This window comes from Amblyomma mixtum, chromosome 6 (genome assembly GCF_055824585.1).
Source record: "Amblyomma mixtum isolate Tamu chromosome 6, ASM5582458v1, whole genome shotgun sequence".
Taxonomy (NCBI): Eukaryota; Metazoa; Arthropoda; class Arachnida; order Ixodida; family Ixodidae; genus Amblyomma; species Amblyomma mixtum.
Genome location: NC_143017.1, coordinates 12,172,844 through 12,226,673, shown reverse-complemented (window position 1 = coordinate 12,226,673; position 53,830 = coordinate 12,172,844). Strand labels below are relative to the sequence as shown.

Genomic DNA, 53,830 nt, shown 5'->3' with positions numbered 1-53,830 from the left:
CTTTCCTCGTCCTTATAAGGGTAACGGAGTGGATTCCGAGAGTGGATTCCGTAATGGCCGCTCGCTACACAGGGAGCGGCCATCGAGTCAAGAGCATCATCAGCATGACATAGACGCCGGCCGAATGCGAGACAAGCGGAGTAACGAGATTGTCGCGCCGGTAGAGGGCCTGCACATGCGCGCGGCGATTTTGAACTTTCGTCTGGTTGGGCTAGGCGGCGCTGACAAGCAGTTCTTCACTGTGTGGCGCGCTCCGTTTACTTCTGTCCGCGCCTGTACCTAAATTTGATCGTGGCCGACGTGCAACAAAATCGATGTCCTGTCATAATTGACTGTGGACAACACGACGGTCACCTCAGAAATTGGCCCGCGCCATTTCTGAAATTTAGTCCGGGCCATCCTCCAGTGCTTTCGCCTGAAGTTGTTTTCACGAAGTCAGTTGCCGGCCACGTTTGAAATGTCTTCTTGACACATTGACAAGGCCATTACATGTGTGTTATGAAGAACGCTTTTTCGAACTAATAAGCAAAGAAGGGCGTCGAAAATTTATGCGGTGCGTCTGGGCAGTGAAGTGTGGTGGTATAACTACTTTCCTCCACTTCGCGATGAAATGTTTACTTTTTTCTTGCAGCAACTACGTGAGTTGATTTCAAGAATATTTATTGCGTACGAATGGGTCTTTTTCCATCAATATGGCTGAAGTTCTTTGAGCGTGAATATGTGCTCTGTGCGTGAACGTAGTTCGTAAGACATTCCAGAAATATTTGTGAGCTAAGTGGTTTTAAATGCACCTATACAGGTTTCGATATCTTTTCCTGTCGTGGAACACGATGCGTGTCCAAAAGGTGCACTCTAGCCTTGGTCGAAAAGCCGGTAGTGTAGGAGACGCGCTCGCGGCGGATGTAGTGTTCTACATAACATGCCTCGCTGCTAGTTTGCCGGTAGCCTTCAAGACGCCAAACATCCGCGATCTGCGAGCGCCGCCGGGCTCAAGCACTGCTGCTGATAAATGTCCGACGTTTAGCGGTGTTGATGATGTCTGGATCTGCTCCCAGCAAACGGGGCAAGCAGTTAGCGAAACTCTACGATAGATTTGACGTGCCGAGCTCAAATTTGTACAGGCTTTAAATGCCCATTCTACGGCCGCAGCTGTCGATCCATGGAGTGCCACAATCAGGGTGTGGAACCGGCATTTTTTCGGCTACGGTTCGGGTTCGGGTTCACGCCTTTCGGCTTCAGTTCCGGGTTCGGATCCAGAGGGCCATTCCGTTCCGGTTCGAACCGATTCGGACCGTCTCGAACTGGTTCAAACGGGTTCAGAACAAAAAAAAAATTAGAACACAGATGGGTTTCAGTCAACCTTGCTATGAGTTTTCATTTTCTGGCACATCTCTATACAAAATAAAAAATGCGCAGATTTGTTCACAAGACATAAAACTGGGACATAAAGCGCAGTAGACAGGACAAAGGAAGACTGGAGGCGACACAGACGCTGACTAACAACTGGTTATTACATCCTCGGAATAGTATATTGTCACGTTGTAGTGACGGCAGTCCAGTGGTCAGGAAGACACCAGCCAGTCTTGGAAACGAAGCTCTTTATTTGGGCTGACTTGCGCCCGCAAAATAACTGAATCACTCGGCGGCGGCGTAAGCAACAAACGTGCTCGTCGGTCGTCGAACTACGAATGCCCGCTGCTAGTGGCATCGTTCAATTTAAAGCCGGCTAGGAAACTTCGAGATAACAGGTCGAGATCATCTAGAGTAATCTAGAAACACGTAGGCGAGGGTGTTCATGGCTGCGAACAATCGAGATTAGTCCGGTCGCGTCTCGCGTCAGGAACAAAAATGATAACAGCCCTTTCCTGCAGCCTTGAGCGTGAACGAACAAACACTACAATGATATGTGGCATTACCCCCCTTCCAAAGAAGCATCGTCTCGATGCTTTAAAATGAAAATAAACACGGAAAATGAAACTTTGAGTCCTTTAGCGTTCATAATATGGCTTCAGGCGTACGACATGTACGACTGCCGGGCGTGGGCGGCGTCGCTGAGATGCTGTCGTGGCGTCGGCCATGACTTCATAGTCGAGGTCACCGATCCGACGGAGAACCCTGTACGGGCCAAAGTAGCGTCGCAGCAACTTTTCGCTCAATCCACGGCGGCGAACTGGCGTCCATATCCAAACCCGATCACCTGGCTTGTAATGCGTGTCTCGTCGGCGCAGATTGTAGCGTCGGGCGTCGGTGTGCTGCTGGTCTTGAATGCGAAGCCGCGCAAGTCTTCGGGCTTCCTCGGCGCGATGAAGGTAGGCGGCGACGTCGAGGTTGTCTTCGTCGGAAACGTGCGGGAGCATTGCGTCCAGTGTTGTCGTGGGCTTCTTGTCGTATACCAGCTAGAATGGGGTAAACCTGGTTGTCTCCTGGACGGCAGTATTATAAGCGAAGATCACGTAGGGCAGAATGGAGTCCCACGTCTTGTGTTCGGCGTCGATGTACATGGAGAGCATGTCTGCGATGGTCTTGTTCAGACGCTCTGTGAGTCCGTTGGTTTGTGGATGATAGGCAGTGGTCCTCCGATGGCTTGTCTGGCTGTAGTTTAAAATGGCTTGCGTCAGCTCCGCTGTAAACGCCGTTCCTCTGTCTGTGATGAGCACTTCCGGGGCGCCGTGTCGCAGGAGAATTTGTTCGACAAAAAATTTTGCGACTAATGTGGCGGTACCACTAGGCTATGCATTTGCTTCGGCGTAGCGGGTCATGTAGTCGGTGGCCACGGTGATCCACTTGTTTCCTGATGAAGAGGTCGGAAAGTGGCCGAGGAGGTCCATCCCTATTTGCTGAAAGGGCTTAATTGGCGGTGGTATGGGGTTCAGGAGTCCGGCTGGTCTAGTCGGAGGCGTTTTGCGTCGCTGACACTCACGGCACGTTTTCACGTAATGGGAAACATTGGTAGCTAGCCGTGGCTAATAGTACTTGTCCTGGATGCGGTGCAACGTGCGAGCAATCCCGAGATGTCCTGCAGTCGGCTCATCATGACATGCCTGCATAATTTCTTGCCTGAGATTTTTGGGCACGACAAGAAGATGCACTGTCCTATTAGGCGCGAAGTTCTTCTTCAGGAGGACATTATTGTGAAGGACGAAGGACGACAGTTGCCGCTTGAACCCTCGGGGAGGCGATGCGGTCTTGCCTTTCAGATAATCAACTAGGCTTTGCAAGTCAGGATCCGAGTGCTCCTGCTGCGCGAAACTGGTGGCGCTCACCGGTCCTAAGAAAGCGTCGTCATCTTCCTCTTCCGGTGCTACGTCTACGGGGGCTCGCGATAGGCAGTCTGTATCGGAATGCTTGCGGCCAGTTTTGTAGACTACAGTTATGTCGAATTCTTGAAGACGCAGGCTCCAACGAGCAAGGCGGCGGGGGGATCTTTAAAATTGGCCAGCCAGCACAGAGCATGGTGATCACTCACAACCTTGAATGGTCGTCCGTATAGGTAGGGGCGAAATTTGGACGTGGCCCAAATAATGGCGAGGCATTCTTTCTCTGTCGTCGAATAGTTGGCTTCGGCTCTCGACAGTGAACGGCTAGCGTACGCGATAACTTTCTCCTGTCTGCCATTTTTCTGAACGAGGACCGCTCCTAAGCCCACCCCGCTTGCATCGGTATGAACTTCGGTTTCGGCGTTTTCATCAAAGTGCCCGAGCACAGGAGGGGACTGTAAGCGGCACTTCAGCTCGTTGAAAGCTTCCTCTTGTGGCCTTTTCCATTTAAAAGGCACGTCAGCCTTGGTAAGTTGAGTCAAAGGTTCAGCGATGCGCGAAAAGTTCTTGACGAATCGTCGGTAATAAGCGCACAATCCAAGAAATCTGCGTATAGCCTTCTTGTCATTAGGCTGTTGAAACTCTGCGATCGCAGCCGTCTTCTGGGGGTCTGGGCGAACTCCATCCTTGCTTACGACGTGACCAAGGAACAGCAGCTCCTCGAAGGCGAAGTGGCATTTCTCTGGTTTCAGTGTCAGGCCTGAAAACTTGATCGTTTCCAGCACTATCCGAAGCCTTCTGAGGTGGTCTTGAAAGCTTGAGGAGAAGACAACAACGTCATCTAAGTAGACTAGGCAAATCTGCCACTTCAAGCCTGCGAGCACCGTATCCATTACTCGCTGGAACGTCGCTGGGGCAGAGCAGAGGCCGAATGGCATCACCTTGAACTCGAAGAGTCCGTCTGGCGTGATGAACGCAGTCTTCTCGCGATCTCTTTCGTCGACTTCAATTTGCCAGTAGCCGCTCTTCAGGTCCATCGATGAGAAGTACTTAGCGTTGCACAGCCGGTCCAGTGTATCGTCGATGCGGGGGAGGGGGTAGACATCCTTCTTCGTAATGTTGTTCAGGCAGCGGTAATCGACACAAAAGCGAAGGTTGCCGTCTTTCTTTTTCACTAGGACGACCGGTGCTGCCCAGGGGCTCCTCGATGGCTGTATGACGTCGTCACGAAGCATTTCCTCAACTTGCTTGCGGATAGCTTGGCGTTCTAGCGGCGATACGCGGTAGGGGCTCTGTCGCAGTGGTCGCGCGTGTTCGTCTGTGACAATGCGGTGCTTGGCAAGCCGGGTTCGTCGCACATTCGATGCTGATGAGAAGCAATCGGTGTACCTTTGAAGAAGACTGCGTATTTGGTCTTGTCTGCTCCGGGGTAATGCCGGGTTGATGTCGAACGTGGGTTGATGGCCTTGGTCAGATGGTTCTGCGGGTTGGTCGGGTAGGGCAAATACGTCTCTGATGTCTGCCTGCTCGTCGAGGAAAGCGATCGTCGTACCTTTGTTTAGATGCCGGTATTCTTCCGTTAAGTTGGTTAGCAACACCTGGGCTTGGCCATTTCGGATTTCGGCGACTCCCCTCGCGACGCCCAATCCTCGATCCAGGAGTAACTGTGTGTTCCCCTCGATAACGCCTTCGGCATTTTCGATGTCTCCAGTACCTATGCCGACGAGAACACTTGGTCGGGGCGGCACGCTCAATGCTTCATCGAGGACGTTTAAGGCAACGTGATGAGTCGCGCCCGTCGCAACAGGTATGGCTTTTTCCGTAGAAAGCTTGATCGACTTAGATCGAACGTCGATGATCGCCCGATGTTCGTTCAGGAAGTCCATTCCCAAAATCACGTCTCTCGAGCATTGCTGTAGGATCAGGAAGGTTGTCGCATAGGTTCTCCCATTTACAGCAACTCTCGCGGTGCAGCGTCCTGACGGCGTAATCAGGTTGCCACCTGCGGTGCGGATCAGCGGGCCATCCCAGGTTGTTGTTACCTTTCTGAGTCGGACAGCGAGTGGGCCACTCATGACAGAGTAGTCAGCTCCCGTGTCCACCAAGGCAGTAACCGCGTGACCGTCGACCGTAACTTCAAGGTCACTTGTTCGCGTTCTCGTATTGTACGTTGTCTTCGGTGTTCGATCTCGGCTTCGTCGAGTAGTGAGGCTGCGGTGGGCGTACTGCGACGTTACTTCACTGGGCAGCGGTAAAAGCTTCAAGTCTGGCCGAGTCGTCGTCGTCGGTGTCGTCGTCGTCGGTGTCGTCGTCGTCGGTGTCGTCGTCCTCGGTGTCGTCGTCCTCGGTGTCGTCGTCGTCGGTGTTGTCGTCGTAGTTGAGGCATGGTCTTGAGTACTCGTCGATGGAGGATCTTTGTCATTGCGCTTAGAAGCAACCTCAGCTCCAGAGGCTGCTTTATTTAGTTTAACCTTCGGGGGCTGGGGGAGCGTCCACGCACGGCGTAACCTCGGCTAGGGGATACAAAGCGCGGGGACGATGGCGACGGGGAACGTGATAGGCGGCTCGGCGATGAGTATTCTTCCCGACGTAAAAACTCTTCGATTTCGGCTGGTCGCTGGCCGGGTCGGAGTCGTGGAGCGTCGTAAGAGAACCCTCGGATGCCCAGTCTTCTGTATGGGCAGTGCCGGAGGACGTGACCGGCTTCGCCACAGTGGAAACATAGTGGGCGGCGCTGGTCGGGAGTTCTCCACTCGTCGCATTTCCTCGGCTGCGCGCGTCGCTCATAGGACGGGCGGGTTGGGGCGAGTGGGCGACGGTCCAACGCAGGTGGCTGAAGGCGATAGGGGCTTGGGTCCCGTCGTCGAGGTGCAGGACGGCGCACAGCTGCGGCGTAAGTCATGGCTGGGGGCTGCAGAGGCTGCGTGGGTGTCGGCGTCACACCCAAGGCCTGTTGAACCTCGTCCCGGATTACGTCAGTAAGTGATGTAACCTGCGGCTGCGTTCCATTTGGCAGCAATCGTCGGAGCTCTTCTCGTACAACTTGGCGCATAACCTCCCGCAGGTTATCGTTGTTAGCGGCGTCCAGGCAGTTTGCTGAAAAAACGCGCTGCTGGCGCTCATATTGGCGGGCTCGGGCGTCAAGAGTTTTTTTCCATCGTGGAGGCCTCTTCTATGAATTCCGCCACGGTTTTCGGTGGGTTCCGTACGAGCCCGGGAAAGAGTTGTTCTTTAACTCCTCGCATAAGCAGCTTGACCTTTTCTTCTTCCTTCTTGAATTGTTACTTGAGTATTCTTCCTTCATGTTCGAGTCGGCACGCCGGAAGAGACGCTTCATCTCCTCAGTGTACACTGCAACGGTCTCGTTTGGGTGTTGTATGCGAGACTGTAGCAGCTGCTGGGCTCTCTCCTTTCTCACGACGTTTGTGAAAGTCTTGAAAAGCTGCTCTTTGAAGGTTTCCCAATTCGCGAGGCTGGCTTCCTCATTCTCAAACCAGACTCTTGCTGGTCTCTCCAGGGCAAAGAAGACGTACCTAAGTTTCGTGGCATCGTCCCAGTTGTTGAAGATAGCCACACGGTCGAACTGCTCCAGCCATTCTTCGGGGTCGGCGCCAGGCGAAGCGTCGAAGGTTGGTGACACCCGGGGCTGGTGAAGAATGATTGGAGTCGTCGTCTGGGGCAAGCTCATGGTAGAAGCTGCGGCTGGCTTCCGCTTCCGGGTAGGGTCCGGCAGATTCCCGAACTCTGGTGCGTCCCCTTGAAGGCGTCGGCTAGCGCGGTGGACTGGACTCAGGTCCTGCGGTTGATGACTCAGAGGGCTGGCGTCACGGCTTGTAGGGGGTGTCCGGAACATGGGAGGCTACCCAGCACCTCCACCAGATGTCACGTTGTAGTGACGGCAGTCCGGTGGTCAGGAAGACACCAGCCAGTCTTGGAAACGAAGCTCTTTATTTGGGCTGACTTGCGCCCGCAAAATAACTGAATCACTCGGCGGCGGCGTAAGCAACAAACGTGCTCGTTGGTCGTCGAACTACAAAATGCCCGCTGCTCGTGGCATTGTTCAATTTAAAGCCGGCTAGGAAACTTCGAGATAACAGGTCGAGATCATCTAGAGCAATCTAGAAACACGTAGGCGAAGCTGTTCATGGCTGTGAACAATCGAGATTAGTCCGGTCGCTTCTCGCGTCAGGAACAAAAAAGATAACAGCCCTTTCCTGCAGCCTTGATCGTGAACGAACAAACACTACAATGATACGTGGCAATATGAAGGCGCAGGACACACAGTGAACAATCCAAAAAACAGAAGAACAAAGATTAAATCTAAAAAACCATACTCCCATGCACATCATAGTCCAGTCATGACATCTTTTTCAGCAAAACTCGGACTTCATCCAATTGTCAAGAGAGCCTGACTCCTTACCTACGAAATTGATGGAGGGTGAAGCAACACAGTCATCTGCTTCCTTCCTGACCATAACGCCCTCCACTATCTCCCTATAAATTCGATCAGGGTGATTAAACAGGAGACTTGTCTTTCTAAGTGGGAAGGAATGAGCATTTGTACGAACATCACACGTAGGTGAGGTGTCATACAACTTGACTTTGCATTGCATTGAGCACAACGATTCCTTCCCCCAGTAGATAAGACAAGTGTCTTGTTTAATATCCCTGTTTGCATTTGTAGGGAGCTGGTGGAGGCCTATGCGATCAGGAAGGAAGCTGATGAGTGTGTTTCTTCACCATTTATCAATTTGGTAGATAGGAAGTTACGCTTTCTTGGCAATTGGGTGAGGTCCAGGAGATTGGGGAGTGCCGTCTCCTATGGAATGTAGTCTTGGAATTTCGTTGCAAAAAATGTCATGTCTCGAATATGATGTTCATGCGCAGTAAGCTTTAATCTTTGTCCTCCTATTTTTTTTATTTTTTTTTTTGGGGGGGGGGGGGTTGTTTCCTGTGTCTTGCGCCTTTATATACTTTTCCTAGAATAAAATAACCGGTTGTTAGCGCTCGTGTGGTCTCCCGTCTTCCTTTTGTCGTGGTTACTGCGTTACTTAAGCAAGAAAAAATTGTTTAATGCGATATGTTCTCACTTTATTCACTTTATTTATTGTCCACAGCAAAAAGACGAATTCACGACAAGAGCCGTAAATGAAATCAACTCGAAATTAATGAAAATTGGCTATGTATACGCTATAATCCACATTATGAGGTGTAGGTGAAAAGCCGGGGGATTTTGCATCTACAAGACCCTCCTGCTTGAGCAGTTTGGGAGACACCGTCGCGCGAGTAATAGGTCTCCGTTGAAGCTTGAGTCAGTTGGGGCTTTCTCGTACGCAGTGTACTTACGGGGCCCGAGAGCTGCCGCCGCACGCGCCCTCTACGTTTCCGCGCACATCTGAGAAGCGAAACTTTCATGTATCGCCACCTACATACAGACACATTCCATCGCCCCGAAACCGACTTGCCAGTCCCTCCCTGTTATACTACATTGTAATAAAATGTGCGAGAATCCCTCCACCTCCCATCCGACGCCCAACGAGAACCTCTTGGGAGCACTTGCTCTCCGTAACATCCTGAACTTATCAAACGTATTTTATTTAAATCACCAATTTGACATTGCCTTTGTGGCCCACGTTATATATCCCGAGCCCCTATAGCTCATCATCATCATCATCATCAGCCTGACTACACCCACTGCAGGGCAAAGGCCTCTCCCATGGCTCTCCAATTAACCCTGTCCTTTGTCAGTTGCCGCCACTGTATCCCTGCAAACTTCTTAATCTCATCCGCCCACCTAACTTTCTGCTGTCCCCTGCTACGTTTGCTTTCTCTTCGAATCCACTCCGTTACCCTTAAGGACCAGCGGTTATCTTGCCTTCGCATTACATGCCCTGCCCAAGCCCATTTATTCCTCTTGATTTCAACTAAGATGTCATTAACCCGCGTTTGTTCCCTCACACACTCCGCCCTCTTCCGATCTCTTAACGTTACACCTATCATTTTCCTTTCCATAGCTAATCATGGCTTCTCACTATAGTACAGTAAGAAGTTACGACATTGGCTTATTATGATGACGTCAACCTCTTTTGTTCTGATAAAAAGAGTATGATAAAAAAACACACCCTTGGATGGGTTCAGAACGCTGCGTTTTTGCACGGACACTATTTGGTAACATATTGTTAGCGCTTGTGTGCATCCTTGCTTGTCCTTGTCCTGTTCCTGCGCTATTTTTGTTGACATATTCGTTGCGATGTTGAGCTGCAACATTCTTGCAAATGGAGCATTGTGCGAGGAAGCAGAGACACTTGAAGTACATGGAGTTTTTGTGACTTTTCCTGGGGAGCTACCAAAGGCAAACGTTGCGTCAACAGAATTTTTTGCGCCCTAGAAGGAGTGATAAAGAGTGGTTAATCTGGCGTGCACCATTTGTCCACCAACTTGTTTCAGGCATTTATTTTCGAAACTACCAACAACCCCTTTTCTGGCAGCTGTGCTTAATAGGAGACTATGTTCTCGCCTGTCTTTTCTGGACATGCTCGCAGGAAAACTTTGTATTGATTCATTTGGTTTTCTCACTCTTCGCTTTTACTTATCTGCTGTACGGCGTCTCCAGAAGGCAGACGACAAATGTTGCGATCGGTCATTACTTCATCTACCCATATATCTGCAGTCTTACCTAGACTTTCTTGATAGTAGTGTATTAAAGCGAAGTCAGCGGATGTACAGTGGAGCCCGCTTTAATGACCGCAGATATAACGAACGCTCGCTTATTACGAGCGGGTGCGATGCTACCGTGAAAATATGCATGAGGGCAACGGAAATTCGCCGTAGTTACAGCGAACAACTCTGGCCACACCACTCGGTTATAGAGAACGAGGTGGCGCGGTCAAATACCCAGAGGTTGTAGAGGTCGTTCTTCCGCTAAGCACGCAGATGAAATAGCGCTTCTCAACCTTCTCGACACAGCCCCGGAAAGTGGACGCCAACCCAGGAATGGAATTAAGAGGCGGCACTGCCGTGCGCAGCGCTAAACCGGAAAATCCGGCATCCGGTAACACTCTAAACGGTAAAGTAAACACAGTAACGATATGCTATAACTCTCTATTGAAATAGTAAGTAACCGCCGGACAAACCAGGCCAAATACGTGTCGATGGCCTACCGGGGAAATCATTGCCTACGCGTTCGCCGGCTCGGCAAAGCATCCCGAATGGAAGAAGCGCGGTGCGCGTGAGAAAGGGGCATCGTCGAAAGCGAAGCTACTGACTATGGTCGCGGATCAACTAACAGCAGCGATTTGAGAATTCTGAAATCCTTGCTGGCCATGCCGGTCACGTGGTATGCATAGCATGCCCAGTCGTCTCCATCTCTTGCGCCGCTACCATGTGCAGGCATTGTCATACAGCTGACAGTGCGACGGATGCATTCTGCGCCGCAAGCGCTGCGCTACTTCGTCGCTGAATCAGCCCAGGAACGACAGAAGAAGCTCGAAAACACGCGTGACCAGACGCATGTAGATTTCAGGCAACGTTTCACTGGCCCATAGCTGGCCAAATGTTTCCTCGGATAACTACGCTCCTGCGGACCACAAAATCGCAGAAGCGCCTGCTTTGACGGATACGTTGAACACCAAGTGGGAGCTATCCCTAGTGCCAGGAATCTCATTTACGTGGCCGACTTTCCACCAGTTGCCGTGTACACTTCAACCGCGATTAGTTATGCCCCGTCCCTAAATTTGATAGTTGGCAGCAAGCCCTGTCGAAAAAACAACAGAAAAATACAACAAGAAACAAACCTGTCGTATAATGGGACCTTGTCGTCTTGTAATGCTCTGTAGTTTGTAGTATCTTGTCGTCTGTAGTCTTGTCGTCTGCAGTCTTGTGTCGTTTGTTGTAGTAATGTGTCGTTTGTAGTAATGTGTCGTTTGTAGCAATGTGTCGTTTGTAGTATTGTGTCGTTTGTAGCAGTATGTAGCCCACAAAATCCTGTTACACACTCGCTAACGCTCTTACTCGTCTGTCACTTTGTGTCCAGTGCTGTTATGCCATGCATATTTATACGGTAGCATTTAGCTTGTCCCAGAAAAAATTTTCGGTTTCTGTCACAAAATTCCTCGACTGGTCGAAAGAGGTAACATGACACTGTGACATCGTCACAACCTGGCCACCATGGGTTGTGAGCTACCTGCCCCCCATGCTACTTAGCAATGAAACTGATTCAAATAAATGCAATGCAATTCCCACTTTAATCCATCACGGGGTTACACATGAACATTAGAGGAGCTCGGCAAGAGCAACCTGGGTCCTGCTAGCTGCACTGGGGGCCGAGCTACCTACCTAGGCACTGGTGTATCGCTCAACCACTGCATCACTGTGCCAGCAGTGGTATGAGAACCTCCAGGGATCTATGAATGCGACTGGGAGGGTTGTGATGTCATCAACACCTTGTGACCACCAGTTGACTAATCAGAGAACACTGCCAAGATTTGAAGATCTGAGGACCACTGAAACCTTCAAACTCCAAAATTTAGGAAGTAGGCACAGCCCAGAAAATGAATTATGGTGGATAAGCCGATCGGATTAGTACAATCACATATAATCCAGATATTCGTACATTCTAGATTGGTTGGTTTATTGGTTTATGGGGTTTTAACGTCCCAAAGCGACTAAGGCTATGAGAGACGCCGTAGTGGAGGGCTCCGAAAATTTCGACCACCTGGGGTTCTTTAACGTGCACTGACATCGCACAGCACACGGGCCTCTAAAATTTCTCCTCCAAAGAAATTCAACCACCGGGGCCGGGATCGAACCCGCGTCTTTCGGGTCAGCAGCCGAGTACCATAACCACTGAGCCACCGCGGCGGGCTGTACATTCTAGAAAGTGACAACTCATGTATACTATATAAGGGCAATGGAACTGATTCCAATCAGGTGCTTAGCCCCCAGAAATATCGCAAAAATATAATGTGGACGCCGTTGCAGGCAACCTAAACGCTACCGCATTTTCTTTGATAACAATGTGATTAGAAAACCCCCTAGATTTATGTGGAACCTTCCAGCTTGTGCATTATGCTGTAGCAGGCATATGGTTTAGTGAAAAGCATGCGAAAGGCAGTCTCAAGATTTCCTTAGAGCGAAAAGCACGACACGCATAGAAGGAGCTACTTAGCATTTGATGATCAGAGGTATGCCGCGAAGCGGCTGCGGGCACGAAATGCGCGCTAAAAGAGTGGTGGGGCGCTAGCGCGGCACGGCGACAGAGCGGGATAGTAGGGGCAGCGAGACACGGGCCGGAGTGTGGCGGTGGCGGCAGTGCCGGAGGAGTCCGGGGAAGCCCCGCCGTGAACACGACAACGCAGACTACCACCCTTAGATAGCGAAGCACGTGTCCAACCTGCCCCGTGTTTGCCGACAACTGCGGCCAACCCCAGAGTACACCCACCGCCACGAGGACACCCACAGAATCGCCAAAACGCGCAGCGCCCGCAGACGAAGAGAGTCAAAAAGGAAGGAGGTGGCTCGTTCAAAATTTTGGAGAGGCCGGAGAGATGAGCGGGCTATAAGAGCGCGCTGCGTAGTTAGCGAGCACTGAGGCAGGCAAATGGGGTAGTCATGGGGGTAGAGACCTCGCATGTGGTTTACCGCGTGTGCGGTTAGCGGGCAATGGAATTGAGCGCAGTGGAGTTAGGCTGCCAAGAAGGCGAGCCAAAGGAAAAGAGCGCACGGGAGCGATAGACGCCCTGAGCGAGAAGAGCGCGGGCGGCGGCGCGGTCCGGCGCAAGGACCGGGAGGCGCAGGGGCAGCGCGGCGACGACGGAGCAAGCGGTGGCGGCAGAAGAGGAAGAGTCCGGGGCGGCCACCCCGACGGACACGACAGCGCAGACTACCGCTCTCAGATAGCGATGTACGAGCCCGACCCGCCCCGTGTGGGCCTACGACTGCGGCCAACTCCGCGACATGCGCGCAGCCCAAGAGCAACGCGGAGGGTGCGCCGGAACGGGCGCTGCGAGCGCGAGAGAAGCCAGGAAGGCATGAGGTATAGAAGCGGACCGGGGTGGGCGCTGAGAGAAAGCGGAAGAAGGCAGCGTGAAGAGAGGCCGTTGGGCGAAAGAGTATAGCAGGCACACAAAGTGCGTGCGGGAGAGTTCACCGTTCGTCCAGAGTCCAGGGCGCGCCTTCCGAGCAGCAGACACACGCGAACACACACAGGTAATCCGTTCGAGGGCGGTGAGAAAGTCTGCTAGGAAGACCACTGCTGAGCAGGGGGAGAGAGTTGTTGCTGCTGAAAGACCACCGATAAGGAGGCGCAGCCATGGTATCCAAGGAAGACTTGAGTAATACTGGGTGGCGGGCCGCTGTTGGGCGCGCGTCGTAGAAATAGGGCCTCCATCGTCGCCATCAGCGCATACAAAGGGCCTGTTCAGAGACGCCGGCCGCCGACGTGTGCACCTGTCGGCGGCACGAACGAGACTCAGCCTGCACAGAGCATAAGATTTGATAAGTAAATACAGTTTCTGAGTACACATAAGAAACTGTATTTACTTCCATGTGGTTTTCGTTTTATCTGTCAATTCACTATACACAACGCGGTTACAACGCGGTTTGACTTCACTTGCGCCAGTATAGTATATATCTAGTAGCAATAGTTGTTATGTGTACTTAGCCTGCACAGAGCATAAGATTTGATAAGTAAATGCAGTTTCTGAGTACACATAACTATTGCTACTAGATATATACTATACTGGTGCAAGTGAAGTCAAACCGCGTTGTAACCACGTTGTGTATAGTGAATTGAGAGATAAAACAAAAACCACAGCAGAGCATGCACGCTATCAAAACAGCCCAAATCGCCAGCCTATATGTCAAAGATACAAGTAAAATGCTGGCCCGCCTGTTTCTCAAGCAAGAAATACAGGTTTACCGCACATTGCCAACCCTTAGACGTTTCATGCCTCAACCAAAAGACCGTGCACCGAGCAATCATCTGTCATCGTCTACAAAAAAAACCCTGTGCTGACTCTCCTACCAGCTACATAAGCATAGAAACAATTTTCGCAACTAAGACTGATAGCGAATGCAATCGTAGAGCATTCTGAGGAGCTGAACCACTGCATTACCTTTGAGCATGTCAGGGTTAACACCAAACCCAACTTATTCAGGGACAGCTTATGCTGGCACATATAAAACGCCTTCTGAAATGTGAATTAATCAGTAGTATATGTACCTGACCTGAGCGACATTGCAAAGCCCACAAAAAAAGGGGGTATGCGGTGCACAGGCCTTCAAAAAGATGGCTAAAACCAAATAATATTGGGTTGTATAGTAAAAGCGTTGGCAAAAGTACTGGCAGTATGTTCAGCTCCAATATTAAGTGGGTAATGAAAAGGTGTTGGGTGAGGTATGCATTGACGTAGATGTTTGGAGAACCCCACAGAGCACTCCAAGGACATAGTAAAGGTCAGAAACAGCCAAAACCAGAAAACACGAGAGGAAACCAACCTGGACAGAGGACCTGTTGTTCCTGAAGAGGACAACAGGGGCTCTGGAGCCCGGGGAATTCTGCAGAAGCTAGTTGGAAAACCCCTGGTATGAATCTTACTTCATTAGCGCCGCAGATCAGCACACTTTTGTGCCAAGTATCTCACAAGCTGCTTGTGGCGTTTCCCAACTTCCTCGTCTGGGCACCCTTTTTCCTTGAGGAAGTGAGCAAAGGCAGCTAAACAAAAAAAAAATGCAAGTAAATGACAAACCTCAATGCTGAAGACACATTCCAGCCTATGGGCATAGTATTTATGGCAGCATTTAGCCTACTTGTTATTTAGACAGTAGTGGCTGCACCACGAGTGGAAATAAACATACATTTATATTCCATACTTAGAATGACCAGGAATGTACGTGAAACAAAAGTTCAAACCAGAGTACCTGCAATAAATTTGTTACACCTGATAGGCTAGGAAATTGAGCTTCAATATAATAATGTACACCAGCCAACAAATTAAAAGCGAGCAGGATATCATAGAAATATTAGCTAAAAGAAAAAAAAAATAGACGAGGTGAAATAATTTCACACAGCATTCATTATACCAAAGAAGTGACAATAAAGTGCACTAGTATCCCAGCGGTATGAACTGAAATGTGATCATTTCCCTGCTCCAGTCTCAGCACTCCTGTTTTGGGTTGTTTGACACTGACTGCTTTTATGCTACATGTTTTATGCCTAAAATGTTCATCATGTTACAGCGTTTTAACAAAAACAAAGAAGCATAAAAGACTGCTGCATCTACTCACACGACATTCCCATCAGCTTCATGGGCGAAAGAGGCGGGAACACTGTCGTCTTGCCCTGGGAAATGTCTCTATTGCTCTGCCTTCCAAAAACGCTGCGTTTTGCAAGCACCTCTGCGCCCCACAAGGCAACAGCAAGGCGCTTGCAAAATGCAGCGTCTGTGGTCTGCATCATGAGTGCTGCCCACACTTCTGTATTCACGTGTATGCCGTTCCCAAGCTGCACCTGCATATTGTTTCAAATGACACCAAAAACGAAAAGGACAAAATAAACATTTGCTTAAACACTAACGGCACTTAGTTGGTCGAAGTAATTTTATAGAAGCCACAAGTACTGCTGCATACCATACAATATTCAAAATTAGAGGCTTAAAATTACTTGCACAGTTTCATTTAGAATACCCATCAACAATACACATCCCATCCACCTTGCTAATGCGCTTGAGGGAGTTGAAACAAGGCCAGAGGATTGAAATGCTTGAGTTACTCGCACGTTACCAATTTTTAAAAATCATAACCGGATATACCCCACCTCAATCTGCCATCTCACTAAGAATTTACCATAAATACTATTCGACATTTTGTTAGGAAGCATACCTTTTTGGAGGGACCCTGGTCTTACATTTTTTTATTTACTGCAGGATTATGATGAAAATTTCCTTGTTTGTGTAGTTTTTGTGCTCATTTCAAATATGTTTATATTTTCCCTAAACAATTAATTTTTTTAGGATACTGGGGATTTCACGTTCTTTGTTTGGAGGTGATTTTTCTGTCATACTACAAGTGTTATACTGAAGATTAATTACAATATCCTAGAACAGAGAGTCCAATCAGCAAAAATGAATGTTCTAGACTAATTTTAACTAAAGTTAGAGCAGTTCATACTATGGAGAAAAAATTTCAGCCACTCGGACACACCAGAAAAAAAATTTGTCAACAGTATGAATTGCTGCAACTTTAGTTAAAATTAGTCAAGAACATTCATTTTTGCTGATTGCATAGTTTGTTCTATAATATTGTAATATATAAATTGTCAGTATAGCACTTGTAGTTTGAGAGAAAAGTCACCTCCAAGCAAAGAACATGAAATACCGAATATCTTAAAAAAATGATGGTTTATGGAAAATATATGCATATTTGAAATCACCACAAAAAACTACACAAACAAGGCAGTTTTCACCATAATCCTGCAGAAAATAAAAAAAAAATTGTTTAAGACCAGGGTCCTCCCCTTAAGCATTAGCTGCACGCTCATCATGCTCCACTATAAAAACAATTCTAACTTGCATGCCCCCCTTCAATACCACATCTTCAAACGTAATTCTTTCTGAAGTGTTTGCTAGCCACGTTGCCCAATTACTGCCTCCTACCTGTTATACTCAATACACGTCAGGGGTTGGCTTACATTTGGAATCAGCTTATACATAAGAGTACGTGGCAAACAAAATTGCACAATAACCTGACTATCTTCACCAGGGGTCCCAAAGCTGCTTTCCAGTACAGGTACTCCAAGAGCTGAGGAAAAGAATGTTAAATTCCTGCTTTACACAAGGTATTTTACGGCAACCAAACATAAGGAAACAGTGCAAGCCCCATACACAACTGTCAACAGTCCTCTCATGACCGCTCCTCCATATTATGCTTACTCGTGTTGATTTTATGATGCCAGAAACTTACAGCTCTGAGTGCCAATCTTGAAGGGTTTAAAACAAGATTTGTGTTTCCTAAGCAACATCCTTTGTTTCTTAATACGTAACGACTTGGTACCCTTCCACGGGATATCATGGCTAAGACTGCTATTCAGTGCCACTATACTATCCATCTTCCTTTGTGAAAGCAGTGCATTACCTCTCAAATGTGCTCCTCTGTCCTGCCTTTCCAAATCTGTGTAAGAGCTCACCATTATATTGTCACTACACCACACCTTGCCTCGCAGCTCAAAATTCTACAGCACACTGTTGGAATAAGTGCACTATATAAAGTCTCATCCTAGATCTTGTAATGAAATTCTCATTTTTGCATCTCAATGAAAGGATTTAACAACTCTTTGAATATTCCTGCCTGCAAATCTAACTAATAGTTTTCTCCTGCTACTCCTAGTAAGCACTTGCCACAGCTTCCTCCCACCTGCCTCGCAGCACACTATAATTCATATTTATTATATTATTAATTGCTCATTTAGCATTGTTCCAGACCTTCCTGACCACATTGCCATCATTATTAGTTGTCACTACCGAGGTTTTGAACACTTAAGTAGTCAAAAACACTTAAAAGAACCAGTTGTATGCAATACCCATTTACTTAAAATTTACCTAAAAACAATCTACCGCAGCAATTTCTGTTCAAAATCATAGCTGTGGCACTGAGAGCAACCAAAACAACTCTTTTGAAATAGAAATGAGCAGAATGTAGTTGTTTAAATGAATATTTCTCAAACCGATGCACCTAGTGGCAGCCTGGGAAAACTCTCACAATACAGGATGTGACCTCAGATTTACCCGCTGCAGGCTTTCACCTGCACTACAGACAGTACGAGCTGCGCCATCTCACGCCCACCAGAGGAACCAGCAGGTGGGGCTGCCTGAAGTGCCAACTGCCAACCCAGCTTCCCTACAGGAGTGCTGAGGGTAGGTGTGACGTCATGTCCGCCAGATCGCAAGCCGGTGCTCGAGTGTGGCCTGATCACTCAAAAAATTGGCAATGGTTTAGCTCCGGCTAAACCTAGTTATGTTGCGAACGCAACAGCTGCATGGGCTACGCTTACGATTGTTGGATATTGTGATTAGATATTGTTAGCTTGGTGTTTTAATTTCTCCGCTCTTCTGCGCCGCTGAGCAGCGGCCAGGCTCTCCTTCTCCATAGTCGGTCAGTTCTGTTTGTGCGCTCCTAGCTACTATATATCGACCACACACACACACCTTTCTCCGCACAACCAACGGAGAGAGTGATGCGCAGCCGCCGCCGGCTGTGGTTATGACTTCATTTCTCCGGCACCAGCGGAGCGCAGCCGCAACAGCAGCTCTGACACACCAGCTGCTGCCTCTGATGTCACACGGGCTCCTCGCGCATGCGCAGCTTGGCTCACGCTGTGCGACGCAAAATGACTTGACTAGCATAGTGTTGCTTCCGCACAAAAACACCCAAAATGAGCCATCCACTCAAAAATAACTGGAATGTTGACAGCATACTTGGGTAATCATACCTAATAAAAATTTAGCACTTTCTCAATATTTCCAATTTTCATTCAGTATCCCTTTAGAGGTGAGGTGTACTCAGAAGATTCTGAGCTCATCCTTTCACCTTGCGAAGTCGATCTACATACTCCGAGCATTGTTAGACAGTTCAAATTATTGCCCTGTGCGGCTGATTTCCCTATTATAAAAAATCCAGCACTTAAAATTTACATCAGTGCCAATGAAGGTTGCAGGCCTACAAGGACAATTAGTGTAAGCTGTGTGCAAGATGGGCAAAGGCATCTCAAATGGAAGTAGACAGTGCGGTGCCCGGGGACAGAGGCAGCGTTAACAGAAAGACTACTGCCGCCAAATGCTACGTGCAGGATTCAGCTACTGAACAGGGACATAGTTCAGGCACTCAAGGTGTACGTACTTTTAGACACACGAGCAGCAGGCTTTTTTTGTGTCCTTCTTTCTACACGTTGGGCTGGAAAAAAAAAGTATTTCCATGAGAACTTTAGAAGCAGCAATAGCAGCTAGCAGAATAGTCTAGCTGATCGGCTAGCTGACCAGAACTTCTAAAAAAAATACCAAAGGGCCCTCAGGAGTGCTCACATGCAGTGAAAGTGAAAGCAGTGTGTTATCATGAGCATTCGACTCCAACACACTCAGAAATGAAAAAGAGATGCGTTTCCCAACAACGCTGATTAGACAAACTGCATTTGGCCACCGCTCCCTGCTGTGATAATCGGGGTGCGGGCCTTGTCAGGAGGTATGCACTGACTACCTCCTTTAGCCTCACCTCGAGGGCTTATTGTATCTAATAAGGCCAAAAAAACTGCTACTACTACTACTACTACTACTACTACTACTACTACTACTACTAGTACTACTACTACTAAACCCACCAATGTCCGAGTGATTTTCTGTGCAATCTGTGAGTACATGTACTAACACAAGCCGCAGGATTTTCTTGTGACTTTAAAATGTGCTCATAATTATCAAACCCCGGTAAAATGTGCCAAAAATTGGGATAATACATTGCCTTGCAATGCATTTGTGGCTGTACACAATTCAGCTTCTGGGAATTTAGCCTCTGTGGATCCTTTGTCCACAATCAGTGTAAACAACATGCATGCACACACACACGTGTTGGCAAAAACAATGGTCAAACGGACTTACCTTCTGCAGTAGTGCCCGCAGCAATCACTGGGTTGACCGGCAGGTTTGAGACCACTGGTATGCTACAGCCTGTCACGGGTGTGGCTGTGGCCACTGAGTGAAAAGAAATAAGTGAGCAGCACTCACAGTAGCGAAAAGGCAAGGAAAGATTACTACTAATTTAAAAGTTGTCTAAACACAAACGCCCATTTTTCCATATTTGCAAATGAACCCCCCCCCCCCCCCTACACTGCTGACTACCATATTTACACAATTGTAGGTCGACCTAGTATTTGAAAATACAAAGTGCAAGGGGGAAGGGGGTCAACTTACAATCAGAACCAAAGCATGGCACAATAAATAAAGGCGACAAACGAGAAACCAGGGATGGTACAGAATGCTTGCATTTTCGCTACGCTGCTCCAGCCATTAAATTTGAGACAAGGTGCATCAGCAAGGAATCCTGCAAGAAAAAACAGTACACGTGCAAAGTTTACAATGCTATTTGGCGCAGCTGAGTTACTGCGCTGTGCCACTGAGGGCTCAGAAACATGCCGTCGCACTCCTCTTGGTGCTGGCCTTGAGCAATTTCATGGTGTGGCCATTTGCGAAGTGCAGGATTTTGCTGGACAGTGTTAGAACATGCTGTGGGACCTCAGCTATCCTAACAACGCCATACAGGGGTGCCTGCGACGCCACATTCCTACTTGGTGCCCAGAAACCGAAACCGAAAATGGTTAATGTTTAAATGTGATAAATTATTTACTGTGAATAGTATATGAATCTTTGAGCACGTATGGTGCTTCCTAGAGCAATATGAATCGTTTGAAACAAAGAACACGCAAGCCAAAAATTTGCTGTGTCCACCCCTTTAACGAGAAATTACAGTATGTCATATCTGATGCCAACCATGCAGCTTATAAATTTTTACCAAGGTTTCTAGGCTTGTAGTGCTGTAAAAGCATCATGCAGTGCACATATTAAACACAAGGGCTAGACACAAGTGCGGCAGCACATGGCAGTCAAGTAGGCTCACCGTGTGCAGGTGCATCCAGAGCCATGACTTCGCTGGTCCCTAGGCTTGTTTCCACTGGCAGATGGCAGCTTGTCACAGAAGTGGCAGTGTCCACTGATGGAGCAGAAGCATATTTGCAGGCGGTGAGACCAGCTCTTGCAAGGGTCTGTGGCCACTAAAGCCGCACATGACTTTGCAAGGAATGTGCGATGACCTTCTTTTAATATATGTTCTTTGACAGGTCATGGTTATACTGTCAGACGTTGCGAAAAATCACAGGTCTTCAGAAGTCAGAATGATCTCTTTCTCCGCAACTACATGGCTGCAGAGCCACTGCTTCAGCATGCACGAAGGGGAAGCCTCCAGAGCTCGAGCAGAACACAAGTGGCTAACAAGCAGGCTAAGCAGACATAACCTTCGTGTGAACAGCAATAAATTTGGCCACCAGCACCACAGGCTCAATGAAAGATCATTTAAAGTGACCCTAAAAGAAAATACTAAGTTCGGCTAAACTGATAAATAACTGTCTTGCATATATCTGTTCTTGTGCACATAAATCGTGCCTAGAGTACATAACCTGAGTACATATATTGTTACAGGTTCTATTTACAAATACTATTTACAAGGCAGGTCGAGAAGAGCCTGGTGCGCCGGCGGCAGGATACTGAACTTTCTCTTCTTCTTCCAGCCGCCGCACGTCTTCTTTGTTCCTCAGAGCCCATGCGCAGCACGTGACATTTCCCCGTTCGCAGACGAAGCCCTCTGGGCCAGTCAATCAATCGGGGTCCCGAGAGTGGAATGGCTTCAGCTGTGCGACATACACGACCTGGGTTGTCCTTGAGCGGCGTCCTTGCGTTGATTGGAGAGAGATGACATAGTTGAGGTCATTGAGGCGAGCAACAACGATGAACGGGCCTGTGCAGTGGGATAGCAGCTTTACTGATAAACCACGCTTGCGTAGGGGCGTCCACAACCATACAACGTCACCGGGCAGGTAGGAGACATCCTTGCGCTGGCGGTCATAACGCTGCTTAGAGCGATGCTGTCATGCCAAGGTGCGTATCCGGGCAATCCGACGGGCTTCTTCAGCGCGACATAGAGTGTTGGCAATAGAAAGCTCGGTGTCGAGAGAGAAAGGTAAGATGCTGTCGAGGGAGCTTCGAGGCGGACGGGCATAAAGAAGGAAGAATGGGTTGTAACCAGTTATTTCATGCCTCGACGTGTTATAGGCGTATGTAATGAAGGGAAGCACGTCGTCCCAGTTTTTATGGCGGGAATCGACATACATGGCCAGCATGGTCGTGAGTGTCCGACTGGTACGTTCAACCAGTCCATTAGTCTGGGGGTGGTACGGCGTCGAGTGGCGAAAATGGCATGAACTAAGACGCAGAAGCTCTTCCACAACGTCTGCCGTAAACTGGCGACCGCGGTCACTGATAACAACTCGAGGAGGTCCATGCCGGAGGATGACAGCACGAAGAAGGAAGAGCGAGACCTCAGCAGCGGTGGCGCAAGGTAGGGCGGCGGTCTCACAGTAACGGGTGAGGTGATCAACGCACACTATAATCCAGCGGTTACCGTTGGACGAGCGGGGAAACGGGCCGAGCAGATCGAGTCCAACTTGTTCATATGGCGTGCTTGGAGGTGGCACAGGATGCAGGCGTCCAGGCGAAGAAGTCGTGGGAAGCTTTAACCGCTGACACTGCACGCAGGTGGCCACGTAGCGCTGAACCATGTGACGCATTTTTGGCCAGTAAAAACGTTCTTTGATGCGGTTAAGGGTCCTGGCAAACCTCAAGTGCCCAGCCGTGACGTCATCGTGCATTGCCTGCAGAACAGAGGAGTACAGAGTAGCCGGAACGGCGAGGAGAAAGCGCGCACCTCCAGGCGAGTAATTCGTTCTATAGAGTAAACCGTCGCGAATGCAGAGAGGGCTTGCGGATGTCGGGTCACGGGCTTCGGCAAAAAGCGGCGCCAAGTGCTGATCCTTGCGTTGTTCCGTCTGGAAAGTGCCAAGATCTGGAAACTCTTGGGAAACGGCAGCGAGATAGTCCTCGAAGTTTTCATCATCGGAAGTAGTAACCGTGAGCGGCAGCCGCGAGAGGCAGTCTGCGTCGGCGTGTTGGCGGCCACTTTCGTAAGACATTTTGAAGTTAAGCTCTTGGAGGCGTAACGCCCAGCGGGCCAACCGACCTCAGGGGTCGCGTAGATTGACCAGCCAGCACAGAGAGTGATGGTCTGTGACGACTGTAAAAGCACGTCCATAAAGGTACGCGAAACCGTTGTACGCCAAAAACAACGGCGAGACATTCTTGCTCTGTTACTACAGTGTAATTGCGTTCTGACTTGCTGAGGGTGCGACTTGCATAAACGACAACGTGTTGATTGCCCTCATGGCGTTGGATAAGCACAGCACCCACGCCGATGCCGCTGGCGTCAGTGTGGAGTTCAGTCGGCGCAGTCGGGCAGAAATGACGCAATATTGGCCGAGAGGTGAGGAGAAACTTGAGCTGCCGAAACGCGGAGTCGCATTCGGGAGTCCAGTGGAAAGGGGTGTCTTTCTGCAGGAGACTTGTAAGCGGGTAGGCTAAATCAGAAAACTTGGGAACGAAACGCCGAAAATATGAGCAAAGTCCTAGGAAACTCCTGAGCTCTTTCACTGATTTGGGTTCTTTGACACTGCTTACAGCTTCAACCTTCTGCGGGTCGGGTCTGACGCCATCATTGTCAACGAGATGACCAAGCACAGTAATTTGGCGTTCACCGAAGCGACACTTCTTCGAGTTCAGCACGAGGCCTGCTCTCTCTATGCAGTCTAGGAGGACAATGGCTAAGCGGCTGTTATGTTCGGCGAAGGTCCTACCAAAAATAACAACATCGTCCAGATAACACCTGCAAACTTGCCACTTCAGGCCACGTAAAAGCGTATCCATAAATCGTTCAAAAGTGGCAGAAGCATTGCAAAGGCCGAAAGGCATAACATTAAATTCATACAACCCGTCAGGTGTCACGAATGCTATCTTCTCTTTGTCTTGCGGGTGCATCGGGATCTGCCAGTACCCGGACCGTAGATCCACTGAGGAAAAGTAGGAGGCTGAATGGAGGCAGTCAATGGCATCATCAACGCGTGGGAGCGGATAAACATCCTTCTTTGTGACAGTGTTAAGCCGGCGGTAGTCGACACAAAATCGCCAAGTGCCATCTTTCTTTTTGACAAGGATCACTGGAGCAGCCCACGGGCTTGAAGATTCCTGAATGATGCCGCGGTGCAACGTGTCACGGACTTGTTCATCGATTATCTGACGTTCGGAAGGCGAGACGCGGTATGGCTGCTGTCGAATCGGCTGTGCAGATCCAGTATTGATCATGTGATGGGTGCGGGAAGCTGGAATCGGCGGTGGTTGGTCGCGACCAAAGTCAAACACGTCCGCATGCTTCATAAGAACGGCCACTAGTACCTGGCGGTCGCTAGTGGGTAGGGATTTGTTGACCATGGCTAGGAATTGAGAGTCGCTCAGATCGCGGCGTCTAGTTGGACGAGACACGTTGTCAGTGATCGCGGCAACTGGTACAGGAAAACGTTCATCAAAGCCAGCAAGTTTTAAACCACATGGCAATACTGCAGGTTCGTTGGAATGATTGACAGTCCAAAGAGTGGCATGGCCCTTGTCACATGGACGACGCTGCGGGGTACTAGCAGACTTTTCTTTGCACAGTTAAGGGAACAAGGTTCCACCACAGCATCGAAGACATCAGAAATCGTGCTCGAGGACGCAACGGGAACGAATATGGCAGACATTGCTGGAACGACGGTATCTTCAGAGACAGAAAACACTTCGGCAACCACTGGCGAGTCTTCTGTGAGAGCTGACCGAAGGCCAGGACTTAACGATATGCCACCACTGCGGAAGTCGAGAGTAGCGCCGCACTGGTGCAAAAAGTCAATACCGAGGATGATGTCATGCGTAGAACGAGGGAGCACTGTGAATTCAGTTCGGAACATGTGGCCAGCGATCACTACATTCACAAAACAAATACCAATCGGAAACAATGATTCTCCCCCTACACCCCGGAATATAACAGCACGATTCAAACCGAACATTATTTTACAACCCAGACGGTTCTTGAAAGTTGAACTTATCACTGACACCGTGGCACCAGTGTCCACTAAGGCCATGACGCAAATACCGTCCACTAAAACTTCAAGGCGTTTCCTTAACATAACAATGGGCAGAGGAATTGGCACTATCAATGATCCGGCGACCGCACCTCCATTGGCCGCACACGCTAGTTTCCCGGGGACGGTGGGGAACGACGTTTGGGAGAAGGCGAGCGGCGAGAGCGGTGCGGAGGTGGAGTCAGACTTCGGTCAGAGGCAGGGGAGCCGTTCCGTGGTGGCGCGAGATATGTGACCGATCATACCACAACGGTAACAAAGTGGTGGGTCGGGGGGGCACTCGGGATAACACTCCTCGTAGCCAGTGTCGAAACGACCATCGTACTCCGGCTGCCGCAGGTGGCGTTGCGGACGAGCTGGCGCCCTGGGGCCGGGGCGGGTGATCCGGGGAGCGCCGTTCGGACGTGCGTCGGCTGCCTTGGGCATTTGCACGGGCAGCGGTGGCAATCCGGCGATTCTTCGGCTGCAGCGGTTGCCAGAGGGGTCCGTGGTGATCGACCCCGCACCTCCACCACATTGTTACAGGTTCTATTTACAAATACTATTTACAGGGCAGGTCGAGAAGAGCCTGGTGCGCCGGCGGCAGGATACTGAACTTTCTCTTCTTCTTCCAGCCGCCGCACGTCTTCTTTGTTCCTCAGAGCCCATGCGCAGCACGTGACAATATGGTCGTGTACTCAGGTTCCTGCTCGATATAGCAGGTGAAGCCACGTCAAAGGAGGTTTTCTTGCCATGCTGCAGCCATGTACTTTCTCTACCTTCTGCAGATCATGTGCTGTTTCAGCAATGGATGGCATCTTGTCATCATGATACTAATTTCTGTGTAAGGCTGTTGTCATCTGCAGTACTTTTTGAAACCACACACACAACAAATTTTGCTTGTCTCTCATGTTGCATACTCGTTTGTTAGGAAATGCACTATGAATTTATGTGAACCACTCACACGCATGTATGCACCTGAAGGAATACACACTCTGACCTAGCAGGCAATGCTCCCCACCGATACACATTTTCACCAAGATTTCCTCAAGGTACGGTAATTCGACTCTGCTGCAAGGCATGCACCCTTCGTGCATCATATTAGGAACAAGGGACTCACAGACTTTAGAGACATTGTAAATGAGTCGCCTGTGTGATCAAGGCAGATGCGGTTACAAACAAGCTAAGTAGCAGGGCGCCAACTCCTAACTTTGTCTGCAATGCCATTAAGCTTTTTCTCCATTCACTGAATGTAAACATGCGAACGGGCCAGCAAAAGAGGGCAGATTCAGGCTGCGCCAAACTCAAAACCCAACTGGCTGTCAGCTGAAGGCCGTTGTCATACACAGCAACACCAATGGCACGAGCTCTCAGAAGCATCTCGCATTCAGTAAGACTCAAAACGGTGAAGCCTAAACCAATTTCTTTGGTCATACTTGCACCATGCATTTGAGCGAGGAATCCTTCGCTGAAAGCACCTCAGTTGGTGATGGAGTTGCAGAGCATTTGCTTACAAAGCGCATTCTTTTCATTTTTTCCTACCTCTGCAATGGTACTTCTGGCCTTCAGAAGCGGCATCTCCAACTAGCCGAAGAGTTCTGATGAATTCCTGTACTCAAGACAACGTGACAAGTATGTTTCCGGTTGACAAGCTACATCATTTAAAGGGTCACTCAATGTGGAAATATTTCATTAACAATTCTCTCCGCAAAGCAGCAACGTTGACATGCAAGAAAAGCATTGGTAATATTCCCAAGATGGTACAGGCTAGCCTAACTTGGTATCATTCGTCGGAGTCCCATCAAACATAAATACCAACGGGCAGCTTTAGACTTGTGAATCGGCTTCTACTGCCGCTTAGTCGTATAAAGGATCATTCTCTCCACATGCCACACACAACTGTGACAACGCATGGCAGTTGAGCAGGCTCACCGTGCAGAGGCTCACTGTTCGCAGGCGTGGCCAAGGACACTGCTTGCTTGGACACCAGACTTATTTCACCAGGCAGGTGGAAGCTTGCAATGGCTGGGCTGGTGTCCACTGATCGACATGAAGCAGCAACGTTGACATGCAAGAAAAGCATTGGTAATATTCCCAAGATGATACAGGCTAGCCTAACTTGGTATTCTTCGTCGGAGTCCCATCAAACTTAAATACCAACGGGCAGCTTTAAACTTGCGAATCGGCTTCTACTGCCGCTTAGTCGTATAAAGGATCATTCTCTCCACATGCCACACACAATTGTGACAACGCATGGCAGTTGAGCAGGCTGACCGTGCAGAGGCTCACTGTTCGCAGGCGTGCCCAAGGACACTGCTTGCTTGGACACCAGGCTTATTTCACCAGGCAGGTGGAAGCTTGCAATGGCTGGGCTGGTGTCCACTGATCGACATGAAACATTTTTACGGAGGGGTGAGAGTAGCTCTTGCAGGAGCCTGGAGCCATTAAAAATGCTCACAACTTTGCGAGGCATGTGCTACGAGATAATTTTAATATTTGCTCTTTTACAAACCATGATTATAGTGCCAAATTTTACCAATCTCACTCAGACCTCAAGATGTGAAAATGACCTCATTTTTTCTGCAAGTCTAAAGCCCATAAAACCAAAATAAGCATAAATACACAATAGTAAGCTTTTTGTTACACCTGAAAAATTTGTGAATGAACGGCCTCAACAGCCAAAAGAGCAATTGGATTTAAGCTACGCCCAAACTGGTGTTTGTACCTCATATCTAGTTCTAACTCACAGTTGCAATACATGGAACACGAAGAAACGAAAATGACACAAAATAGACAGGACGGAGTGCACAGGACGATTACACTCACTCATATGCATATTTCGTTGTTCGTGCCATTTATGTTTAATGTCTCATAAACATCAATTTGAATTGGATATAAAGGCCTCTGACGCACAAATGCATCCCTGCAGAATAGTGAAAGTTAACATTTTTGTGATAACTTGCACTGCTAGTCTTGATATTTTCACACAACGTAAAGTGCAGCTTTGCACCACAATGACAAGTGTTGACAGGAAGCCAAATATTTTGAGGAAATATAGCTTTGCACACACTGCACTCCATTTCATACACAGCTGTCAATGCAGCCATGGCTGCGGTGCCTGTTTGCGCTCCTTGTCCACATTGTAACGTAGTACGCTAAAAAAACAGTAATCAATTGAAAATTGAACGATTTTTCAGCATTGTAGTAGACCGACATTAGTTTTCTTTTACAAAAAGATTGCTTTTTCCTTCATGTTCTCTACAACAAGCGCCTTATTTTCCTGGTTTTCTTCGGCTCCTCCTGTATTAGGTTTTCGCAGCTAGGCCAGACGGTCAGTTGTTTGCTTTGGTTTTTGAGTCTGGAATTGGTGGCGCTAACTCTTACTCACTTGTTTTCTTTGCCCACAGTCACTCCAAAAACATTTTCTGCCCACCTCTTTTCCAAGCTGAAGTCTCCAAACATTTAGAAAATGTGCGAGCTGGTAACTGTCAACGTGCACGCTAGCAGAGGGGAGCGCTTCCCTGAGAAGACTGTGTGTGAAGTTCTCACAATTTTGGGGTGAAATGACTGAGCGCTCGTACAATTCCGAGGTTCAAAAAAGGTCTCTCTGGCGGAATAAAATATCACTTCCCGAATCAGACTCCCCTGACTTCAAAGCCAATCAGCTCATACACACCCCAATCAATGCCGCGTAGTTGCCAGCCATGGCTCCTCCAAATAATCAACACCACACTGAAATCAATCACCCTAGAATTAAGGACCCACCATGTGCAGCATGCAAAAAAGTTACTGCCCAAGAACCGCACTTCTCAGTCACTTCTGTTGTCAACACACTTAGAAACAAGTAAACAGCACTGTGTTTTTCAATGCAGTCATTCCAGCTTGATGAAAAACAGGCAGTTATGTATTGCTTGCAGTTAGACTTCCCATCTAGTGATTCTTTACACAAAAAAGAAAAAATAAAAAAACTGCCAGGCTGAGTGAAACCTCAGACTCTCATAAAATGAACAAACAGGCCCGCGCTTCGTACCATTGAGCCACGGTGCAAGGTGGAGTGATACATTGCCTTTCTTTCTTTGCAGCAGACTACTTCCACACCTTTGGAAGCTTTGACTGCTATATATGAAGTGGAGTATGGGCTCCTAGCATCTAAGAAACATTACAAAAGAATTCCACATCATGCAGCAGCGGTGAAAACAAAATAAGCAATCCTATCACACTGACCTTTTCTAACACAGAACAATGACAAGAACAATGCACGTTCTGTTCAGTAAGCCAAGTTTCAATATGCTAAGTTTACGTTTAAGACTTGTTTCATTGCGTGTTTAAGCAGACGGATGAATAAGCAGCCTGTATAAATTACTGAAAAGCAGTCAGTCGTCTTACAGAGTAATGAGTCAGTTCCCATGGGATCTTGAATTTCAACACCAGCCGCCTCTACAGTGGCAGGCACCATTTCTGCAAACAGAACAACAGATTTATTGCATACAATCAAGTAGCAAAAGGTGCCAATGAAGTTGCTTAGGCAATTAGTAAAGTGGTTCCAGCTTTTGTTCTTACTGTCACATCATTTGGGCAGCATGCGCATTTTGATTGTGCTGTGTCATCTTAAAATTACACACTGGTTTACAAGTAGTAAAACATAACAAAACAAAGAATGCCCTTGAAAGACAAGCTACTCAGCTAATTTATTTAGAAAGCACAACCACTAAGATGACTATGCAAACAAATGGCAAATGATAGTCCAGAATAAAAAAATGGTTAAGCATACCAGCTCTGAATATTTTCATCAGCATTGCTTCCTGCAGCTGCCGGTTCAGTTTTATAACTGAGTCCGTTTCCACCTTCTGCCGCCGAAGTTTGTCCTCAAGGGACTTGACCTTGCTCTCCAAAAGCCGAACCTTTTCTTCTAGGTCCTCGACTTGGGGAGAGACTTTAGGGAAGAGGAGCTCTTCCTCGACCGCTCGATGAGCAAAGCCTGCAGCTTGCTTGTCTGCCTTTGCCTAAACCACAACCAGGCACACATTTTTCACTACACATAGAAACAGGACATCACACTGTCCAGTGCATATTACAATACCCAGAAGCATCATCTTAAATCTCCCAAAGGAAGCCAAGTAAGTGCCTTTAGAGATGAGCATTAAACATCCGTTTCATCTATATATCTCGAACAGGTTAACACAGAAAAAACTGCAAAGTTTTGGGAAGCGCTAGGAAACGCCACAACAAGATGACACAAACAAAATAAAGCGCATGATGCGTGTCGTGTTGTTCTGGTGGTTGCTAGCGCTTCCCAAAACTTCGCATTGATGCACCCACTAGCCCCTAAAGTAGCTCTTTTGATATGATAAAAAGCAAAGCTCAGCAGAGGCCCTCTCTGTCCTAGCTATATGCCAAAAAAATGGAGGAAGTCGTATGCTTTCGCAAGCACTACTGGGAGCCTTTGGCCGACGGCACAGCCACTAGTAACGCTTGCTGCAGCAGCGTCATCTGCTGCACTGTCTGCTGTGCATGCGCAAGCATGCTGAGATGGTGGCCAAAGTAAAGGGGGAGAGAGCCTTCACATCCGGATTCAAAAACGTAACGTAACCGCCCCTCCCAGGTTCTTTCCTTCCTCCACAGGTTAACACGAATGTTTTGCCACACTGTGTCCCAGCCGCTGCGGCCGAATTTCGATAGAGGCGAAATTCTAGAGGCCCATGTACTGTGTGATGTTAGTGGACGGTAAAGAACCCCAGGTGGTTGAAGTTTTCGGAGCCCTTCACTACGGCGTCCTTCATAGCCTCAGTCGCTTTGGGACGTTAAACACTAATAAATTAAACCAAACCAAAGTTTTTACGTCTTGAAGCCTGGAAAAGCAGTAATTTTTCGTCATACGGGTGATAAGAATGTCCTATTACGCTCTCGGCGTCCATTTTCTGAGTCAATTTACTGTTCATGGCGGTTTATCGTTCAAAGCGACTGAGGCTATGTAGGGCGCCATAGTGAAAGTCTGGAAATTTCCACCACCCGGGGTTCTTTAACGCGGCAGGGATCAAAACCGCGTCTTTCAAGTGAGCAGCCGAGCGCAATAACCACTGAACTATCGCTGCGGCCCATGTCTTATTGAGTGATCAGCTGTATACTATAGAACAATCGATGTCGTTTTCGTGGTCTACTTATATATACCTCTACCCTTTTACCTTCAATGTTTTCAATATTATTGTTTGTGGCGCATTGAAGCTCTCTTCGAACGAATATTCAACGGTTGATCGGAGAAAAAAAAGGCAGGGGCAGACAGCGACAGCCCTACGTGTAGACACACACTGGCAGAAACATCCACTGCCACGCCAAAGAGAATGGTACTTGCGAGCTTTTAAGTGTCAACGCTTTCAGGGGGAGGGGAGCTCACGAGCCCTTCACGGGCTGGTGGGCCAGTCGACTTCCGTCAGCAGCAGCGACGCGTGATGGAGAGCATGTTTTTGAGCGCGAACACGTTTGTAGTCGTCGGCCCTTCTCTCTGAGCTACGACCGCCACTGCAGACACGGCAGAGGGCCCTTCGACCGGCGTGCGCCTGGCATGACCGTTGCAACTGTGTTTTCCGAGTGCACCGCTTCGCTTGTCTGGCGCCGTCCGCGCGCGCACCCCGTCCGGGCGCATGAGCTCATGACAGATCCATATCAAAGACGTTCATGTTCAAACTTCGTTTCCTTTTGGTTTTGAGTGGTTTAACATCGCAAACGACTCAGGCTCTGAGAGACGCCGGAGTGAATTGTCCTTGAAATTGCGACGATCTTTAACTTGCACTGACATAGCATAGTACACGCTCGTCTGTAATTTCGCTTCCATTGAAATTCCGTCACCGCGGCTGGAATCGAACCAGTGTCTTTCGGGTCAGCAGCCAAATACATAACCACTGAGCCACCGCGGTACTTTACATTCAAACTTCACATTTTGCAGAGGGCGTCAAGAACAATGACATGCAGTGCCTAATCAATTAGATGTCCGGAAAAACTCCGCACAGCCGTCAGTCCTTTTCTAAGCGTGCAAGTTGCTAAGCTTTGCAAACACATGGCATCATGTCTTAAATATAATCGTCTTATTATGCAAGCATCCGCCACGAATTAAGTTTCTGCAGCCGCTGCTACCACCGCAGTTGGAACGAAGCCGGCATAATCCACTAAACCAAGGACAGAATTCATTATGTTGGCGCCAGGCCTATGCTAAGAATCGTGATGGACTCTGATACCATCATCACTATGGTGACCAGCATTCATAATGGTGCCAATAATCTGCTGCTATAGTCAACAAGAACACACTGTTTTTCCGCTACAGCTACCGATATATTAAAAATCTTTCGCTGTAGCCTCTAAACAACTGTTATATTTCCCCTATAGTGCTAGGTGCAAATTCCGATTGGGTTTGACCGTTTTGACATACAAGCAAAGAAATCTCCGTTGCACGAATATCCTTGTCCTGTAGCCATGTTTTTACGAGCAAAGTCCCGCTAGTTAAAAAAAAAAGACAGGTTTTGACCGCAAGAAAAATCGTTACTTTTATTTTTTTCGAAAACACCTTTCCTAGGCCTGGGTTGTGCATGGTTGGATAAAGTGACGGTGAGAAGAGTGATCACGAAGTTTTTTTGAAAGTTGCTTTCTAGTTGCGGTTCTGATCTATTCAAAACAAAAGCATACGTGCAGAAGATGACAGGGTTGTGCAGCTCCCCTCCGATACCGTGTGCGTCTCCGAAGTTGTCCCCGTTGCTCTGCTGGGCATCCCCTGGTTAAGCTCCCTGCCTTTCCGTCCTCCTGCTTCTCTCTCTCTCTCTCTTGCCAGAGACTCTGCCATGTACTGTGCGAATCATAGCAGGCGTTTACACCAACCTTGTTTACAGCCTTTGTCACGGCCATTTGGATCGCTTTAATATTGCGAAAACTGACTCCTCTTGACTCTCGGCAACCGGAAACAGTCTGCCGGAGCAAGGTCAGGACCATAGGGGGGAATGGTCGCCAAATTCTGCTTGGCCTGGAATTCCCGTACGAACAGAGAACTGAGGCTAAGAGTGTTCTCGGTGGGCAGCTGCCAGGTATCTGCGATCTCCTTTCGCGCTCGAAGGACAGTTGTTTTCTAACTCTGGAGTATATCCACGTAGGAGGACAAAGTTGATTGTATGCCGTTGCAGTACGAATACTTTGTGAACCTCTCAAGCGTTAGAAAAGATAATTAGCATTGATTTAACTCTCGACTTCCTGATTCTCGCCTTCTTGAGGCGGGGGTACTTTGAGGTGTGCCATTCGAAGCTGAGACGCTGCGTGTCAGCGTTATAGTGGAGTAGTCATGTTTCGTCGGAGTTAATGACACTGTCCAAAAAATAGGGTTCAGTTTGCACGCGTTCCAAAAGTTCGCTCACGACCACCGCTTGGTTGTTTTTGTGGTCATCAGCAAACAATTTGATGACCACGATTTGATGAAGTAACAGAGTTATAATAGGGAAACTTGCATTCATGAGCGTTCTTATTACAGAAACATAATTGGTTGTGGGGAGAAATTCTAGAGGCCCGTGCACTGTGCGATGTTAGTGCACGTTAACCCATTAGGGACCAAGAAAAATCTAACAGAGGGATTTTCTTCATTTTTAGCGCATAATACTCTCATATAAAGAAAAAAAGAATGCTGAAATTTCGTCACGATTGCTTTATTCCTTCCAGAGGTTACACAGGCGTACTTTTTATAGTACACTGGGTCTTCCCCATAGCACATGTGGCTACTTCACTGCATTCCTATTGGTGGCGTGAATGTTGTTATTATGTCTGCGATTTTTACGCAGAGTGCTATAACACTTCTTGCAGGCCCTCATGAATATTTTCTGGCTATACTGGCACCGCAGTTATCGTACTTTGCACGGAAAGGTTTCTCCTTTTCAAAGAAGCATCAGATACGTTTGAGCCAGAGTGTCTTCGAACCGCTGGTTACTGCATGTCAAGGTGTAGATAATAATGAGTAATGTTCTTACCAAAGCAAAAATAGTCAGCAGCAGGCTCGTCTCTAGCAATTTGGGAGATTGTTCAGGCTTTCACAATTGCAAAGTTGAGCTTTGGTGTCAACAACCGCTATCACTTTTTGTCCCTGATGCTGATATACTGGCAGTAGATGGCTTGATGCGAATGGTCAACACCTGCCATACCACTGTTGTAAAAGGAAAGGAGTTTTGGCTTTAAAAAAAATCTGTTTTTCTTGTGCTATAGGCAACCACCACTCTACAAAACACGTTGGCTCACTGCTGTTATAGTTGCAAGCCATATTTACTATACTGTTGATCGTAGACTTCAATAAAAGCATGTAACCTATATTACTGAAGCAAGAATCGATGTTTCATGGCTGCTTCTATTTCATCGCTTTCTTTGGCCCGAGTGGACACTTCCTAAACCCATTTTGGCGAATGGTTCCTCTAGCCCTAAATTCCTCCCAGTGGAGCGTTACAAGAATGTCTTGAGAGGTAAAAAAATTTAAGAAAAAAGATGAAATGGTCACTAAGCGTTGAAATCACCTCAGGTGACGACAGGACAACACGCGCTTCCAAAAGTTTCATTTCTGAACTCAAGTACTTTCCGCAGACGGTGTGAATGGCATAACAGCAACTGCCTGCTCTGCAGAACATTCAGTTCTTATAACCAAACTTTATTACAACCAATTAAAATCATACCATCATCATACTGAAGACCGCTAGCGGCAAGTACAGCAGCCTCCGAGGCCTTGCTGAACAGAAAAAGTGATTTTTTCCCACAAATTGGAAGGAACCATAAGATCTATGAACTGGAATAAATAGGCGCCGTTCTGCACACAGGAAGACCCAGTGTACTATAGAAAGTACAGCTGTATATAAATCATTGCAGAACAAAACACGCCAAAGTTGCGGGACATTCAAAGCATCCGTTGTTTACTTTCGTGTTTCGTGCTGCTCTATACTTGAAACTAGCGTAATATGTGCATAAATGCGGCCGTGAGAAAATTATAATCAAGCAACTACCGGTGCAGTTCGTGGGAAACAAACATCCTGAAATTTCACCACGGAAAGCTGACATACTGAGCAGAGGAAGTGCGCCAAATTAGTTAAGGGTGGTTGGCCAATCCCCTGTTGACAAAAGCATGCCCTACTTGAAAAGAAAATTCCAGTCTTTGGTGGCGAAATTATTAAAAAATTAACTGTACTTTTAAAAGTACGCTGGGCGCTAATGGGTTAAAGAACCCCAGGTAGTCGAAATTTCCGGAGCCCTCCACTACGGCGTCTCTCATAGCCTTAGTCGTTTTGGGACGTTAAACCCTATAAACCATAAACCATAATTGGTTGTGTCCCATCCCTTAGCGAAAAAGTGGATGTGCTTAAAATGCATTTCAAATATATGGTATTAATTTCATATTTATTTCGCATTTTTTTGTCCCTATGCTTAAACTGCAATGCGAATGCTTTCTAAGTATGCTACGAATAATATATTGAACGGTCTTTAAAATACGTGAAATGTGCATTTTTGCCCGCTTAGCATATTTGTAATGCATTATAAATATACTAAAAATACAAATTAAATACATTAGATTACATTAGAAATAAACAAAAAATATACATATACTTAAAATTATGTTCACTTTGGCTTAAGAAATGTGGACTTCGACAAATGATACGGGTTAATGCTTCAACTTGAGAACAAATTGTATAAGCGCAATTATCATCAATCACAATGTACATGAGTAAGGTGACGTGACGGCATGGGAACGGCAAAGATACCTACACAGCAAACCATGGCGGAAGGGCCATAGCAAACCCCAAATGCTCCGGCAAGCACCCTACTTGACTTGCCTTATACCGGGTGTTTTTTTTAGAAGGTCCAAAATTTTTAAAGAAAGGTAAATTCCTTTAGATTTATTTTAACCCTGGGGCTATGTTGAGGGCTACGGCGGACACCAGGTAAGAGGCAAACTACTTTAATTAGTTCGCTGATTAACTGAATACGTTAATTAACTTTTATAATTTTTATTTTAGGGGATATGTTGAATTAGCAGAATTGGAGATCGTCTTCCAAACAGTCCAGCCAAGAACAAAGATGTTCATGAAAAAATTTTTTGCGCGCGTAACGAAGCGAGAAAAAGTCACCCTGGTAGGCAGCTTCACACTGTAACACAGCGTCTGTGAGGGCCTGTGACGTAGCTCGCTCCGCCCTGCACTTTGTGTCAATGCGTTTTTGTTCCAGCGCTGCATTCCGTTAGGCCGCGGAGCGAAGCGAGATAAGCAGTGATAGGGCAGGCCGCCAGTCCGGGACCCGTGACGCAAAGCGCAGGGCGGAGTGAACTACGTCAGAGGCGCTCCCGCCGCTGCGTTACGGTGTGAAGATGCCTACCAGGGTGACTTTTTCGCGCCTCGTAACGTGCGTTAAAAATTTTTAATTAAAATTGTTTTTTCTCGGTTGGACTGCATAGAGGACGATCTCCAATTCTGCGAATACAACATATCCCCTAAAACAAAAATTATAAAAGTTAATTAACATATTTAGTTAATCAGCGAACTAATTAAAGCAGTTTTCCTCTTGCCTGGCGCCCGCCGTAGCCTTCAGTATAGCACCAGTGCTAAAATAAATCTAAAGCAATTTACCTTTTTTAAAAAATTTTGGACCTTCTAAAAAAAAGACACCCGGTATATACCCACCCGATAGCGGCGCAGCATCTTGCCCGCTGAGGCGTTTATTTGCGCAAAGACTGTGAGCCCAAAAATTATCCGAAAAGTGCCCTACTGGTCGCGTTCGAATCGGAAGGCGATCTAGAACAGAATTTCTCGTCGAAACTTGCGTCAGAAATAGGTCAGGATTCGAACTGTCAACCAACAGATACACGGGCGTCTATGGGAGCCGGTCGCCGTTGCCGGTCGTGGTCCTTTTCGCTGTCATATTCGGGCCCGCAAATACCCAAGATGCCTTTGCCGGTATCATGCTATAACGTTGTCCGCACGTAGTGTAAATAAGTCGTGATTACCTTCCTTCTAGAAGTTACCACAAACGAAAGGACTTCAGAACAGAAAAGGCTTGGGCTGGTTGGTAATTCATTGCAACACAGTAATCATAGCGCGTGAACAATGCAGGCGGTCTCGTCCCGTCTCGTCTTTGTCCTGCGTTGTTCCCGCGCTATGATTACTGTGTTGGAACGAAAGGACGACAGGAAAGGGAGAGTTTTCACTGTTCCCTGAAACGTCATTTCGAGCTCTAGATTGTTCCAAGGCAGCTTGAAGTGTGATGCAAATACGTTTACGTGGACTGCACATTTGTTCGAATCGAAGTATAGCTGGAAGGATTAATTGCGTATTTACAAAAGTACACTTTAGAAACATTGCCAACACCAAAATGCGATTTCCCTAAACTCGATTTCGAGCATTAGGTTGTTCAAAGGCAGCTCGAAGTGTGCTGCAAATATTCTAAGGCGGACTGCCAATTTGCTAGATTTTAAGTATTCTTTGGACGAATTAATTGCGTATTTACGGAGGTACACTTCAAATACGTTGACAACACGCAAATGCGTTTTCTCGAAACGCGATTTCGAGCACTGGACTGTTCAACGGCAGCTTGAAGTGTGCTGTAAATACATTTAAAAGGACTGACTGTCCGCTTGTTAGAATTGAAGTATACTTCGGATGAATTAATTTCATATTTACGAAAGCGCACTTTTAATACATTAACAAGATGCTAAAACTGCATACATATACGTTTACAAGGACTGCCCGTTTTTTGGAATTGAAGTATACTTTGGATGAATTAATTTCAGATTTCCGAAAATACACTTTTAATATACTGACAATATGCTAAAACTGCTTACATGTTTTTTGGCGTATTTGAAAAGTGCTCTAAGTATGCTTGAAGTGAAGTATTTTTGACAAATTTTAAGAATATATTTCGAATACCAAGCATGAAATTTCAGGAACGTATTTCGTACATATTTTTAGTGCATTCATGAATACAAAATACGTTTAAGATACAATTTAAATATCCTACCGTATATTCCAAACGTATTAGTTCTTGCTAAGGGATTGCATGATATGTACGGTACCAGCGCCCTTCATACCTGAAAAAAAAAATAGCAGAGACCTGTTTCCATCAGAAAAAGCGTCCGTCTCTATTAGGGCCAACGCTCCCGAAACGCCACTTGACTTGGGAAAATGGTGCAACAGATGCAACAGAAACACCATGCTCGGCAAACTGGATTCCGTGCAAGCCTTGGCGCTGAAATTGGGTTTGTCGTACTGGCTGAAGAAGTCATAGATATTAAGGAGAAAGCTTTTAATGTCTTATCGTTGTAAGTAGTTGTCGACAGAAATGTCACGCTTTTCAGTTGGTCGAAACGGTCGTGACGTCACAGTGCGCGAATATCAAACGGGCCAATTGTACTTTGGCTAGTAACCAGGCAACCAATTGAAGGGATCGTATAGTGATGCTCCAAATAAGTGGGACTGAGCTTAGTTAATTGCTTAATTACTCAATTAGCCTAATCAACTTTTCTAGACAGGCCACATCAATGAATAAAACCGGGTAAGAAATTGGTTGAGCTCGGGAATCGAACCCCGGTCTTCGGAGTGTGAGAGGAGCATGCTATCCACTCCGCCATGCCAGCTCGATGGTTTGCGAAGAACAAAGGGCGCGTCTAGTGAATACGGTGTCTTCGCTCACTCCCATCCTCCTCCCTTCCCTTCCGGCGAGGTTTAGATGTCCACCGAGATATGAGAGACAGATACATTTCCTTTCCTCAAAAACCAATTTACCGACGAGCGATTGATTGATTGAAAACATCTTTATTTATTCAGTATTTTGAGAACATGTGGGTGGGCCGCCTAGTCCGGTAGTCCATTGGCTGCTGCTGCTGCGGTGGCCCTCCCCACCAGCCAGTGCTGACGGTCAGGATCATCGCTGAGCAGAATAGCCTCCCACTGCTCCTCCGAGGTGTTGGGAATGGGGTCAAGTAAGGGATTAAATTGGCATGCCCACACCATATGGTAGAGGTTAGCTACCTCTCCACAGTGTGGGCACTGCGGAGAGTATAGTGTAGGGTACCACAGGTGTAATTTAGCTGGTGTTGGGTATGTGTTGGTTTGTAGTCTCCTAAGGGTGTTCTCTTCTAACTTATTGAGGGATTTGTGTGGTGTTGGGTACTCCTTTCTGGCTGTTCTGTATGGCGCGAGATTGTCAGCATACACTGCTAAACCTCTCAGGTCTGGCACCCTTCATGGTCATCAGGGGGAGACGCCCGGTATAGAAGAGCTCAGGCATGCCTGTGAGCGGCTTCGTTTCCTCCTGGTAGTTCCAGGTGACCGGGAAACCAGATGATTGAGGCTTGGTTGGGTGGATGCTTAGTCAGCAATGACAACCCTGACTTATGAATTAATCCGTAATTGAAGTTGCGACAGGCGTTCTGGGAATCAGTGAGCACAACGGCATTGGGGTTATATGCTACAGCTAATGCAATAGCTGCCTCCTCTGCGTGAGTGGGGTTAGATGTTTTCACCGAGGCGCAGTTCACCATCGACCCTGAAGGCGTTGAGACTACAATAGTCATGATTCCATTCTGTGGTCCTGCTGCGTCCACGTAAAGGGTGTTAGTCTGCTTGTCCCATTTCTTCTGCAGGGCTTCCCCTCTTGCCTTCCTCCTCTCGATGTTATATGCGGGATGCATATTCCGCGGAATGGGGTGCACGTTGATGCGTCTTCTCACATCGCGTGGGACCTCTTCCCTTTGGTCAATTGTATAGGGCTGATTAACATGGATCTTCTCGAGCAGTTCTCTGCCGGGTGTTGTGAGTGCGAGCCTATTGAGTTGTGAGAGCCACTGTGCTTCCCACATCTCTTTGAGGGTATTATGTACTCCTAGAGCCATGAGCTTGGCCGTTGGCTTGGAGTTCGGTAGCCCCAGTGCCGTCTTGTAGGCTTTCCTGATGAGTGTCTCCAACTTTTCAATTTCCGACCTGGAGAGGTTAAGGAATGCCGTCCCGTACATTATCCGCGAGATCACAAAAGCTTGCACTAAGCGGATGGTGTCCCTTTCCTTCATGCCATGGTGTTTATTTCGGATACGATGTATCATCCGGAGGATTTGCTCGGCGGATGTCGTAAGCTTCTTCATTGTGGTGGTGTTCTGTCGCCCCTGCGGGATATACTGCCCTAGGATCTTGATCTCCGTGGGTTTCTGTACTGGGTGGCTCTCTATATACACCGAGATGTTCTGCGCTAGGGGTGTCCTCGGGTTCTTCAGAATTAGCAACTCGGACTTTTCCGGCGCACACTGGAGGCCTCTCTCTCTGGCGTACCGGGCCAACGTGTCCGCTGCTGCTTGAAGACGCTCCTCGATGTCGGCGTCACTCCCCGAGTTGCACCAGACAGTGATATCATCCGCATACAGTGTGTGTTTGATGCCGGGAATTTCGGAAAGAAGGCCTGGTAGATCTTTCATAGCCAAGTTGAACAAGAGGGGTGACAGTACCGCCCCTTGCGGAGTTCCCCTCGGGCCTAGAGTGATGGGATCTGATTTTATTCCACCGAAGTTTATAGTGGCTTGCCTGGCTGATAAGAAGTTTTTTATATAGTTTTAGGTTCTTGCGCCACAGTTGGTATCGGCGAGGCTTTGCAGGATATTTTTATGTAGAACGTTATCGAACGCTCCTTTCAAATCTAGTGCCAGGATGGCCCTTGTCTGTGACTTGGGAGGTGTCTCAAGGAGGTCTTTGTACAAATACAACAGGGCGTCCTGTGTTGATAGGTGAGGGCGAAAGCCGAATTGAGTGTTAGGTAGGAGGTTGTTATCTTCTAAGTATCTACTCAGTCTCATGTTGATGACCCTCTCTATGAGTTTCCCCAAACACGAGGTCAGCGATATCGGCCTTAGATTATCCAGTTTAATGGGTTTGTTCGGCTTCGGAATGAACCGAACCTCGGCTGTCTTCCAGGATATTGGTAACGTTCCAGTAGCCCAATGCTGCTCGTTGAAGCATTCCACCAGCGAGGTGATGGTGTCATCGCTGAGGTTAAATAAGAGCTTCGCTGTTATCTGACGAGCGAGGCATAGAACTGAATGGGCGATGGCGTTCTATGGACTCCTGGAAGCGTTGCAAGACGCTGTCGCGTTCCACTCTTAGAGGCGAAGCTTAACATCTTAACCACACATCAGTGACCGCACTTTAGGTAAAAAAAGGGCCCCCCTGAATTTTGACGGGTGTCCACCGAGATATGTGAGACAGTTACTGCGCGATTTCCTTTCCTTAAATACAATTTTCATTTTCTTCATTATGGGTCATCTTTGTCTTTCTTCTTCCACTCCCACTTCCTCCCTTCCTCTACGGTGCGGTTCAGGTGTCCACCGAGATGACAGAGAATTACTGCGCCCTTTCCTTTCCTCAAAAGCGTTCAAAGGTCAAGGCATCGCGCCGAACGGGTGGTGGCGTTCCGTGGACTCCCTGGCAGCGCTACAACACGCTGTCGCGTTCCACTCCTAAAGGCGAAGGTTAAGCGTCATAATTAGCAGTTAATTAGTATTCAGGCACAAATCAGTAATTAACCATTAGTTAGCGATTTGTCGTCACTTAGCAATTAGTACTCAATTACATGTGACGCCACCAGTGCCACAGAAGCAGTCTAAATGGTGCGGAAAACGCTTTCGCCTCTACGCACTTTAGACAGTCAAAGTGCCCCCTGAGTTTTTTCGCCTCATAGGCACCTTGTATGCACTGTGGTGGCTACAGACGTGACGGAGGCTTGCAACGACGTGTTACATGCCAAGATCCTTGACAACATAGGACGTATGGGCATTCCCATACAGGTCATAAAAGCAATACATAATCTGCTTAAGGACATGATCTTTTCTGTCCGGGTAAACGGACAACGGATCATTCATTAGGTCTCCAATAGAGGCGTGCCACAAGCTTTTGTGTTAGCACCATGGCTATTTAATATCCCACTCATACCATTCCTGTAGAAAATAGCTGTAATGCTAGAGGTGCAGTTCATCACTTACGCGGACGATGTCACGATTTGGTCCCCTCATAAACAACATATGGTTTACGGCGTTTGACCTCCTAAATTGAGTCAGGCTACGAGAGACGCCGTAGTGAAGGGCTCCGTAAATTTCGACCGTCTAGGGTTCTTTAACGTACTCTGGCATCGCACAGCACACGGGTCGCTAGAATTTCGCCTCCATCGAAGTCCGCCCGCCGCGGCCGGGATCGAACCCGCGAATTTCGGGTCAGCAGCTGAGCACCATAACCTCTGAGCCTCCGCGTCTTGAGACAAAATTTTTATCTGCAAGAGGCCTTAAATACACTAGATGAACATGTCTGTGAAGCAGACCTGGAACTGTGAAAGCAAAAGTCCAGCTACATTCATGTTGCAACCAAGATTAGAAGAATAGAATTGGCAACTAAAACAGTCACGCTAGCGATTGGAAATAAGTCATTACAAGAGGCAGATCCGCTCAGAGTCCTGCACCTAGATATACATAAATCTGGCAGAGGAACGCTGTGGCTCCATGGGATGAAAAAAGCAGCAGTGACTTTCTTGACCTTGATCAACGGATTCTGTCTAGGGGAAGAGAAGCCCGAATGCAGATGGCAAGGCGTCCTTTAAAATCGGTGCTTGAGCCTAGGATACTCTACCATGCCCAGTTCCAACCACTGACGAGGCGACAATGGGCGGAGATATATAGGAACACAATGCGCACCATCACGGTCTTGTCGAGACTCCCTCATCTCCCACCCCGATTCTACAGCTGAACACACTGGCAGAATTAATTAATCAGCGAGAGGCAGCATGAAATCTGAAGTGAAATTTCGTTATGCCCAAAGCATCCCCGCACAACGCGGTGACAGCGGAAACACCTACAACGGCTCATCCACTTCCAAAGGAATCCACGACTATTATGGAAACACGACGGCTCAACTTCGTCGTAGAGAGAAGCTGAGAACTCCATCTCTGTTTCTTGCATGCCCCGGAACATGTATTGCATGAGCACGTGTCTAATATAGAAACTGGTGATAGACGAGCAGCCACTAGCCCGTCAAAGAGAGAGCTAAACCTGCATCATTAATACACATCAGATCATACGGATCCGCTTGTCATAGAACTGCACAACCTGTGATGCTAGAGGCCAGAAATAAAATAGAGCCTATAAAAGAAGTCCACGTCTATACAGACCCGTTAGACCCCATAAAACACGTGAAAAGAATGACAAAAACACTGTGCGTAAGGCACTGGATCCATGCGCTTATTGAGAAAACAAAGATACCCATCTAGATACACGGGACACAAGACAATGCTGAGAACGGTGAGCAGATAATCTTACACAAAAAGTTCCCCACACCCGGTTCCCTTTTGACGCCTGCTGCACTCTCCCCATTTTAGCATTATCTCTAAGGAAAAGTACACTTACACTCATTCCTCCGCACACTTTTTTGCCTTACCTCATAACCTAACAATATTAGGGGAGGTATTCATTAGAGGGGTCCGGGCTGAGCCGGCCCATACCCCGTCGGTCAGGTGCCGTTGGTGCTCTGAAGAAGACGCAGGACCCACCACTTGCCCGAGATGTGCCACACCGGTTCTAGAGGAGGGTGTTTTCCACCTGCTGTGGGCTTGTGCAGGGAGCAGTGCTTGAAGGACACGAATTTTACACGAAGTGGTGCCAACGGCAGCTAGGGAGAGCGATTGTTCCAAGTAGCTGACCGACAACAATAAGATCAGGAGCCTTCTCAGGTTCCTGCATGAAAGCTGCTTACATGATTTCCTTTATTTAGTATGCAGCGAACGGACATTATGCTTTTATGGAAAGTGTGCGACATAATAAAATGTCAAGAGATTCAAATAAATACTTTTCGCCCAAAGCTTTCATGCCAAACACAGCTTTATGAGTTGGTAACGGACCTTCATAATTAGTTGAACCTTTCTCGTTATGTAGATGGTATTTTTATTGATTTTTCAAAAGCCTTCGACCGTGTACCTCATAAACGACTAACACTGAAAATACGCAGCATCGAACTCGACGGACCCACAACTCGATGGCATGAAAAATTTCTAACAAATCTCTCTCAAGCCGTTAAATTAAATGATAATATTTCCAGCCTAACCCTTTTCACGTCTGGCGTCCCTCACGGCTCAGTAATAGGACCGCTTTTATTTTTAATATATATTAATGATATAGCACTAAATATCAATTCCACAGTTCGCCTTTTTGCCGACGACTGTGTAATTTACAGAGATACAGGGTCTGTTCTGAAAGTAGTAAGACTCATTTTTTTAAATAAAGTTTATTCATGAGAGTAGTAAAAACGATTAAAATTTTTCAAAGTAGCACCCTTCCGCACCTACACGCTGCTGCTAATGAGTTTTCCAGTTTTTGTACGCCTCCAGGAACGCCTGGACCGGAATGCTGTTTAGCTCCCTCGTCACGGCCTGTTGAACGGCCTCTACAAATCCGTAATGTTTACTCTTGAGCGTAGATTTTATTTTCGGGAATAGAAAAAAGTCTGGCAGGACCAAGTCGGGGCTGTAGGGCTGCTGAGGCAGCGTTGCCGCCTTGTGCTGGGCAAAAAATCGGGGTCCTCATTCCCATGATGAAGAAGATCCTGGCAGATCGCTTTCCGGTTGGCCTTTTGCTCCTCTGACAACACTCCTGGCACCAACTTCGCGCACACTTTCCTCATGGCTAAGTTTTCTGTCAGGATCTCAAAAACTTGGGTTTGGGGATTGCGCAAGTCATCAGCAATCATTTTGATACTCATCCTACAATCACTGTTCAGTAAATGTTTCACTCGCTACACATTTTCGTTGGCCTTGCTGGTCGAAGGGCGTCCTGAGCGGTCGTCGTCTTCCACTCTTTCCTTACCCTCTCGGAGCAGCTTGCACCACTCAAAAAATCTACCCATGGAAGCCCCATGGAGTCTACCCATGGAAGCGTCACCGTAGGCCTCCTTAATCATGTCGTTTGTCTCTTTGCCCGTTTTACCAAGATTTACACAAAATTTGATCGCGTATCGCTGATCCTGGTAAACGCTCTATGATTTTGCGTGACGAGACGTTTCGACAAGGGTTCACAGTACAAGCGACCTGCTTTCTTCAACGGCCTAGAGCCGACTGGCGATTTTCCCCAGCATTCCCAGCATCCCACTTCAACGACCCTGCACGCGCAGACCGCCTCTCGTCCGCCCGTTCGCCCAGGAAAAAAACAGTTCTACTACTTTCAGAACAGACCCTGTATATATAGTCCTAACGACGTCATAGCTTTGCAATCGGACCTTAAAAACTAACAGAGTGGGGCGGCAAATGGCAGATGCAAATAAATAGAGAAAAGACCAAAAATTGAAATTCACTTCTGTTTAAAAATCGCAACCAAACAGTTACCCAATAAATGACAGCATAGTATACTCGGTTTCATCGGCTAAATACCTCGGCATTCTGCTAAATTCTAGCTTAATACGGACAGACGACATCGAAAATATTATGTCTAAAGCAGAAAGAAAACTTGGCTTTCGAAGCGGCGCTTATATCTACCCGACAGGGACAACAGGCTTCAAGCTTTCAATTCTCTTGTTCGCCCTTCACTGGAATATGCGTCAATCATTTGGCATCCCTACCAAACCACCCTATCCAATATACTTGCAGCCGTTCAGAATAAAACCGCGCGATTCTTCTCATCATCGTACTCGAGATTTCAAAGCGTTTCATCTTTGAAGCAAGAGCTCAACATGCCGCCCCTCGCAATGCGCAGAAAATTTGCCAGATTATATTTTTTTCACACTCTCTTTCACAGCAGTACATCATTTGCCCGGTCGCACATCTTACCGCCACTTCATACTTCACGTCCCACCGATCATATCTACAAAGTTAACCCCATCTTCGCTCGTACCTAAAAGTACAAGAATTCGCCTTTAACCTTGTCAATAAAAGAATGGAATCAGTTGCCCTCCAGTATCGCTACATAACCCAGTTTTTCTTATTAGAATCGAAATTGCTAACATATCTGGAATCCCAGCGCGTTCAGTAACCAAATTTGCTTTTATATCACTTACTTTCCAACTAGTACGTTCTCTTTCTTTGTTATTTGTGAATTTTTACGTTGTTTGTTTATTTCTCAATATGATGTATTAACCACCTAAAGTGCTTTTTTGCCTTTGAAAATTGTGCTCTGATTTGTCCCCCTCTATATAATGCCCCTAGTGGGCCCTTAGGGTATTTGAGTAAATAAATAAATAAATAAATAAATAAATAAATAAATAAATAAATAAATAAATAAATAAATAAATAAATAAATAAAAACCTTTTATATTTGCATAGAGATATGATAGCCTTCTTCTATCAGGGGCGCGACAATCCGTTTATGAAAATTGAATTTTATACACCATGTATACACGCCATCTTTTTTAAAGAGAATGAGGCGAAGCACGAGTTAGCTTTCAACAGGCGCCTGAAGACCAATATCAGAAGCATCGGCTTTCATGTCGTACATCTGCGTGGCGATGAAACAACGGTGCAGGTAAGAGAACTTTGACAGTTGTCAGGTTACTGAACCAGTTTTGTTTTGGCATAACTTATATCTCGGCTACACGGCGCTTTAAGTGCTGTCAAACCAAATTTATTGAACTTAACGTTATAACCTTTAAATGGCATTCAGTGCAGCTTCCATTCAAGAGCATCGAGCCCCGCAGAGACATCCGAGGTTTTAAAGCGATAGGGTTAAGATTGCCGTTCAGCGCAAAATCCAGTGTCGTCGTCGTCTCTGGTAGCGTGAGCGAAAAACCGGCAAGCGAAGATGACCCAGCTGCCACTTCGATCGCGTCACTTTGTGGAGTCACCACAACCTGCCAACCATGGGCGGTGGCAACCTGTTCCTCGGACTGTAAGCAGACTGTCCATCGTGGCAGATTGATCCTAAATTAATGACTGGTCGCGAGAGGCTGCTAGGAAAGAGCAGCTGGGTCCGCGAAGCCCCTCCGGTGGCTTTCCGCTGAGAGGCCGGCAGAGAGAGGCAAAAAAAAGTTAGGTGTTAAGCTCGCATGCAATCCTTGCTGTTTAAAATTTATATTAATTATATTGTCCTCATACCAAATACACCTGATATTATACTTTATGCAGATGAAACCAGTGTTTTTTTCAGGAAAACAGTTATCTACACTAGAAACCTTCGCGAACACCTGGCTACATGAGCTTTCATGCTGGCTCCGGATAAACCAAATGCAATTGAAGGTTCGGAAAACAAAGTACGCAATGTTTAAGCCGCGAAATAAACCTGAAGATTTTAATATCCAGTTCAAGTACCAAGGCTCAGCCCTTGAACGCGTTTCCATTTATAAGTTCTTAGGTGTCCTATTTGAGGAAAACTTAAGCTGGACTTCTGATATAAATAAGGTTGACACAAATATCTCTAGATCTCTAGGCATTTTGTATAAAGTGAGATGTTTGGTTCTCAGCTCTATTAAACGTCAGTTGTATTTTGCTTTAGTACAGTCTCATTTACATTACTGTCTGTTAATCTGGGGCACCACTACCAAGACAAACTTGCGCAGGCTTCAGATATTGCAAAAACGAGCCCTGCGTTGCATAGAAGATGTAGGTCCGCTAGAACATACATACCCATTATTCCTAAAACATAATCTACTCAAGATAAACGGACTGTTTAAACTAAAGCTTGCTTATCATATTTATTATGAAGTCACCCGTGACCCGGTTTCCTTTTATGCTTTATACTTCCCTAAAAAGAAACGTTATGATTTCAGGTATAGTCATTTTAAAATGCCTCTGATGAGAACGAATTATGGTATGCAGCACACTGATTACTTAATTCCTGATTTACTTAATAAACACCCACGTATTATGGAAATTCTGCAGCAGCCTCGTTCCCCCCGTAACTTCAAGAACAATGTTAAAATGTACCTTCTGTCCCTGTCTCCCCCATAAAGTGTCCAGTTTCTAGTTTTTTTAAATTATTATTCTGCTTATTTTCTTTTACTCGCTGGGTGTATCCCCAGGTTCGCTATTTTTGGTTTTGTTGTCCTAAAGACGTAGGAGGTATGCGATGGGGTTTTCATTCTTTTTGGTTTGCGTGCTATTTCCCCCCTTGCCTGTATGTTAATTCTGTGTATCTCATTGTTTGCTATTTCAATTTTTTGTTTTGTCCTATAGACATTTTAGCTATGAGTTGTTGTTTCCTTCATTTTCCATTGCATCTGTGTTAATTATGTGTAACTCATTGATCGTTACATATAATTCATGTAGTACGTATGCGATGTTGTTACTTTTCTTGTTTTGCTTTGTGTACTTTGCTGTGTAATTTGCCACCCCCCTCAGCAATGTAACGGGTGACGGGGCCACGTCAGGCAAAAAATGAATTGCCTTTTGTCCCGTCACCTCTGACGAATCGATGTGAAAAATATACTTCACTTCACTTCACTTCCCGGCATTTATTGAAGATTTGTCGTGTGAGCAGTGGTTGTTGAGGCTGAATACACGTTTCATGATCAACAATCGCCAAGCCATTTACGAAAGCTGCGTAACTCAGTGGTGAATGAATTGCACCGCTGCCAGTTTTCTGTCATAATATTACAGTCGAGCCCACGTAAAACAGTGGCAGTTATAACGAACGCTCGCTTATTACAAAGGAGGGTGGTTCTACTGTAAAAGTAAGCGTTAGAGCAAAGGGTTGTGTCTCAGATACAACGTACAGGCATGAATTCCAAGAGTGTGCCATCAGGGGCTAGTTGGTATGACATGATTAAAAAACATAAAACACAGCATGGGACACGGCACAGGAGAGAAGCAAACAGGATGAGCTCAGACAGGACTGAGCTCGTCCTGTTTACTTTTCTCCTCTGTCTTGCCTCCTGCTCAGTTTTGTGTCTTGTACAAGCAGGACGTCTTGACCTGCGTAGAACAAATTAAAATCCACCGTCAATTCAGCGCCATAAATACAGCATCCAGTAATGGAGTGGACATGGGAGCAGCCTTCCCGGCACCATGGCTAGCGCAACTTTGCTCTACGTTCCGCAGGTTATAATGGCCCTGGCAATGTCCTGCATGCTGGTCTCGCCACTCTTTGTGACTTACCCCGGTGTTTCACGGTCACTGAAAATTGAAAAACCATCACCTGCGTGCGCATCGTTGGAAGGACTACCTATCACCGGCACTTCTACCGCCTCGCCACACGTGTCGATCAGATCTGGGACGGAACCCTGCTTGGCGGACTACTTAAGCAGGCAACATCTCGACTGCAGTTTCAGTGGACATGGGAACAGCCTCCCGGCACCATGGCCAACGCAACTCTGCTCTACGTTCTGCAGGTTTGTGGAAGCTATTCGCTTTTTGCCAAAAGATTGGACAACCGATTTCTCTTTCTGCTCCCATGTCCACATGTGCTGCTCGCAACCTTGAGTGAATGTGTTGATGTATCGCTTGCACTCCTTTGCTCTGGAGACATTGAGACCACCCCTCGCCCACCCAAGCCGCGCCCGGTCATTTAAAAGTTAGAATCAAATGACGATTCTGGAACGTCTATATTGCCGCGTTGTAGAGACGGCAGTCCAGCGGCCAGGAAGACACCAACAAGTCTTGCAAATGAAGATCTATTTGGGCTGATTTGCGCTCGCAAAAGAACCGAATCACTTGGCGGCGGCGTAAGCAGCAAACGTGCTCGTCAGTCGTCCAACTACGAATGCCCGCTGCTCGCGGTATCGTTCAACTCAAAGCCGGCAAGGACACTTTGAGATAACAGGTCGAGATCATCTAGCGTAACCTGGAAACACGTAGATGGAGCTCGTCATGGCTGTGATCAACCGAGATTAGTCCGGTCGCTTCTCACATCACGAACAAAAATGATAACACCCCTTTCCTGCGGCCTTGCATGAAAGTTCGGACACTACATGATACGTGGCATTACGCCCCTCCCAAAGAAGCATCGTCTCGATGCTTTAAAATGAAAATAAACACGGAAACTGCCAACTTCCAGTCCTTTAGCGTTCATAATATGGCTTCAGGCGTACGACATGTACGACTTCGGAGCGTGTGCGGCGTCGCTGAGATGCTGTAGTGGCGTCGGGGATGACTTCATAGTCGAGGTCACCGATGCGACGGAGAACCCTGTACGGGCCAAAGTAGCGTCGCAGTAACTTTTCACTCAATCCACGGCGGCGAACTGGTGTCCATATCCAAACACGATCACCTGGCTTGTAATGCCTGTCTCGTCGGCGCAGATTATAGAGTCGGGCGTCGGTGTGCTGCTGGTCTTGAAGGCGTGGCCGGGCAAGTCTTCGTGCTTCCTCGGGGCGATAAATGTAGGCAGCGACGTCGAGGTTGTCTTCGGCTGAAATGCGCGGGAGCATTGCGTCGAGTGTTGTCGTCGGCTTCCTGCCGTATACCAGCTGGAATGGGGTAAACCTGGTTGTCTCTTGGACGGCAGTATTATAGGCGAAGATCACGTAGGGCAGAATGGAGTCCCACGTCTTGCGTTCGGTGTCGGTGTATATTGAGAGCATAACTGCGATGGTTTATTTCAGACGCTCTGTGAGTCCGTTGGTTTGCGGATGATAGGCAGTTGTCCTCCGATAGCTTGTCTGACTATAGTTGAGAAAGGCTTGCGTCATCTCCGCAGTAAACGCCGTTCTTCTGTCTGTGATGAGCACTTCGCGGGCGCCGTGTCGTAGGAGAATTAGTTCGACAAAAAATTTGGCGGCTTCTGTTGTGGTACCATTACGCAAAGATTTTGCTTCGGCGTATCGGGTCATGTAGTCGGTGGCCACGATGATCCACCTGTTACCTGATTATGAAGTCGGAAAGGGGCCGAGGAGGTCCATTCCTGTTTGCTGAAAGGGCTGCGTCGGCCTACGGTCTTGGGGCAGTAATTTTTCACGTCATGCCTCATGGTTCGGAAAGACCCATTTCATTTGCCTCCAGAATATTGAGTGCAGCGCAGCGCAACTATGCGCAAGGCGAGAAAGAAGCCCTAGCTTTAATTTTTGGTCTGAGCAGGTTTCATAGATACCTGTACGGGTGCAAATTCATGCTGTATACAGACCACCAACCACTGTTGGGGATCGTGGCATCAGATAAACTAATTCCTTCTCTGGCTGCAGCTAGGATTCAGCGTTGGGCTATCACCTTACAGCTTATCAGTACACACTGCGCTACAGGAACGCCGAAAACGTGCAAGTTGCCGACGCTCTTTCAACGCTTCCACTTCTGGTAAAGCATAAAGACGACACTGAAGAATGTCTTGCAGTATTTGAGTCAACGCCTCTCACTGCGAGCCAGGTTGCTGCTGCGACTAACGGGGATCGCCTTCTTTCCAAAGTCGTGCAGTTCACCTTATCTGGCTGGCCCGCTCACCACGTTGATAAATTTCAGCCCTTTTACGTCCGTCGAAACGAACTATCGTAAGAGCAAGGCTGCATCACGTGATCCATCAACATGATCCATCTGCGGATGGGATCCGCAGATGGAAGCCGGTGATGCAGTTTTCGTCAAGACTACGTGAGGGGAAACCCTGTCATGGGAGGAAGCGGTCGTAATGCAACGTGTAAGCGACCCACGTTTGTAGTCAAAGTCGGTGACCTGTTTCGTTTTGTGCATGTTGACCACTTGAGACCCAGCTGGATATCGGGTGCAAAGTCATCACTCCATCCAGAGGTCGCAAAAGAAGCGCATCCTGAGTCCACTCCAAGTACGGCTGTTCAGCGGGACTTGCCATCAGCTCCCTCGGAAAAAGATTCCCCTGCTGGCTCCATGATTAGTGGTCCCACTTCGGACAAGCTTGAGGATGTTCGCTTAGATGACGCCACTTCAAATGAGGAACCGGCATCGCAGCCTGAGGCAAGACACACGGCAGCGCAGCCTTCAAGTCCCACCGCATCATCCATGGCTACACCCGAAGAGGCCTATTTGCGAAGAAGTAATCGCACAAGACGCCCTCCTGATCGCTATGAAGCCTCCAGTTATGAACGCGGAAAGAAACGCGTGTACCTTTGATTAAGGAGGAAGGAATGTTCTATATTAGCCAGTCGATCTTATAACATTGTGCCGGAAATGACGTGTGCCTGACCGGCATGCAGCGTTACCTATAAAAGGACGCTGCTGCCTCGAATAGAGAGATTTTTTGCGTTGCTGCCACCGAAGCGTCTGTCTGCTGCTTAGAACAGAATAAAAATTAAAAAAAAAAGAAGTCGGTCACGAGAGCGAGACAAAAGTGTTAAGAGGATAGTTGGTTAACAAGAACTCTAAAAAAAGTTTGCAGCATTGCAAATTGGGGAAGAGGAAGCAGAACACAACAAAAGACAAAAAGTAGGACACCGCGCAATTTCGGCCAGCAGTCCAAGCGACTAAATGTGTGTTTACTGTGCATAGCAGCAAAACACAGCGCAGCGTGTATTGCATTCCTGCACTGGGAGAGTCCTGGCATGGCACATTTTACACTGTAATGTTTTGTAACTTCGCAATAGCAACTTAGTTTTCGAGGCAGTAGCAGCCCAACTCTTCAAAAGAGCCAACGCCCTCAACTCAACTGCGAACTACAACTCACCATGTGACATGTCATGCCTTTGAGCATAACTGGTGGAAAGGTAGTGTGAGGGTTCAACTTAAATGTATTATATAAATTATAATATTCCAGCGCCAGAGTATGTTAAGTACCTCGGCTTTGCAGTTCTTTGGAAGAAAAGTGGCAATACTGGAGCTCATTTTCCACGGAAACACTTCTAGGGCACAAAAGGATCACATGACCAGCAACCACACATCTTCAAATGCACCAGCTCTCCAGGCACACTGCCGCAAAGCCAAGGTCTGCATAAATAGCACCCTCATTAGCAAACATGTGGACACATGTGTTTTCAGGGGGGACTTACTCTGATAGTAACACAATTTACCCGAAATCCCAAACACATCCACCAATCTAAAGAACAAAAACACACATCCAAGTTCCTTACGCTCGTTTCGTAGATAAGAGGGGCACTATGAACTGATTAGTAATGGGAACGTTCCATACCAGCCACTCACCTGTCCCACAACAATGCAGCACTGTAGGGATGTGGTTCCATGTGCAAAGGTAATCCTGGTGTGCACGCATCAGGTCCTCGTGAGTTGGGCTCAGCACTGGACCTGAAGATGATGCGCAGGCTTAAGAAGTAATATTACGGTTTAACAGGTTAGGAGCTTTATACTCTATTAAATTTTATTGCCTACATGGGCTTTCTCAATGTAGTGCTATCGACAAAGTAAGTCAGAAGTAAATCCTGATTTCACAAGTGATAGCCTCTACCAGTGCTATCCGATTTAGTCGTTTATTCTTTAAACACAAGTAGAAGGAAGTGCGTGATTTGTTGCTCTCTAAACATCAATAAAAGTGTGGTCAACATGGAAGCTCTCCTGCACCCCTGCTGAAACAATAAAATTGCACCAGCTAGCATTTTAATATTGAAACCTATGTGTGCTACGAGAGCAAGAGTTGAAGAACAAGGTTCCAACAGGAAGTGTAGTGAAGGCGAAACTCGTGCTGTGGGTACGATTTATTTTAGCACCTCAACGCAGTAACCACCATCAAATGATGGACAAGCCTAGCGGAGGACTCTACGGAAGGCATCGGGTGCACTTCAATTGCACGGACCCTCAGAACAAAACGGCCAGTCATCGAGGAGTGTCTTGACATCCAGATGCGAGAGCACCAAGGGGCTTTTCGTGCATTTTAAACAGATGGTTCGACATTTGGCTGAGGCAATCATAACCTCTGGCAGGATTCGAAGCAGTGCCAGTGCAGTCA

The 53,830-nt window shown here is 47.3% G+C and overlaps 1 protein-coding gene across 1 annotated transcript; it reads right to left on the bottom strand.

Annotated features, from left to right (window-relative positions):
* Positions 1 to 14,857: 14,857 nt before the first annotated feature.
* On the bottom strand, positions 14,858 to 32,937 carry LOC149338228 (uncharacterized). The gene is made up of 10 exons (XM_089550721.1): positions 32,911 to 32,937; positions 29,819 to 30,050; positions 29,434 to 29,505; positions 27,337 to 27,429; positions 20,913 to 21,005; positions 19,898 to 19,990; positions 19,149 to 19,202; positions 16,999 to 17,054; positions 15,543 to 15,765; positions 14,858 to 14,970 (listed from the first exon to the last, which is right to left on the bottom strand). Exons 1-10 carry the CDS (start codon positions 32,935 to 32,937, stop codon positions 14,858 to 14,860), a joined length of 1,056 nt encoding a protein of 351 aa, XP_089406847.1.
* Positions 32,938 to 53,830: the final 20,893 nt, after the last annotated feature.

Coding starts and splice junctions, on each gene's coding strand:
- LOC149338228 (XM_089550721.1), bottom strand. CDS start 32,937: ATGGCCGTGACAAAGGCTGTAAACAAG. Junction 27,430..29,433: donor GGGAACTGACTCATTACTCT/GTAAGACGACTG, acceptor CATGTCGATCAG/TGGACACCAGCCCAGCCATT. Junction 17,055..19,148: donor TGCTGCTCGTGTGTCTAAAA/GTACGTACACCT, acceptor TCTTTTCCTCAG/CTCTTGGAGTACCTGTACTG.